General features: G+C 36.4%; 2 protein-coding genes across 12 annotated transcripts in view; one reads left to right on the top strand and one right to left on the bottom strand.

Annotated features, from left to right (window-relative positions):
- The window catches only part of DNAJC19 (DnaJ heat shock protein family (Hsp40) member C19), a 6,163-nt gene extending 487 nt beyond the window's left edge, over window positions 1–5,676 (top strand). For both annotated transcript variants that reach the window (XM_032629502.1, XM_032629501.1), the window contains exons 2-6: window positions 460–511; window positions 587–660; window positions 1,914–1,993; window positions 2,705–2,775; window positions 4,038–5,676. In XM_032629502.1, coding sequence (XP_032485393.1) covers window positions 607–660; window positions 1,914–1,993; window positions 2,705–2,775; window positions 4,038–4,108 — 276 coding nt within the window. In that variant the 5' untranslated portion in view covers window positions 460–511; window positions 587–606 and the 3' untranslated portion in view covers window positions 4,109–5,676. The remainder of the gene's footprint in view (window positions 1–459; window positions 512–586; window positions 661–1,913; window positions 1,994–2,704; window positions 2,776–4,037) is intronic.
- Window positions 5,677–12,514: 6,838 nt separating this feature from the next.
- Window positions 12,515–69,828, bottom strand: FXR1 (FMR1 autosomal homolog 1). Of its 10 annotated transcripts, none has more exons than XM_032629495.1 (18): window positions 69,757–69,773; window positions 69,515–69,604; window positions 51,942–51,994; window positions 50,430–50,523; window positions 40,460–40,531; window positions 39,894–40,042; window positions 39,571–39,664; window positions 39,012–39,128; window positions 37,536–37,706; window positions 35,877–35,955; window positions 32,126–32,235; window positions 27,258–27,344; window positions 26,027–26,084; window positions 25,877–25,939; window positions 19,831–20,034; window positions 18,217–18,417; window positions 13,691–13,782; window positions 12,515–12,942 (listed from the first exon to the last, which is right to left on the bottom strand). In XM_032629495.1, exons 2-18 carry the CDS (start codon window positions 69,563–69,565, stop codon window positions 12,772–12,774), a joined length of 1,866 nt encoding a protein of 621 aa, XP_032485386.1. In that variant the 5' UTR covers window positions 69,566–69,604; window positions 69,757–69,773; the 3' UTR covers window positions 12,515–12,771. The 10 variants fall into 10 exon arrangements, with proteins under 10 accessions (XP_032485386.1, XP_032485391.1, XP_032485384.1 ...); XM_032629500.1 differs by lacking the exon at window positions 69,757–69,773 and adding an exon at window positions 17,442–17,522 and having other exon boundaries at window positions 69,515–69,651; XM_032629493.1 differs by lacking the exon at window positions 69,757–69,773 and adding an exon at window positions 51,694–51,732 and having other exon boundaries at window positions 69,515–69,602.
- Window positions 69,829–72,089: the final 2,261 nt, after the last annotated feature.

Raw genomic sequence — 72,089 nt, 5'->3', positions numbered from 1 at the left:
TCTCGATTCCTGAACATATTTGGCCGAAGGTGCTATGAGAAGCTAGTCTCTTAGTTAAGCCTACGTTTAACGGTGAATCAGAATTTACAGGAATCCTCTGTAAACAGTTTTCCCTTCTCTGGCAGAAACTTTATTTCCGTTGCTCTTGATTGAATTTTAATGTGACTTCACTTGCCCGGAGGTGAAAGAAGTTTTCAAGGGGAGGGGAATTATCTTTTTCACTGTTGTATAAGTAAATAAGCAAATCGACTTGCCTTTTTTTTTCCTTAGTGAAAAATCCCATACCTTTTAAATGCATTGGATATAAAATTTGCAGGCTCATTGGGCAGAATATTTTCATCCTAAAAGTTATTTCTCCCGTTGAAATAAAACTTGTAATAAGTTGGAATGGGAGAATGGGCATGATAGGGAAGGGTGAGAATGAGAGAAATGAATATTTACTCTGCTTCCCTTTACCAGGCCAGTACAGTGGTAGCAGTTGGACTGACCATTGCTGCTGCAGGATTTGCAGGTTTGTTTATGGTTTGGGGGTGGAACTGAAGTAGAGGAGGTTGCGGACTTTTTATTTTATTGCTTTTGTTTTTAGGCCGTTACGCTTTGCAAGCCATGAAGCATATGGAGCCTCAAGTAAAACAAGTTTTTCAAAGTCTACCAAAATCTGTAAGGCTTCTTATTCACCATTTTTGCTAATTCTTTGCTGTCTGTGTATGAAGCCTAGAGCCAGACATCCATGAAGTTCTAAGTGATTGCTTTGGACCCCTTCTCTTGCTTGCCACAAAGAAGGTTTAGAAGTTCTGAGCTTTGTAATGGTGCTACCCTAAAGAATCAAATGTTACATGTGACCGATTTGGGGAAGAGGTGTTAACAGTTTTAGTATCATGAAAGTTAATACCACTTTATTGTTCATACACCATTACCTTCAGCATCATTTGCTCTGCATCACAAACACAGAGGGATCTAGGGGTCTGAAGGGATCCATTTTTACTGTGTGGCTCTGGCACTCCCTAACAGAGATTACTTGGATAACACTTTAGTTAATTGGGCTCTAGAGTATGACTGAATGTGATGATCATACATTCTGTGGTCAAAATTCAGAATGAATATGATTTTGACAACCTGTAGAGTATTGCTTTTTATTGTTATGATTGAATGTGACAGAGTAGTAGAGTAATGGTAGGTTTTACCAGTATAATTTCTGACATACCAAGGTCAGTGGATCTAATAGCCTGATTTTCTCAATATATATATCTTAAAGTCTTGTTTTAGTAGTTGCCTTGAACCTCAAAATGTCCTTGAACCACTTGTCTCAAAAGATCTCTGAATCCTCTGAAGCACTTGTTCTAAAACATGTAGTCATATTCTGAGATTAAATTTTTATCTAGAACATGGCTAGCTTGGAATACTCTTCCCCTCACTCCCAGAAGAACTGGCTTTAAGGCACTGTTATTTTGTCTTGTATCTTCAAGACAGTTTAGATGGTCCGGGGGTGGGGGGGTTGGAAATGGATGTTTAATGATCATTAAAATATTTGTTGCTATTTATAAAGTTAAAATACCATAGGGGGCTTCCCTGGTGGCGCAGTGGTTGAGAGTCCGCCTGCCGATGCAGGGGACGCGGGTTCGTGCCCTGGTCCGGGATGATCCCACATGCCGCGGAGCGGCTGGGCCCGTGAGCCATGGCCGCTGAGCCTGCGCGTCCGGAGCCTGTGCTCCACAACGGGAGAGGCCACAGCAGTGAGAGGCCCACGTACAGAAAAAAAAAAAGAAAAAGAAAAAAAAACCCATAGGAATTGCACTTAGTTTTCTGAAGTGTCTTAGTTTTTCCGCTGGTTCTATGAACACTTATAGACGTTTTTTTAGCAGCTTTCAGTTTATTTTGATAATCTTTTCTTACAAATGTATTTCCACTTTCAGGCCTTCAGTGGTGGCTATTACAGAGGTGGGTTTGAACCCAAAATGACAAAACGGGAAGCAGCATTAATACTAGGTGTAAGGTAAAATAATTTCTCACATTTTTAATATTTTTCTTCCAAATTTAGAGCTATAAGCAAGTGTAAGAAAGACCTTCTCTCTTTTATTAGGAGAGTTATTCTATTGTGTACATTAAAAAAAATTTTTTTATTATTTTTTTTTGGCTGCACTGTGTGGCATGCGGGATATTAGGTCCCTGACCAGGGATCTAATCCACACCCCCTGCAGTAGAAGCATGGAGTTTTAACCACTGGACTGCCAGGGAGGTTCCATCTATTACATTTTTAAGATCTAAACATTCCCTACAAAAGTCCAATGAGAAGGCCTAATGACGCATGAGTACTTTTTAACTCATTGAAGGTAGATTTTTCAACAGATAATCACAGTGCTCAATATTGTTCTCTATAACGGAGTAACAGTTTTGTGATGAAATTCTGCCTTCATTTCCAAATACTTAAACATACTTTTCGATAAAAGGATTGTTGTAATGAATAGTTAAAAGTTCAACTAAATTTTTAAGAATGCCTTATTTTTTAAGGAGCTCTGTTTAGTTCTGTGATTCAGAATATTAATCTTCCTAGTGTGTTAGAGGTTCCCAAATAGCTTTTCATACTGTTGTGACTTACTCCAGTTTCACAATTTTGTTTCACAATTTTTAATCGACCTTTATATAGTTTTTTAATGTGACCCAGATCTACTCTGAAGTATACAATACCTTTTCCTTTTTAAATTAGCCCTACTGCCAATAAGGGAAAAATAAGAGATGCTCATCGACGAATTATGCTTTTAAATCACCCAGACAAGGGTAAGTATCATTAAACTATTGTTAACACATTTTGTTGGAGTAACTATTAGTGGGATAATTTTGTATCTAATTCTTGGCTATTATAAGGGAAATGCCTAGATCTGTTTGTGAGCACTGTCTCCCAGGCTGGATCCATTTGTTTAGGTATCTTAAAAGAGTAAGTTCTGAGTGAAAAATTTATAGACTAATAAGCAGATCTAGTAACTACTATAATTTGGAAGTAGTGATAAGCATTAACTGTGTTTTGAGATCTGCAGTTGTGATGTGACTTACAGTAGTGAGTCTCAAATACTGCTACTACTACTGTTTGGGGTGGGGGGTGTCTACATTCTTACCTAAGGAAAATGTTGAATTTCAGTTAATGAAACTAATAAAACTTTTAACTTTTTCCCTATACATTTAGACCTTTTAACTAGTGGTTACCTAGTTAGAAACCTATTGGATGTATTAGTTTCTGATACACTTCTAAGCAGCCTAGGCTGAGTTGAAAGATCAAATGGAATACCAAAATGTAGACCACAAAATCCACGTTCCAGTGTTTAAGTCCTTTTACTTTACAGGAGAAGCCTCTCTTTAAGAAAGAGGGTTTTGAGTTTAAACAGGGTTGTAATTGTTTGGTATCTGACTGCATAACCTTTTACAAAACTTAGCTTATACTAACTGGAAGGCTCTTGATTCTGTAGGTCCATAAATTTGCATCCTAACTAAGCTTTTTACTGATTGCTGGTGCTTGCTGGTCTGAGGGCCACACTTTTTTGAGAATCACTCAAATCACTGCTGCAGTTTAGTAGGAAAGGAGATGTAGGTGACATCGTGAAGGGACTGTTGGTAACAGGAAAAGGATATAAAGCAAAGTGGGGTCTTCCCAACTAAGCTCAGCACCTCTGAAAATTTCATGGTTTTAAAATAACACAGTACAATAAATTGGTGTTTATGATTTGTGATCGTCATGAAAAGTTAACTTACACTATTTCAAAGTCACATAAGTATGAGAATTTTCTTAAATTTTATTTCTATCAGTTTAAGCTTTTTCAAAAGGTGCCATTTTTTGTGGAAATCTCCCTCCCATTTGGTCAAATATATTAACCATGTTTTTGGTCATCCGGTTCCAGTGTCATAGTTATTTTAAAAAGTCAAAATTTCATTTCTGCTCATTTCACCTCTTAGATAAGCATAGGAATTCTTGAAGCAAGAGAATAGCTTTTCACTAAGCAGAAATGGGAGAGTCCATATTGTAACTATTCCTTTTTTTCTTCCTGTAGGAGGATCTCCTTATATAGCAGCCAAAATCAACGAAGCTAAAGATTTACTAGAAGGTCAAGCTAAAAAGTGAAGTAAATGTATGATGAATTTTAAGTTCCTATTCATTTATGTATATGAGTACCAGCTTTTTATAATAAAATGCCTCAAAGCTACATATTTTAAAAATTAACATAAGCTAAATGAAAGCCTTGATATAAATTTGAGGATTTAAAATCGGATTTTAGAATATTTGTAGGTTAATACTCAATAATTATGGATAAGTGCATGCCATTTGAAGTGTTTGTTACTCATTTGTCAAATAATTTGGTACCTATGTCAAGACAAAGTGAACAAGGTAGTCTCTCCCTGAAGGAATCCCCAATCTGATGGGAGATTGATAAACTGATAATTAAAATACAATGTGAAAATAATTAAAATACAATGTAATAAATATGATGGAATTAGCACAAGTTGTTATAGTAGGGGCTCATCTCATTAAGACAGGTGGCTGTTCAAGGTACAGAGGACTCCCCCAGCCACTTAGAACCTTGAACTTAAAAGTGGATTTAGGGCTTCCCTGGTGGCGCAGTGGTCGAGAGTCCACCTGCCGATGCAGGGAACACGGGTCCGTGCCCCGGTCCAGGAAGATCCCACATGCCGCGGAGTGGCTGGGCCCGTGAGCCATGGCCGGTGAGCCTGCGCGTCCAGAGCCTGTGCTTCGCAACGGGAGAGGCCACAACAGTGAGAGGCCCGCGTACCGCAAAAAAAAAAAAAAAAAAAAAGTGAATTTAGCCACAACTTAACCTGAGAAATTCATCTAGGTATGTATTTATCACTTTGTCAGTGATAAATCTGAATTGTTTCAGATTTCATACAGTAAAAACTGTAACAGTATGATAAAGATTTGAGAATACAAGTCCTGTTTTTAATCAAGAAAGTATGTATATTTTATTTAGCTAACCCCTTAAAGAGACTGACCATTTATAAACTTTTTTTACATAATCGTTTCACATCTGTTAAAACACAGTTAGTGAAACTGAAAAGCTCTGTTATCAAAATATAACGAAGGACTCGATAATTCATACACTGATATATTTAAATGACATTTCAGGGTAAATAGCTATTGGTCTAACAAAAAATATCTAAGGATAACCAGAGGACCTACCTAAAACATGTGAGGTTAAGATAGCTATTTTGTGGTCAGCCAGAATACTTAATTTTCAGTTCTAAGATGATAAAATACTACTACCTACAATCTAAACTTTCTTAAATCATCCTAAAGTTCTTAACTGTTAATGGGGAACACAAAGACTTTCAAGGTCAAAATAATGGAGGTGGTCATATTTAGCACTGGAATGTGTTTACGGACATTTCAAAATGGAGGTGTATCTGCTTTTATTTTCCATCCCATTTCCTCATTCAAAATCTGATCAAGTTCATTTGTCATGATTTAGAGTATGATGAAGCACTTGGCTATTTCCAGGGACAAGGGGGTATGAAGGTACAGCTGATTCATGTTATTCAAAGTAGTTGTGTTGTATAAAGTCACTGAGAATACTAAATTAGTGAATCCTGAACCACTGTTCATAGGGGTTTCCTGTGAGCCTCTGGTCACAATATTTTTGTCAACCAGTAAATATATAACCTTGTTTACAAGTGTTTCTGTTTAAGACATCTTATTTAATATATATTGTTGATTCATTAACATTAAATTCACAGCCAATAACATTATAACTCATGCCAATCCATCACAGCCTTCTTGCATTTAGGAACCTTAGGCAGCAGCACTTCACTACGCTTGGGGGCCATCTTAAACAGTGAAATCACCAATAAAAAGGACAAAAAAGCAAAAAACTTGGCATTAAATGGACCATGAAAAGAATGCTTATTTACAGTAGGAAAACTGAAACAAGGCAAAGCATAACTTTGTAGGTACCGGGTGACTCATTTTCACACTTTGCATGTCCACAACCAACCAGGAAATCGCCGTGATTGTTGACTTTGGAGGTATGAACTTGAAAATAAGGAATCGCTAATAATGAGGATCAACTGTATTTTGGCTTACTAGCCTTTTATTTCAGTCCTTTGGACTAGTCAAAAAGAAGTTTATGAACAAGAGCTTTAATTAAGGAAAAGAGATATTATCAACTAAAAAGCAAATTTTTCAGACGAGTAGAAGATATGCCCAAAGGCAATCAAGCATTAACTTTAAAAAGGAAAACTTCATGTTGAAGGTACACTTTTGAGTGTTTAATGCAAACACAGCATACCTGTTTCTAAGATACCACTTTAAAATAATACTAAGGAGCACAGCAGACCACATTTTTCTTTCATAGTAATGTTTTATTTTCTCTAGGCTTACCTTTTTCAAGTAGAAGAATCCATATTTCACTAAAAGCCGTTAGGCAAACCTACCATTTTTCTTGGGTAAAAAAGTCACCTTTTTTATGAAGGCTCTAGATCATGGTAATTGATGCAAGTATGATGATCTGTAAGAGAGCCTTCATCTTTTAATGGTATTTTCTTACAAAATGCTTGTGTATTAACATTTATTGACTGTTTACAATGTGCTAGCGTTGTGCTAAGCATTTCCCCCTTACCCGGTAGTAGTTACTATTAAAGTACATTTTACAAGTAATGAAATTGAAGTTCAGTGAGGTTAAGATACTTGCCCAAAGCAACATGCTGGCTGAGAAAACTGATCTTTCTCAAACCGGAAGTTCTACGCTGTTAACCTCCACACTGTGGTACCTTTCACAAATCTGATAACCCAGGGATGTTTTCCTTGGTGGTACTGAGATGTGTGTCTCGTACTTGTCATTACACTTCTACCTTAGGCCCTTTTTATCCACGGGTCCCTTCAGATATAGACTTCTTTAAAAGGGAGGAAGATAATGGTTGAATATAGGACTAGGAATAGGAGGTACAGGTTTCAAGTGAAACTTCATAGCCAGGCAACTTTGAGCAAGGTATCTATGCACTTAGGGCTCTCTGCTTCCTCATCTGTTAAGCGGGGGGGGAAATAACAGCCAACTTAAATTGTGAAGATTTCTCCACTTTATGGATAGGAAATTGAAAAACTAGAGCAAATGCTTTCTGAAGTTGCACAGCTACTGAAACTATAAGCCCTGAATATCTTCTCCAATTTACTATCTTTATTTATAATTTGGTTCTCTATATATTAGTCCTTAATACATGCCTATTCACAGCCTTAATGTTTAGAACTGGCATACCAGAGCTTTAGTTTCGTTACTTAGCCTCTTTCCTTTTGCCTTCACTGGGCCTCTAGGTTGACAACAGATGAGTCCTATGCTACTTAATAAACTTTATAAACCTGCTTTGCTGGTGATGAAAGTAGGCTGTAATGGGTGGTCCTGAAGTCGAATCTTTTCCCACCCTTATTTTTAAGCAAATTCTCTTGTCTTCAGCTGTTTTACAAATGATGGGAATATCTATAGAAGCATTTAACAAGTCATACAGACCCAAACCATTCAAGAAATAATTGAGAACATGTATGAAAATGGAACACAAGCCCATTTTCTGATTCTAGAAGCTTGTTTATATAGTTTTCTCTGCTATCCTTAATTTCCTGTGCTCTAAATCACAACAAACAGAAGCAAGAAGGGTAAAAGGCAGCTAGATGTAAAATGAGAAGTGGAAGAAACTGGATAACTAGTATCTTAACACAGGGTAAAAACCTAAACATGTTGGACTATGCCACACTAAAAAGCTATGTAGTATTCGGCACACTGAAAATTTATTTTCTACCTTAAAGAAAACCTTGTATCAGAAGTAATTTAAATTAATCCAGGCAGAATGCTTCATTTAAGAGTTAACCAAGCTTAAGTTTAAACACTTCAGGCTAAAATACTGAGTTCTACTGTTTCAATGAGAATTTATAAGGCACCTTTCTGTTGTTAACAACCTATAAAAGTTGTTTTGCATTTCAGAAGTGTGTGATGGGGTCATTATTTTGTTCAGCATAAATGATCCCCCAAATGTTAATTACAATGAAAATTTAGAAGTTGGCTCCAAAACTTAAAAGGCCAGAATATGGTAGAAAGAAATCTATAAATCTGAGGTAAAGTAAAAAGCACTTACTTAGAATGCTAGAATAGGTTTTTAGTTAAAGAACCCTGGACTGAGAGTAACCTTGAGTACCAGGAAACTTAAATGACTTAAGCTCTGCTTTTTTGTTGCTGGCACTGCTGTCCAGTGTTGTGTATCTGCTTAGAGCCAACTGTTGCTTTAGCAACAGGATATAGAAAGAGCTATCCAGTGTTAACCTGTTATTCCTGACCCAATGACAAGGTCGTAGTCCAGTGTTAGGGTATAATCTGGAACAAGTTAACACTTGCTGTGACCTTAGTGCTGTTTCAGTTAATGGAATTTCAAGTGAAGTATTTACGTATTTTTCTTTACAACCTGAAAACAGCCAGGTGAAAAATGAAGTTCAAAGAGGTTGAGGTATGAGCTCCAGGGAACAATTAAGCATAGATTAGTTCATCTAGAAAAACTATGGGAAAATTTCTGTAATGAAAACAGTCTCTAACCTAGAAAATAAGTAGCTACATTTGACAATCCATCAAGTAAAAAGGGTATGAAACATTCAGAAAATATCCCTGTGGTTTCACCCTAATTTGAGAAACTGCTAACTAGTATACTTAATAGTGGGACTTTGAAATTGAGAATGTTAGTGAAAAATAATTCTGCCCTTCTTTTATCTTTAGATTGTATACAATATAGCTGGAAATGTCTGGGACAGATATAAATAGAAAACAAACACCATTTTAATTCAGCATACTCCTTAAGAGTACATGGTTAAGTATCACACAGGATCTAACATATGATTACACTCAAGTTATATTATATTGGAAAGGCCTTTATGGGATCACCTAGTCTAGGCCTCTCTAGTTGGATGAAACGGAATATAGAAAAAGTTTGTACAACTAAGATAGTAACTCCCAATTCTGTGCTTCAGTAGCCTGAAACAGTAATATAGAAGATACAGATGAATCTGAATCTAAAGTGACCCACTGATAAACCATTTTAAAAAACAAAATTAATATTTTCCTTATATACACCTCCCTCATCCAATAATTAGGGCTTTTCTGGATGATTAGACCCTTGCTTGGATTTCTGGAGTAAATGATTATACCTTAAAACGTATTATTAGGTTGTCTCTTCTGTGGGTCAAAACTGGTCAGCTCCCAGCAATTTCCTATGGTTCAACATAACTGATGTTTTCAACCAGCAGTTGAGTGCAGTTTCAAATTACCACCACTTGCCAAAAGTTTTACTATAGCAGATTGCAATTATTGCTTTATTGCAACAGTTCCCTGAAATAAAACCCAAATGCTGTCATAGGTTAATCATGGGTTATAAGTGAATATTATCCATTCAAGCATACTAGTAAAAAACTAAAATTTTAAAATAAGGGACCTGCAAATTCACCATATCAGATATCCTTATAAAGGGTACAGGGGATCCAAGTTGTAAATAGCAAAGATAGGGAGACTGAGACTTTACAATGAACACCCTACTTGTTGCCTTTTGGAATTTTGCCAAACCCACAGATCCAATTCAAGTTCCTTGAAGCCTTAGAAAATCTAAATATACAAGTAATCTTCCTTTATTCATTTCCAGTAACCGCCAATCATCTGCTTACGGCATAAGCTCATTGTAGGCACAGCCTATAAGAATATTAACTAGTTGGTTTCAACCTGAAAAAAGTCAATCTGTTTGCAGAGGACACAAATGGTAGGTACTATTTCCCAATCTACCAGCAACATTCAGTTAACATACCAACTTTGCAGAGACCCTTCTGAGGTTAAACACTAGACTCATAGCAAACAGTAGCTACAAAAATACTTCCAAAGGTGATGGATCCCAGCCATAAAAGAACGGCTGACATGAATGGAGATCCAGGACAAATAGTAAAACACCAGCTTAGTGTTTTCCTGTTCTTTGGTTATTTTGCTTGTCTGTATATACCTGGACTTGCTTTTTAAAGAATATTTACTTAAGCTACTACCTCCCTCAGCCTTGTCCTAAGCAACGTCTCAGTTTTCAGGAACTCACTGGTTTGATATGCTGTTACCTCCACATTAAAATAGTTACTTAAAATTAATACTTTTATGTATCCCTATTATAATTTTAACAGTGGTGACTGACCTGTCAACAGAAACCCATACCATTTTGTGAAAGTTTTAGGCCCGTGGAAGGCTTAAAAGAGTGATGCCAAACCCAAGAATCCTAGGCTTCCCAAGGCTTCAGGAAAAGACCATTTTCACCCCCATGTAATCTCAGCTCTTAATTCATGATTTAGTTCAGATATCATACACGATTTCATATATGTATGCTGAAACAATACTTAAGCTGCACAAAACCTTTGGGGGGGCGGGGCTGGGGGGCTGGCAAGTTTTCCCATAGCAACATTCCATGTAACTTGTAGCCAAAAAAGATGCACTCCTCTCAAACTAAGTTTGGAAGGCTACCTCTATCAAGAATAGTTACCTTTGGGGAGTGGGCTTTTCAGTTCTGAATCTGAGCATGTGCTATTAAAAAAAATAATAAATAAAAGGCCTATCATGATTCTGCAGTACATATTTCTAAGGGACATTGGGATTAGTCATTTGTAAATAATGAAATCTTAATACTTACTTCCTAGAATCAGGTTATTAGTTCTAAAAAAGCTCCCTGGGCTAAACCCACTTAAGATGATTTTGTGTTTCTTCCGTTCCCATTGAAACAGTCTTTATAGGAGGATTTTACTGAATATTCTACCTGGAAGAAAATGAAAAATCGTATTTTCTTTATAGCATATTTACCGATTTGGGGATTAATGAAAATTCTTCTCATACCTTATAATTAATTTGTAACTCTACTACTGAAGAGAAGAATAAAAAGGCCAACAATTTTACATGTTTCTGACTTTGGTGGATTAAAAGACATTTGTGGGTAATTTTATTAGGATATGAAATTACTTGATATTATTTATTCAATGTTCAAGGACTGCACTATTCACACTACACCTTAAAATTTTCAGTTATCAGGGTTTTAGGAAAAAGCATGTAATATCATCACAACTTTAACCTCAACAGTAATAAATTTCAGGGCTAGGGTTTTACATACACTGACCTGGCAAATATTTTTAACTATAACCTGAATTGTCCTTCAGCCATAAATTAAAATCACTTAGCTTTTTTATGCACATAAATTAACATAAATTATGCACATAAAAATACTTTTCAGATGCCAAGTGAAAGAGCTTTCTTCTTGCTCAGTAGTCCTTATATAATATTGTAGAGCAACTCCCATAAACCCTCAATTACTTGATATCACCTTGCAACACACTTCGTTTATTAAGACATCTGGCTAAAATATTTACCAAAAATCCATTCATTAGTATAAGAACCTTTAAAATTATTTCCTTGAGAACCAAAAATCAAATTCGTGACATTCCTTATTTAAAAACTGCTCATTATACTTCTTTATAAAAATAACTTTAATAAAGAATCAAAGGCAAAAGTAAAATTCTGGATTTTACCCCAATGCCTTCCAAAAGTTGCCTATGATTAGAATTTTGTTACAAAGACTTTCCTAATATCAAATCTCTGATCAATTCCCTAAACCATTCTATTCTAACACACTAAATTTTAAGTACTAAGATTTCAGATGATTAATTACAAAATGATAAATTGACCAGCTAATATTTTACTACTACTTATGAGCAAGTATAAATGCATCTTAAAAAGCAATCAGAATACTACTCTAGGCCTTTAAGTAGGTCCAACTACTTTTCAACAGTTGGTATAAAAAGTAGAAAGTTAAAAATCAGCAAATGGAAGATCAAAGTTTATTTACTACCTGCATACAAAAACATATTGCACATCAAACAACCAAAATTAAAAAAAAAAAAAAAAAAAAAAAAAAAGGAAAAAGGGAAAAAAAAGAAAAAAGGGGGAAAAAAGAAAAGATACTCTACTGAAGACTAACATGTAGTTTATACAGAATAAACCTTCTGGAAATTGATCTTTTCAGTAGTTCAGGTTATGTCTGAATGGACATGACTAATTCAGCTTAGTGTTTTAACTAAAGCTATGTTTGATTTTTTAAATACTGTACACTTTAATAAATAAACCAAACAAAGCCTCAATGTAGAACAGTCACTGCCAATATCACCCAGTGTCCCTGCAGATGAGAATTTAACAAATGTATTCCAGTGGCCTGCAGATTTTCCTCTACATACAGCATTTTAAAAACACATTAAAACAGACCAGTTTCCAGACTAAACTAATGAAGAAATTACAATTCAGTGCAAAATATCTTAGACTGCATTTCACTCTAGTTTTCCTCAGGTGAAGAAGTGGTTGCATATTATTAAAAATTTAACAAAAGCAGCTAATGCTTTCATAAAGAATATTCCCTTAGGGATCCCACCCCCCACCCACCTCCCCCCATCTCTGCCATATTTTGAAAACAAAATAACATTTCCTATAGCCAGCAACTTTTTTTAATGTTACATATACTATTCTCAAGGCACATCTGATGATATATTTTATAACACAGTAGGTGTCAAAGTATGTTTAACATATGATTTCTTCAGGATCCCTCCCCTTTCTGAATTCCAAATGGAGGAACTGAAAGTGCGATGTAAAGACTGGCGATCCATAATTCTATCTTTGGCAAGCTTGTACAAGCACTATTGTAAAATGTAATGTAAAAGAACTGTAAACTAGGAACTTCTTCAGTTTATGAAACACCATTCAGGACTGCTGCTTCTTGAGTATTTTCTTCTTTTAAGGTATTAGTCTTTTCTTCTCCTGGAGTACGCTGTAGCTTAGAAATTTCATCGCCAGAAGCACTAGTTGGGCCATTTATTGCCTTTTCTGAAGGACCATGCTCTTCAATCACATCTTTTGCCTGCCAAAGGGAGACAACTTTTTCAACTTCTTTATAAATGAAATCTATAGCTGAGGAGGACAATAGCTACATAAACATTAATTAGCTAATAAACAATTTTAGTTTTCACATACCACAATGGATCAAAGAATTAAAACATTCTTAAAATTCAAAACAAATACCAATGTACTCCACCTCTCTGGGCTTTTCAACTCTTTATCTCTAGTATCTAGCGGTGCATAAACCACAGGAAGAATCTGTACCTGTTTACTGAAAACTTGCACCTACTTTCATTTTAACCACTGGAATGCTCACCATATAAAAGATATAAACATTAATACCCTAAGTAACGCAAATAACCACCTACTTACTCACCTTTTTTTTGGAACTCACATTTACATATCAAATCCCTTAAAATATTTAAAAGAACTGAAACTTAAAGGTCTTTATCCACCACTGAGAAGAGGTATATTCAGCCTATTGTTCCCCAAATTAAGGCAACAGTCTCTATGCCCAGTATCTTGGGGCAGACTGAATTTTACGAATGCTATTTAGAGTTCTAAATGAAAAGTTATTTCAGGCTCAAGCATGCATATCTTCAGTTACCTGGGGCCAAAAACAAAATCAAGAGTAGTCTTTAACTAAAATATTACTGGTCTAATTGGGGAAACAAGTGATCATACAAGTAAGTTAAGAAGTGAAAATAAAACTAAACCATACCAAAAACAAAAACAAAAACACCAAAACCTACAGGTTAAATTCTCCTTACCATTTCTTTCTTGTTTTTAGCCAAAGTTTCCCTTGGGAGGTTTCTTTGTCTGCTCTGAGACTCAGCTCTAGAAATATAATCTGCAACTGTGACTGTTGAAGATGAGAAAAAAATTACAGGTGTTGAAAAAGTACTTCTAAAGTTTATTTATGGATAAAGAGTAATTTTACTTTTAAAATAAATTAATGGTGGGTTACCCAATTTCAAAATTTTCTTAAGCTGGGTACCACCTCCAACCAAAAACTAACCCTGAAAAATATGCCTGTGGTTTAGTGCTGACTACAGAAGATTTCAAGCTGGAAAGGCAAGGAAGCCTAGATTAAAGTCCTCTTCAACAAGAGTCCAGCCATTTGTTTCTGGTTAGTCTACAGTTGTGGGGTTAAGTCTGACATAGAAATCCACAACCAAGAATAGAGAATGCAGCATTGTAAGCCCAGTGTTTGCACTTATCAGTGGGGGAAAAAATGGGGCAAACTGGGTCAAATCGTGGTGTAGCATGCTTCAATTTGAAATTTTCATCAAAGATGTAAAAGATTTACTCAGAAATTAGTTGTTCTGGTTTTTTTTAACATTTTCTTTAAAAGCACAGTAAGATATCCAAGTGTATTTTATGGTTCCTTTTTCACATTTCACACTAGAGACCATTCTGAGTAATCTAAAAAAACTGCAAGCAAACTAAAGATGACAGAACACCAACCTAAAATTGTGGCCATTGATCATGGTGGGAAAAGGTCCACCATTAATTCAGTAACCACTCCCTTTCCCCATCTTGCCAATCTTTCAAGCGACTGACTGAAAAGGTGTTTGTGTTTGCAATGGCAGTAGGGATGCAGGGAAAAGACTAACGCAAAGGCGAAAAGACTAACCCACACTAACACCCTACTGCCAACCCAACTACAACAAACTACCTCTGGTCTGCTAGTACACTGGACTGGCCTCACTTTATACTGCAGAACTTTCTCTTCAAGGACCTGCAACTTAGAATTCACTGATTTGAAGAAATATCAAAATAATCACCCTCTTCCTTTCAAAGTATTTACTTTCCCTCAGAAACTGGTGAAGAAAAATCCCTGATTATGTGGAATACGGTGTACTTTAAATTATGGAAGCAGGTAAATTACGAAAGAATTAAAACTTGGGTAAATTTAAAATTTAAAGTCACTGTGTACAGGAAGAGCTAGTCCATCAGGTTCAAATTATATGAAAATAAATCATTTTAATATAATAAAAAGCTGGATTGTATTTACAATTCATTTTTCTTAATCATGAATTAACATGCTAACACCTTTCTTTATAAGATCCAAGAACTTTCTAGAACTTTCAAGAACTTTCTAAAATTATACTGTTTACCAAGAAAGGATTCTGACATAGATAGAACTATTAAAATGAATCTTTTTAAATCCCAAGGAAACAACTTAATTCAGAATACACATCTTTAGAAACACCACTAAATAAAGATGTTTCATGTCTAAAACTGTCTCTTTCCCATAAGAAACTCAATGTACTCATTTTGGAGCTTTATAAATGGTCATTTAAATTCACTGTAAATGAATTTATAAATACATTTAATAAGTTTCCAAAATTGGGGAGAGGGATACTATCAAATCCACTTCATCATTATATCTACATACACAGAAGCAAAAGCATCCTATTCTGGTTTGGAGAGCACCTTAATGAATTCATTCTGTTTCCATGGTTGAGCCCTCAGTGACACCTGGAAGAACTCAGCTACCTGGAAACCCTGATGCATAGACACGCATACTGCTAAATTTGAACACGTGACAATTCTTAGAACTCTTCATCCACTATGTGCAGAGAATAGTATACTTTGATACAGTTTATCAATTAATTAATAGGCACTTAGCTGGAAAGGTAAAAATTTATTAGTGCCCCTCCCCTACCAAAGGGAGGTAAAACTAAAAATAACCTCAGTTAATTCAAAGAAAAACCTGTTTATAGCCAGTCTTTAAAAAAGTTCAAAACAGATTAATAGGTATTTACAATATCTAGAAAAAAATTGAGGCAATTTGTGCAGCATAATTTGGACTCTAGAATTTAAGGGCTCCAAAGTTAATCCACTGGACACCAGTATACTAGTCATTCTTTTCTTAGTAAAGAATACTCACTGCTTAATTTATACTAAGGGCAACAAGAAATTCTGAGCAAATATTTGTTTATTTCAGAGAATGTTGACATTAACTTTGGATAGAAGCTGCCTTCGTAGAACTCCTTCCAGGGGCAAAGGAGAAAATGATGTGCTTTTTCCACCTATCGTGTGTGTGTGTGTGTGTGTGTGTGTGTGTGTGTGTGTGTCTGTCTGTGTGTGTGTGTCTTGGTTTGGGGGGTAGGGGGCACGCTGAGAAAGGCAATGAGTTCTAAAGAGGAAATTAGTACTTCCAAAGAACAGAGTAAAACAGGAATAAATGCAGTAAAGAACACAAATCATTGCTTAATTATTTAAAACTCTAAATTACTCGTTTCAATTAATACCATGCAGAAATCTCTTCCTCTTCTTTATCAAAGGCTTTTATGTTATTCCCTTTATGTCCTTTGACTTAGTAATGAACCACCATCCACCTAGTTAATAAATTATGTTGTAATTTATTCTATCTCAAGCCCAACCTACTAACAGCTTAAATTTCCTTATTTGTAAAGTACAGCCAAAAAGTGTATGCACTGCTATGCCAGCTTCAAAAAACAAAATAAATACAATCTCTTCATCTAAAAGATATTTCTAACACTAAAGAGAGAGAAAAGAAGAGAAAACAATAACATTTCCTGGAACCTATTTTGACAATATTTAATTCCTTTTAAATTTACAACTATGTTTAAAACATCAACTTTTTTTTCCCCAAGAATGGAAACTAATACCCTTAACCAGTTTTCTCAAATGTCTCTACAACCACTAAACTTAAAATTCTAAATAAAGATACTGGAATTTACATTCTTTATTTGGGGAAAACACAAGAATTTGCTTTGGAAAGAATGCAAAATTGATTAGTTTAAAAGGGGTTTATTTCTGGTGCACACAGTTTCTTCATTGTAAATATACATGTGATTCTCCATACAAAGGAAATGGAATTATGTTCAAGATAGTATAGACACAGCAAACAAGTTTCTTTGAAGTTACTAAAAATTATATCTACTTAAATTAACATTCTAAAACTAAGTAAGTACTATTAATTTGAATAGTTAGTAGGTGTAAGGGAAAAGGCATCACACTACAATAAACAAAAACATAACATGCATTCCTCTTACTAGGAAAAAGACACTTTCAAGTATTTTTTTCATTTATACTTTTTTTTAAACTGTGGGTATGAGAAACCCCACAAAAATGAGGTGCTGAACCCAGATATAGCAAGCAGGCACCATGCAAAAGCTGCCCAGTTTTGCCAATCAACCTCAATCACAATCTACAACATAGTTCCTGGGATGGCAGGCCCCAACTCAAGAATGCAGAATCTGCCAAGTGGACAAAATAACGGTATTCTCAACAGTATTTCCATGTAAAAAAATTGAGACACAACATTAGTTCAATTAGACGGGTTTACTACACATTTACGGTGTGAAGGAAGAATGCATTTTCTTAAGAGTAGTAGTCGTATTAGTTGAGTAAACAATTTATGCAATGCACATCTTGAATGTATATGCACAGGTGTACATGTAAGTATAATATATTTAGAAAGCAGACACATGACATTTTTTTTTCATGCTTGTAACCTGGTGTTGGCAACAGGTCCACGCAAGTTACCTGGCTGTCTATCTTCTGCCTGACCCCTGAAACGACGCCTGCGGCTACGATTGCGTCGCTGGGGTTTTTTTTCACTATCATCTGTAATTGCAAAGTTCACCATGAACTATTCTGACAAAAACAAAGCAAAAAAAAAAAAAAAAAAAACTTCTTTCCTTCAAAGATTTAAAGAAGGGAAAAGAACCTTTTAATTAAACAGGAAAAATAAAACAATACACATTACTCACAGGAAAAATACTTTTGTAGTTTAAAACATTCCTACTACATTAAATATGGAATTATCATCCAGAAATTAAGAGGGTTTTAACTCTTGATTAAACAAACTCTAAGACTTAATTATCATCATTCAGGAATAAAGTTTTCCTTTTTTTTACCAAAGTTAATGACACTTTAGCCCTCTGGAAATCAATTCCTACTCAGTATACACACCTTCATTAGTGTCATTTATAACATTTAAAGAGGCAAACTGAAAGCCCAATTTTGGTTTAGAACAGTAAGAGTATTAAGTGCCTTGCAGTTTGAATATTTGTATTGTTTTAATGGCATCAAAGGGCATTTTAATATACCTTCCCAGTTTCAAATTATTTGGCTATACAAATCTGAGAACTAGACATTTAAGACAGACACAAAGCCATCTACCTCATCTGAAGTAAACACTAGGAAAAATTCAACTTGTGAATTGCGTATGTTTGGGATTTTTTTTTTTAAAAAAAAAGCTTCACACATTAACAATATTATACAATAATATGTATCTTTTCCCTAAGTGCTTACATACCTAGCCCATTTTCATTAACTGAAGCTGTATCAGATTCAGTCATCCCATCCATCAGAACAGCATCTTCATCAGTCCTTCGTCTACGAGACCGCCTACGACGGTTAGTACTGTGATGAGATTCGCTGGCATCAGTGTCTGCAGTCTGATCTGATTCTGTATTATCAAGTAAGCTGTATGGATTGCTGTCTGGATCTTTGAGCACTATATGCATGTCAGAGGCAAGAAATATTTGTTTAAGAGAGCTGCAGTTATTAGGAATACTCTGACCTATATTGAACTATATCAATTAATGATAAGAAACTTCAATTTTCCCCAGGTAAAAATATACCCTCTCTGTCTTCAGATAAAATGTTTTCTGTATCACTATTTTACCTGAAAAACAACAAATATAAAAACCTTTAAATGGCAATGAAATATTAAAACAGAAGATGGGCAGACAACTTGGCTTTCTACCATTTCTCTTTGACTTGTTTTTGAAAACGTATGAGGAACTAGTATATTATTACATGCTACTTTTTACATTCACATTCCTAGCTAATCCTGCCCAGAGGCTAGAGAAATAAAAATGAAAACAAATATTCAGCTAAAATGAATCAATTCCACGAAACAGCTTTTTGTCTCCATAACTGAGTTCAATGTGGTTGCTGCTTCTTTGTGCCAATGTTAATGAACTATTTCCAAATAATATTCAACACCTGCACTCCGTGACATAACAGAAATCTCTTACTATGAACTGAAGCAAGCAAAGCAAGTCTACACAAAAAAGCATACTAAAAAATTTGAAATTCTAACTGGTTATAGGAAAATGTGGAAATGAATGTTGAGTAGTACTCCCATCTCCAGAAAGAAAGAGTGAAGGGGGAGTAAGGTGGGGTGAGGGTGGGAAAGGAAAGGTTTTAAGATATAATTTATAAGAAAAAAAAATACCCATCTTACCTATGTGCATTTATTGCTTCCACCAATCAAATTATAGAAGAAATTCACCTAATCACGATTTTTCCTTTCTAAGTTTCCTTTGGTAACAGCTAGCAAGCTAGCATCTTTGCAAAAGACACTAAGTTTATCCATTAATCATAAACACTAGGTAAAGTACATTTACTTTGTAATTCAGCATACTATAATTTTATAAACCTTGGTAAGAGTGAACAATATACTAAAATATAAAAAACTGCTTCCCTGGAAGTCTGTAAACTGAACTTTAGGACTTGAAGAATATCACTAGAACTAGAGAGTACTTTAAAGTCCCGTAAAAGGTGTGATTTGATCCAGCCTTTTTAAAAAATTTATTAAGAGTGGTTTTATTAAAAGTTGCCATACAATAATATGCTATGGATCTAGTCCATGGATCCCTGACAATTCTCAATTCTCCCCCCAGCCCATTATACTAAGCAAGAACATTCTGAATATTCTAACTAAACTTTCACTGAGAAACACTCTATAGTGCTTTTCCTTATGTTGCTATGTGTATGTGTGTGTATATATATATTCTACTATTTTCCTCAGACAGTTAAAAGAGAAACTTCCAAAAACGAGTGGCCCTGGTAAATGAATTAACGTATATATAATTATACTGTTTACCAAGAAAGGATTCTGACATAGTATATAAAAGACTACCAGAACTGATGGAAGATTTGCCACCACGTGGTCCACCACGACCTCGACCCCCTGAAACACTTCTGCCTCTTCCTCCTGGGCGTCTCCTGCTGTCACGCTGATGCCGGCTCTCTCGGTCATCTTCTCCCGCCAATGACCAATCACTTAGCTCGTCTTTACGCTCAGATTCAGTTTCAGATGGGTTAGACAGCTCAGAGTTTGTACCTTGGGAAAGAAGAAAACATAAGCCAACTATATTTCTATTAAAGAAAAAAGTGAAAATTTTCAACATTATTTCCTGCTAATCATTGTTTAAATAACCCTACTGATTGGCTGCTCCAAAGAGAAATAAAAATGTTAATGAATTTGAAATTTATTAACTAAGAAATAACTGAATGTTAATATTGTATACTAGTAATAAAGTATTTACCTAGTCAGATTAAAAATTGAACTGTTTGGATGCGCAGAAACATGGCCAATAGAATTTTGCAAAGAACATACAAAACATTACACATATACAATATGAAAATGCACTTAATATAGGGAAATATTTTTTAAATTTTGCCCATTTTTAGGTTTTTAACAAAGTGTTAGTATTGGGTTGGCCAAACAGTTCATTTGGTTTTAAGTAAAAATAAAAGACACATTTTTCATTTTCACCAAGAATTTTATTGCACAATGCATTCACTAACCAAACGAACTGTTTGGCCAACCCAATATAATAAGAAATAACCACTATCCAATATTTAAAAGCAAATTTAATCATATTTAGAAGAATGAGTACTTTATCTGCATACTATATTCTACCATTATTTCACTGATTCTAGGCGGCACCTTTTTTTCACACTTAACATCTCTGAAATAAGAATATTTCTTATAATTGATGGTCTCATGAACTAGGAGTGTATTTTTAGTAGCTCTACATAAAATTATGTTTTTCGCACAATAATGTCTTAAGTTTGAAGAATACAGCGTTTGAAATCACTGAACAAATTTTAGGTTACTCTAAGAAAAGACAGCTTCAACCTGACAATCAATGGAGTTTAAGCCATTATCAGTGAAACAAAACTTCAGCATGACTTTAAAAGTTTACGGGCTTTTTCTAACATCCCAATGGCCAATTTCAATAGTGACCTTTTAAAAATGTAAACACTGCAAAGATTCTATGAAAGCCTACATTATTATGATAACACAATTAATGTGTCAGATTTATATGACCCAATCACTATCATACTCATTCCCACTTCTATGCTTTTCAAAAGTTCATTTTACACCTTTTTTTTTTTTCCCTGGCTGCATTGGGTCTTTGTTGCTGTGCACGGGCCTTCTCTGGTTGCAGCGAGCGGGGGCTACTCTTCATTGCAGTGCATGGACTTCTCATTACAGTGGCTTCTCCTGTTGTGGAGCACGGGCTCTAGGCACGCGGGCTTCAGCAGTTGTGGCACGCGAGCTCTAGAGCGCAGGCTCAGTAGTTGTGGTGCACGGGCTTCTTTGCTCCGCGACACGTGGGATGTCTCTGGACCAGGGCTCAAACCCATGTCCCCTGCATTGGCAGGCGGATTCTTAACCATTGCGCCACCAGGGAAGCCCATTTTACACCGTTTTGCTTTTACAAAAGACCTCCACAAATACCTGTTTTTGCTAACCAAAAGAAATCAAAGAGGATTTCTGCTTTAGGAAAAAAAGGCACGAAGAGAAAATAGCCTTCAGCATTTGCTTTGCAGCAAGCCATTATAGAGGCAGCAAGCACCCCAAACAGTGACAGCAGCACACCCCAGCTCCTTCCTCAGGAACTAAACTCAGCATCAAGCCAACATACTTTTGAACTGTGTCGGTGAGCATCTGTGCTTTATCTCACATTATTTTGTGCATCTATTAGCAAGATGTGTCCTAAGGTAATTGCTTCTTCACTTTATGCCATTTCAGCTTACAAAAGGTTTCACAGGAAAACTCTACTTTCTGATAGTGTGGGAAACCTATACATGCAAATCTATCTCCTTAAGGGCCCAGTTCAATGTCTGTAGCTTCCAACCAATTTAACTAAAAACAGACCTCTCCCCTTATTTCCTTAAAATTAATGTGTATCTATCATGAAGTATTGTCATGTGTTGTTTTCTATTTTCTCCAGTGTGGATTTACTTCCCACTTGGTCTACAATATAATAAAGGGGAGAGCTCTGTCTTGTATCTCTAAATGCCCCCAGAAGCTTAGCAACATGCATATCAATTTTCTCTTGAGATGTGAATTTGCTGCATGATTTTGATGTTCCTATGCTGAACTCCCAAATAAGATAAACTAGAAATACACTATATTAACTCCATAGTCATTTAATGATAAAAGCAAAACACAAGAGCTCTTCAGATACACAAAATGCTATGTACTGAAGTACAGGGATTAAAACGTAAAGTTTAAAAACAAGCCTACCAACTTCCTTTCTCCTTTAAAGATAAGTCTTCTATCATCTTTTTTTCTCCATATGCCATTAAATATAGATGTAGCTAGTCATTATATAAGAATGGATACGTTAGACGTACATTTTAAGAAACATATAGCAAGCTTCTAGTACTGACATTCGAGTCTTTGTTAAGAAATGAGTCTCATAGTAGAGAATGAATTAAAACACTTATTTTTCCAAATGACAAAAAAGAACTTTGTTAACTGATGTCATGGTCTGGTGGAATAAGGATAGTTTATCATTTCATGAGTAGCTAAAAAAAACAAAACAATCAAAAAAAACCTTGGAATGTATCAGAACTTTGGGATTTATTTACAAAGCTATATATCCTGCCTGAAAACATTACCAAAATTTGAAGTTAGATGAGTATCTCATTTTTTAACAGAAGTTCCTTTCAAATTATCTTTAGAAATACAGTGTAGTATTTAACTCAGTATCATAAGCAAAAAAATTTTCTTAGGTTTAACCTAAATCTAATACTCAAGATACTCAAAGAGGGTGTCTAAATCATAAATAGATTTCAGTAGATAAAGACAGCTATTAAGGTCAAAAAAAAAAGCTAATGAACTGGCTAGTGTTCCACTTCCTTCATATTAAACATTTCTGAGATGGCATAAGGAACTCTGCAGATGTAATTAAGGTTAAGGATATTGAGGTGGGAGGATTATCCTAGATCATCCAGGTAAGGCCAAATTAATCACATGGATCTTTAAAAAGTAGAGAACCATTCTCAACTACAGAGAACCAGAGATGATAGCATAAGGACTCTCTGTAATTACTAGCTTTATCAGACGGAGGAAGCGGTCAATAAGCCAAGGAACAGAGATTGTCTCTATAAGCTGGAAGTGTCAAAGGAACAAATTTTTCCCTAGAGCCTCCAAAAGGAAATACAGACATGCCAACACTTAGATTTTAGCCCAATGACACTCATGTCAGATTTCTGACCTACAGAACTATAATAGTATTGTAAAAGCCTCTGAAATTATGATTTGTTGCATAATCAACAGAAAAATACTGTTAAAATCATTCCAATCTCAATTCTGTAAAATACAAGTTCATGAATCCAAAAAGTCAGGGTGGGGGGAGGCTTTATAAATGATCCATGAAACCGGTTCAATTTGTAATGGCTCCAACAAATAAAAAGACCTGTTTTTAACAGAATTTAAACTCATATTTTCCCCTAAAACTTCTAAAATCACCTTATGAAGATGGTTCACATCCTTTTAAACTATAGCTTTTTTTTTTTTTTTTTTTTGCGGTAAGCAGGCCTCTCACTGTTGTGGCCTCTCCTGTTGTGGAGCATAGGCTCCGGACGCGCAGGCTCAGCGGTCATGGCTCACGGGCCTAGCCGCTCCGTGGCATGTGGGATCTTCCCGGACCGGGGCACGAACCCATGTCCCCTGCATCTGCAGGCGGACTCTCAACCACTGCGCCACCAGGGAAGCCCCTGTTCACATCCTTTTAAATGAACACGTATGCTGAACTTAATATTAACAGCTAAAGCCCCACATTTTATCAAATCCAACATTAAGTCATATTTTGTGTGCCATTTAAAGAAAATGCTGCCAATTAAAGTTGTAAGACATCATCCATTGTAACACATATAACTTCAGAGATGTTAAATTCTTATACAGCTTATACATATATATTCACCACCTAAAAAACCTTCTGCTATTAAGTGGACAAGAACGTCTACAACCAAATTCAAATAATTTTTATTTCTCTGGAGCCCACTTTAAGTTCAACAGCTATTTCAAGAAATACAATGTTACTAGTTGGCAAAGATTCAGAGGTAAGAGTGCCATCTACTGAACAATCTGCATAGCTTTCTTCAATCCAAATGATATTCCTCTACCATTCTCATTTAAATTTATTTCTGTCAACAAAAGCATTTTGCCGAAGAGTGACCTCTCATCAATAAGTGGACTTCCCAGAGGCTTATAAAATTGTTCAATGAATTCATCAACCAAAAAACCAAATCTGATTATTTGTACTAGTAATTTGTACCTCTAAAATCATTCAATATGTACTTAATTTCTATTTAACTACTGATTGTCTTTTGTATTAAATGTGCTTTCAGGATTTTAATAGTTCTCAATTCTCAGTCCTTCACATACTGAACACAGTAACTGGAATTCTTCTTTTCAGGCTTCAATATAGGGTTAACTTTAAAATAATGAAAAAAGGGGAAGGGAAACTTGACCATCCAACTCTACAATAAATGAAAAACAGTACAAATCTAATATAACTCTGGCATCATCAGACGATCCTTTGGTCAAACATGAAATGTGGAAGTGGAATCTGCACACTGTAAAGCTTTCATGTATTTGTTTTCCCTAAATGCCTTCTATTCTGGAAAAGGCTTATGAAATTTTTTCCCAAAGCAGTCAGGATGAGCATAGGGGAGTAGAGAAGAGAGAAGAGAAGAGAGAAGGACAGAGAGAAGGGAAGAAGAAAATCAGGTCACTGCTAAGATCCAAGTCCAAATGCAGAAAAATGGAACAACTCCAAAGCTGAAGACAAACTGAGAAATTTAGGATTAGAGAATTGCTGACAATCACCATCCACTGGTCCCTTCCTATATAGGTTAAGCCCCATCCTCTCAGTGAAACACATTTTAGAAAAATGTTCATTTATAAAATGTTAACTAGGTTCTAACTTTTAAAGCTCTCATATTATTGAAATGCTGTATTTCACAAAATAATTCCAGATGTGAGATATTAATATTCAAAACTGCCAAATGAACCAATATAGTATTTTTTAAAAACCAGTACAGATTTGCTATATGTAATCGTGGCACAGTGATTAGTGTATTTTTTCATTTTTACTTTTCCTAGAGGGTAGGCAAAAGGTAAATCCTAGTAACATCACCACCATCACTAGGTTTTTATTGGAAAATGTATATAATTGTACAGAGAAAATACCTGAGAAAACAAGTTGCATATATATTTATTCTAAATATTTAGAACAAACATGATCATGAGCTATAAACTTAACAAAAACATGTTTCATTTCATTACACACAAACCTTTTACTTGAACACTATAAACCTTTTACTGTCATTAATATAAAAAGTATGCTGTCACTATTAAAACATGTACCTCAGAACTATTTCCTGCCCTCAAAGCCAAGATGAAGTGATGAACTAAACAATAATAAGCAGGACTTCCCTGGTGGCACAGTGGTTAAGAATCCGCCTGCCAATGCAGGGACACAGGTACGAGCCCTGGTCCGGGAAGACCCCACATGCCACGGAGCAACTAACCCCACGCACCAAAACTACTGAGCCTGCTGCGCTCTAGAGCCCACAAGCCACGAGTACTGAGCCCGTGCGCCACAACTACTAAAGCCCACACGCCTAGAGCCCGTGCTCCGCAACAAGAGAAGCCACCGCAATGAGAAGCCTGCGCACCGCAACGAAGAGCAGCCCCCGCTTGCTGCAACTGGAAAAAACCCCACGCACAGCAATGAAGACCCAACGCGGCAATCAATCAATCAATCAATCAATCAAATGAAATAAAAAATAAATCCTAAAAAAACCCCAAAAACAATAATAAGCAAAATGTACTGGATCACTGAAACCACTACCAAAAAAAAAAAATTTTTTTTTACCATAACCGGAGGTGTAATTAGGGCCCCGACGACCTCTGCCTCTTCCACTATAAGACCTAGAACCTTGTACAGAAGAGACGGTACTTTCATCAGTGGCATATCCTTTCTCTTTTTCAGGCCCTCTGGTGGAAGAAGGTCTGAAACCCATACCAATCTGTCGTAGCTGTTCATCAATCTGCAGGCGTTCCATTCTTAGCTGTTCTACTTCCTATAACCAAAACAAAAAAGGATAAATCTTACATGTATTTTTTTGTCTTCTTAAAGCCCAGAGCTTGAGCTATACTCCAGTCCTACGAATGAAAGAAGCTTGTGATCTTGGGCAGTTATTCAGCAAAGTATAACTGTATTCCTAGTGAACACAATTTACAAGGTCATTTGCTAATTCACCAAGCATTTACAAATGCCTTAGCATCACGTGCCAACCATGCTAAGTGCTACAGGTATGCAAAATAAAAAGACAATGACTCTTCTCCTTCAAGGGAATGTTTACACACAAGCATTAGAATAACCTAGGGGATGTTCAACAGACAAGTGCTGAAATAACCTATTTAAACAGCTAATAATTACATAAAATTACCAGATCTAGCCTTCCAAGAGTAAAAACTCTGCTAAATGAGGTAAGGTACCATTTATGACAGGTACTATTAATAACCTACTTTCCTATCAAAATAATGACACTTGAGTTGTGACCTAGATGAACTGGCAGACTTGGTCATTCAGAGAATGAGGTCATTACAGGATGTGAAGGTAAGGTGTCTAGAGAAAGCTCTTGGCTAAAAGGCACAGTATTGGAAAGATGAGTTTTAAAAAAAGGAATGACATTATCAGTGGTGCTTTCAAAATATTAACACAGCAGCCAACAATATGAGTGACTAAAAGGAAAACATTAACTAGAGACAGAGCAGTTGAGATACTATAAACAAGAAAAAAAGCAGCAGGAATAAGAAGAGTAGAAAATGACAATTCCAACTTATAGGGAACTTCTTTTCTAAAACCTTTTCTCTTTATTCATCAACCCAGACAGACTATATTTAAAAAAATGGTTAAGAATTATCAACTGATATCTATGGGGGTAATACACGTGATTCAGAGAATATCAGTTACCAAGAAAGCCCACCTTCATTCCTGGTTCTGTGTCCTATCTGCATCAAACACAAGAGTGACCAGTACGGAAAGAAATGTCAAAGTACAGAGGGAAAGAGAAAAAATGTACACGAGGCCAATCATTTTACTACAGCAAAGGACTTTTAATATTCTCACGCAGAAAGAAAGGGCAAATATGAAGCTGAATTAACAAAAATATTTAAAGACTTAAAATTTATTACAAATATAAAATTAAAGTTTAACGTGTGGAGCAACATGATATGAATACTATACAAACCTTTAGATAAGCAATATGATACTCTAAAAGAACTTGCACATTTCCAATGCTTTCTTTAGTGCCAACAAATACAAATGGAACCATCCCCTGTAAGAAAACACAACATCCTCAGTATTTAATATTTATGTTTTCTAATTTCTAATTCAATCTAATCTTTTAAGTATATAAACCAACTTTTAAAGAAATTTTCCATCAAACTGGCATGAATTTTCAGACTAGATATATCACTTTAGTAGTGCTTTCCTTAAAAACGTAATAAAACCCATTAGCCAGGTTATCCCTATATTATGTGCTCAGATAGCAAAACTTTCAACATGTGTGTAATGGAAGGAGTACTTTGTGATCATTAATAGAAGCATCATCTATAGACTCTCAATATTTACGCAATGTAAAGAAATTACTGATATGGGCAAGTAGTCACCAGTTATTAAAACAAATGAAAGGATTAACCCAGACCTGGTTTACTTAGCTGAATTTCAAAAGAGGAAGGTTTAAAAAAGTGAGGAGGAGAATAAGATGATAATTTTTTTTTCCTTTATAGAAGTAAACTTCCAGCTTCCTACTGGCTAAGGGCAATGAACAGATCCTAAATAAACTCACCCAATCACAGTGTCTTTCCTCATTTTCTTGATTTTACAGAATAGTTCCTAACAGTTATCTAAACAAACTGGCTTAACTTTGGATTCTAAATATGGAATTAAGTGTGGCTTAACTTTTTATTCTATGTAAGAAACTACTATGTGACTTATTTTCAAAATAAATTTTTTTTTTTTTTTTTTTGTGGTACGCGGGCCTCTCACTGTTGTGGCCTCTCCCGTTGCGGAGCGCAGGCTCAGCTGCCATGGCTCACGGGGCCCAGCCGCTCCGCGGTGTGTGGGATCTTCCCAGACCAGGGCACGAACCCGTGTCCCCTGCATCGGCAGGCGGACTCCCAACCCCTGCGCCACTAGGGAAGCCCCAAAATAATTTTTTAAAAATTTAATTGAATTTTAGTATGGAAGATCAAAAAGAAGAAATGGACCAGGGCAGGTGCTAAGGCTACAGTACAGAGCACAGCTATCATGGAGCTTAAAGCGAGTGACTATAAGGAAGTAATTACAACTAGGAAGGCATGAAACAAGGGACTCTAACTTAAGCTTATTAGGAAGTGAGAAAGTCTTGACAGTGTCCTCAAAAATTCACATGCAGAAAACAGAGGATATAAAGTGAATAAAAGACACAGGGGAGGGGAAAAAAAGAGATCTAAAAAGTTTTAATCACATACTGTATTTCTGGGACTATATTATTTACGTTCATTATTTAATGTTCATTAAAAATTCACTTTAAGAAATATCCCAATTCTACAGCTGAGAAAACAATTTGCTCCCAGCCAATTTCATATCCAGTTACTTAATTCCAAACAACATCCACGTGTTAACTGCCAGAATCTACGCTAAGGAATAGGATAAATAAAGTCCCTGTTCTAAAGGTAATCACAATCTCAGAAAAGATAATAAACCTTCCTGTAATAATCTCATTGTACAGCATTAGTGTTATGAACTTTAAAAGCACAGGAATATTAGGTAGAATGTGAATTATGCCATCCCAGAAATTTAGGGGAATTCATAAGAATATTATTGTCATTTAAAGTCAATATTAAAAATAAATAGAATTTTACAAGTAGATAAAAACGGTAAAGTCTTTCCAAACAGCTGATCTGCAAGGATTAAGAGAAATAGAATGCCTTGACCCCCAACTGGAGATAGTAACCAATAGTTACCTCCACAGAAAAGGAGCAGTAAAAAGGCATCCTTAACTGCACGTATTTTACCAACTATTTTAATAGGTATTATAACCCATTAAAACAAAAAAACTGGAGTAAAGAGTAAATGATTATTACTGAATGTATGAGTTTACATCTAAGTTATTTCAGTGAAATTTCTAGATTTAAAAATATTTTTAAACTGATTATTTATAGTTAACAGGTGACACTGAGATAAACTAGCACTCAGAAAAAAATAACGCTGATCCTGCTCCTGATAACATTACACCAAAAAAAAAAAAAAAAAAAAAAAAAAACTGGAGGGAAAAAACTAGAAATGCACTTCTGAACAATCTATGACCTGCCAAACATGACACAAAACTGCAGAAGTCAGAAGGCAAAAATATTTGCCACATACATAAAAAGACTAACTTACTCAAAATGCAAAAGCTTACACACTTTAGTAATAAAAAATGACAAAAAATATGCAAAGGACAATCTGTTTATAAAAAATGTCTTTCAAGCAAATGGAAAGATAATATGTACATCTTCTGGAATGGCACTAATTAAACTGTGATAAAACTCAGTATTGGCAAATATGTGGAATACAGACATTTTCTATACTGGTGGAGGAATGTGTGGGAAAACTAACAAGATCTTAAAATTTAAATGCCATATAGCCTTTGATCTAACAAATGCATTTCCAGGAATTTACTCTTCAGTCACAAGGGACCTTTGCTGCAACATTATTTTTAAGAGCAGAAGACACAAAAAGGCAACCTGACAAGTCTAAAATCTATTAGACATGATGGAAAGAGAAAGACATGGACAGGACATAAATATAATTTATTTTTTACACCATACCTTTCTGTGCTATTCTAACCTTTACATAAACCATGTTTCTTTTACAATTAAAAACTCAAATCTAATCTTAAAAAACCTTAATTAACTGACTTTAAATATTTACCAAGTGCCTACTCTATATAGTTCATTATGCTAGGGAAGAAGGGAGAATATGAGAATTCAGATTTGATTTCTTGACTTCAAAGAGCTCCATAACCTGGCTTGGAGACATTAAGATAAACCAGAAAACAAAATACAAGACTTAAAGAAAATCATTAAATACACAATTATATAGACAATAAAAGCTACGGTATACAGGTGGAAAGGTCATATTGGGCTAGAGGTGAGTCACCGAAGACTTCAGAGTAAACAAGTTATAAACTGAGTCTCCAGGGGATTTAGACAGCTTTTTTTCTTTCTTTCTTTTTGGCCACGACACACAGGTTGCGAGATCTTAGTTCCCCAATGAGGGATCGAACCCAGGCCCACAGCAGTGAAAGTGCAGAGTCCTAAACACTGGACCGCCAGGGAATGCCCCTAGACAGCTTAAATTGTGAAATGGTGGCCCCAAATAAGCCAATATCACCCTTCAGATTTGTTTTCACATGCAATGTTTGGAAAACTGAAACATTTTGTGTACTGTTTAGGTTTCCAGCTTTTCTTTAAAATATTGGAAGAAACAGCAACACATAATACATGCATTCCTACACAGCAACCAGATTAAACGTGAGCAGCATGTTTCTTTTATAGAAAGGCACAGTGTGCCCTCCCTTTCCTATCTTGTACATCCCAACTTGCTTCGTAATTTACATAATGTGCTTGGTATCTTTTAGCATTTAAATTTCTTAACTCTGGCACACAAATGGAGGTAACAATGACCAAAACTAAAGGAGAATAACTTCTTAATTTATGAAGGAGGGCCTAGAAGAATTAGCTTGCAACAAGATGGTAAATACTGGAAAGCAACTGGGAATAAGTCAAGCTAAGGGAAGACTAGATATTAGTATCAAGCTAAGAAATTTATAATTGAGTCATTAATGACCCTGCCCAGTAAACACCTTGATCTTCAGATCAATTTTAGGCAGTGGTTGTATGCCAAATGGATCACCATTATTTTATATAGTAAGTATAAATGGGGACAGTGCCAATTATAACAGTATGACACCCTCGATTTTAATCCTCATCTTAAATTCAATAAAAAATGGGGTTTCCCCCCCATTTGGGGCATGGTGTTTGCTTAAGAATAAGTTAAAATTACTTGAGGTTCACAGAAGTTTTTGAAGCAGTGTAGGATGAAATCAACCCACAAGTACTCATTTGTATAATATTAAGACATTTCTTTTCTCTCATTTGTTTTTAAGTGTGTATTTTACCTCCACATTCTAACTAATTAAAAGGAATAAAGAAAATGGTATCTTTCATTGGCATCTTTACAACATCAAATACCAGCTGTGAGGCTATTTATCTGAGCCAAAATCTACAATTTTCTCTGTGTGTGTGTCTCTTTATTTTTTTTTTTTAAAAAAAAACTTACTCTGCCAGATAGGCAAACAAACTCTAGTTATCATGCAAAACTGAGGAAGGTGTGAATGTACTGCTTTCTGGGAGATAATCTGGGGGAAAATCCTTGCCTTATGTTCAGACATGCAACTTATACAGAGTTGACCACTGGAGCCACAAAGGTGAGAGATGCTTACAGTGGTGGATGAGAAGGAAAAATACAGCACTGTGGACAAGACATCAACATGTAAAAAAAGACTGAAAAAGAAATTTCAGAAAGTTGGTATCAGAATTACTAGCAACATAAAGCTTAAAGATTTCAATTAAGAAATGGTTAGGGCTTACAAATTCTAAAAAAAAAAAAAGGTCAAGGAAGTGTTATGTATCAAGAATTCCTTCACAGCCGACTGTTTTGTTTAGAATATCAAATTCTTTACACTCTAAGTTCAAAAAAAAAGAACTGTTAGGATTATCAGTCTTTTTTTTTTTTTTACCCCCAAAACTGGCTTTTTTACTGACATACTGAGAAACCAACCAAGAGCCCAAGGCCAACAACTGAAAGATGACTTGTCTTCTAAGTGTGTTAAGCAACATTGTAAGGAACAGAACTTTTTAAAAAAGAAAAATCTGCTGCAGAGCATAAGCAGTTCACCGGATATAACTTTCCTAAAACAATTTTCAAAATATAAAAAATAGTACTGTAAGTCAACCAGAAAAAGAATGGGCGGCGGGGGCGGGAGGAGGGAGACGCACGACACAGGCAAATTATGTTTTAAATACTTACATCTTCTCTAGGTAGTTTATTTTCATTGTCTCCTTCAATTCTCACCCGAACCACACCAGATTTGTCTACTATTTCTTGAATAACTTTGCCATTCTTCCCAATTACTTTTCCTTTAATAAGAGAAAACATATATAATGGTAAGTTAAAAACCAACACTGCTTATCATTTCAACACCAGCCCAAATAATTTGACTATCAAATTATAAAAACCAAGCAAAACTTCATCTTCTTACTCTCAATTAACTCACCCTAAAGACCACTGAGGAACTTTATCCTTGGTATGAAACCTTCACTTTGGTACGCCCAAGGCAACTACTGTTAACTGAGATTGACAGTGCCACTCACAATGTAAGCCATTTTCAATGTCTAAGTATTTTTTAATATGTTCTATATCATTTTTCTATTTTTAAAATATCAAGTCCAATCCATTTATTTCAAAAACTTGGATATATAAATGAAGGCAAAAAGAAAACTTTTATTTTGGCATTAATCACATCAATTTGTTTACATTTATGACATATTACATATATTATTATTCAAACAACTAACAAAGTCATCAATCTGGCTTTTAAGTTCCTACTTGTTCAAAAGACACCTGTGACTTCAAGATTCTTTTAAAATGAATATTCTCTTCACCAAAATAAAATGTTGACATTTAACAAGTATTACATTTTACACCTGTAAGTTTTTAAAGTACTGCAGAGGTGTACAACTACATACAACATGTATATGGTTTGCTGTCTTCCTAGATATGAAATACTGTAAAATGACATAAATTCAAATTATTTACCTTCTCCACACTTAACTTGTGAGTCTGTCACATAGCAGTTACTGAGTATCCAATAATTAGAGGAGAAACTAAAAGGAGGACACGAAGATGCTCTTCCCCTTAGGAACTCACTTTTTACAAAGCTAACATACACCCATAAAGTAACAAAGCAATACTGGGTAGTGTTACCTGGTAACAGAAGTAAATGTTCAAGTAACTACCAGTATATGGAATAGATGCTAAGTTAACAGCAACATCTTATTTGTTAAGTCCAAATCCTCAATTAATTAAAATTTTATACTATATCAGCAATCTATTTCCCCAATAAATTAATTTTGGTTGAAAGAGGTTAAAATGTAAGTTTCTCCTATTGCATGCTTGAGAGAACAGTTCTCAATAAAGAATAAATAAGGGGGGAAGGAGATAAATAAGGAAACAATGGCAACAATAAGCCAGTCAATACAGCAGACACTATTATAGGATTTTCAAACCTCCTTGCCCAATAACCCTAAATTTAAAAGCACCAGCAATTGAACAGGTAAAAAGAAAAAACAAAGGAGTAGGACAGGGAAGTCACATGATGTATGTCTTCTCTGCACAGCCCTAGCAGCAGCATATAAAAGCAACCTTCATGTTAACACAGTGAAGCTCAAGCAGCAACTCCATCCTTGATCCTGCTAAAAATAAGCAAATATCTTTTCGAAAAAAACAAAAATGAGATTGATATATCATACCCCCTCCCCCAAATCTTTACCCCTTCCTTCTTGTGAACTATACCAGTGGTGAGTGAATATCCATCACCCTTCTGGGGTCTGTGGCAAGGACCTACCTGCAAGTTTTATTTAGTCCCACCAGAGACCTTCAGTATTTTAACTGATCATTTCCACAGTTTAAATTCCAAAGCATATTGACAAACTGAAGCAGACCTGTAGTATAATTTGAGCACTGAGCATAAATGCTGAAGGGACAGAGTAGAGAAGTGATTAAGGAAGGCTTCCAGGAGGTGAAAAGTTTCAATTAATTTTCAAATCAATGTTCATGTAATACTTTTGATTTGGGAAGGGTGGGAATGGTCAACAAGTCTAGAACCCTTGGAACCTGAATATGTGCGGAAATCCTCTCTGAAACTTACCTACCAAGTAGTCCTCATTCCCATTTATGTCTCAGTCCTCTTTTTTTTCTCTTTCACTTGGACTAAGAAGGTACTATTTTTCAAAACACTGCTTCAACCAGAAAACATTTTGGAGGAAGATGCAGTACTACTATTATACACACCAACCAACTGAAGTCCTTACTTCTGAGTATTTCACCAACGCATAATAGTTGCTAATATTTATTTTCTAAACAGTAAACAAATAACCCAAATCACCAAAGCCAACCAAGCCAGGGTGGAGGAAAAACAGAGACATGACAGGTACTCACATCACTGCACAGATAAATGAATAAAGAGAAAAATCTGAGAGCTACAAATACATCCAATTTCCTTATTTCTGAAGTACCAGGAATTTTTACTTAAAATTAACACTACCACAAATTCTACAAGACCAAGGCTATCTTCTATAGAACTGTTGGGCTGGAAAGAACCCTGACTCCCTTGGACACACTCACCTCCAAATCATTTTTACAAGTGAAGAAATCTTAAGTTAAATTATGTTCTGTAAAAGCAGCAACCAAAATGTTAGTACTGATAGCTGTAAATAATAGAGCATTATATAAACAACAAAGGGGATCATTTTCAAAAGCAGCTTTCTTGTCAAAGGCAATTTCATTAGGCAACAATAAACATTTGGTAACTTTTTGTATCTTAACATTTATTAAAATTATGTACAATTCCTGAGACTTACATTTAATTGTAACCTCTCAACTCATAATCTCCAGCAATTCAGTGTACAGTGAACAGTGGTTTCTAAGAACAGATTAAGTGGAGCTTTCTTAACTGGTAGTATATATCATACCCATCCAAACGTTTGGGCAGAAGTGAAAAGATTTTTATATAGTTGAACACCATGAAACTGTCCAAATTCTTGTGTTGTACACTATTATCCCAAGCACACTACTTTTTACTGGCCAAAACAAACATCTTTTTTAATAGTGGAAGTGTTTTTTTTTTTTAAATTTTCACCTACTAATGTTTTATGGAATTTGACAAGTAAAACATGTACAGAATCTTCCTATAGGTGTAACTATATATAAATGGAGCCCAAGGGGCTCTAACTATTTAAGGTCAAAAAACTAATGAGATTCAATAGATGACCAAAAAAATCATAAAAAAACCATTCCCCTAGTAAATTTTGCTACATCATGTTGATGCTTTATTTATGTCAAACTTCTAGGATAATCACTAAGTATTTAACATGTGACCAAAGCTTCTCCCATATGTCTCAAACAGCATTTTAAAAGACAGCACAGATGTAGAGGATAGTAACAAATCTGTTAAACAACTAATCCCAAGCTATAATGCTCATTTAACTGCACCTTCAAATTCAAAAATTGCCACTTAACTTAATAACCCATGGGCGCAGCAGTTTTCACTAAGTGTCAAAAACTTAATAGTGAAACCTCCCCTCATATCATCATCACCATCCTTCTCTCCTGCCTATGACTTCTTAAACTTTATTCTATGCCTTTGCAACAACTATTACTTACTCGAGGCCTACTGTGTAGAAGTTTATTACCCTATTGTTAGTCCATTCTTACTTTTTCTTCTACATTAAACAAAAGAAAAAAATTACCACAAATACCTTCTCAAAAAGTACTATGACAATTTTGATGGATATATGAATGATAAAGACATCAAGCAAATGAAAATATTAAGAAAGAGGCCAAAGGATGAAAAGGCTTAAGAAAAACTATAATGACAAACTGTTATTAAAAAAATACTCTACATAACTTTAAGATATCAGAAAACTCTAATTTTCAATTAAGTCACTGTACGTAATTAAGTAACATTTAACTTATTTTAACATTTAGCAGAAGTACTTACCAACAAGATTCCTAGGAACCTGAATAAAATCCTCCACAAATTCCAAAAAACCTCTAGCCTTTTTTACAGCATCAGCACTCTGGTGGGGAGAGAGGGGAAACAAACATGAAATTCCACCTTGAAGAAACCCACAATCCACAACAAAAATAAAAACTGAATTATTATGCTCTAGTACAAGATTCTGCTCAGACCACCAGAGTGACATTTCAAGTCAAATAATTCATGAAGTATTTTTCCAAAAAAAGTCACAGTAATCATTAAACAGCTAGGAAAGAGTCTTTTACAACCAAAATATGTTAGACATCTCTAAGGTCCCTTTTAAGCTCCTGAGAAAATTAAGAGAGTTTAACTTACTTACATTAGCCAAATTTTAACCCAATCCTAAATACATCTGGCCCACACTCCTATGCTGAATTCTCCAGGTGAATGTTAAAAAAAAAAATTGTTCAGTGCTTCCCTGGTGGCGCAGTGGTTGAGAGTCCGCCTGCCGATGTAGGGGGCGCGGGTTCATGCCCCGGTCCGGGAGGATCCCACATGCCGCTGAGCGGCTGGGCCTGTGAGCCACGGCCACTGGGCCTGCGCGTCTGGAGCTTGTGCTCCGCAACAGGAGAGGCCACAACAGTGAGAGGCCCACGCACCGCAAAAAAAAAAAAAAAAATTGTTCATGTTGTCTGTACTATCTGCATTGTTTTTTCATTCTCAACGTAAGAAATGATTTAAAAGGTTGTTTCTGCAGATGCATTTAAAAAAAAATTACCTACTGATAACATCATTAAAATTCCTAATCGCTAATGGTTATGATTTTAAAAGACCAGAAGATGGGGGCGGGGGTATCTTCTCCAAAAGGAATTTATAGTCTAGTAACAGTTAACTTCCACTTCTAATGTTTGTCCTTTAATAACCACAGGTCAAGTATGTTGTGTGCTCCCTGTATTATACACAGCAAAAAATTTTAAACCGTATTTAATCCTCATAAACTGTAAGGTAAGCACTATTAATATTCTCATTTTACAATTCGGAAAATTACGCAGGGAAGCTGAGTAACTTTCTCCAAGCCCTCTCAAAGTGGTAGAGACAAAATTCCAATTCAGGCAGTATGGCTCCAAAGCCTTTCATCTCAATTACTTTGTTATACTGCCCACTTCTAACGGTTTCGGAAGTAAAAATCAGGCCTCTAGTAAGATTTACTATATGACTCAAATGAAAAGTCAAGACTTGAAATTATCACCCCCAAAAAACTCATTTTCTCTAATGTGAAGGATGGTCTCAATGAAGAAAAGTCTGATTTATTTTTCCAATTATTTTCCTGTCCACACAGATGTCACAATTAACCAGTGACAAAATATTATTCAAATTCAAGTTCTACAAAAGCTATTCTATTATATGCTATTTATAACTGCCAGTGCCCAACAGTAAGCACTCAAAAAATATTTGAATAAATTATCTGTAATGCACATAAAACAGTAAAATTCAGAAGCAGTTGATTAAGTAACTTTTGAGAAGAGTACACATTAAACACAACCTTTAATCCACCCTACATACATGCAACGATTGCCAGGCTGATTAATTTAAAGCGTTTCACCCTTCGGAAACTGAAATTCCAGACAATAGTTAATATGTTATAGGAAAGTTACCCAAGGTGGGGGGCAAACAGCTTACCTCGCCATAGATTCTAAATGTTCCAGTATCTTCATCTAGCTCAATAGCTGTAACTCCAGGAACCTTTCTAGCTTGTTGTATGTTACTACCATGTGTTCCTATTGCCAGGCCCATCAAATCTTCTCTCACAACAAATTCCTCATGAAAAGCTGCTGCAAGTTGCTTTGTGCACTAGTAAAAGAGGCAAATTATAATTTATTATAAAAGATCAAAAAAAATATTTGTACACCCATGTTCATAGTATTATTCACAACAGTCAAGAGGAGAAAGCAACCCACATGTCCACTGAATGATAAACAAAATGTGATATGTGAGTAAAACCAGAATTATTCAGCCTTAAAAAGGAAATTCTGATACATGCTATGACATGGACAAACATTGAGGACATTATGCTTAGTGAAATAAGCCAGTCACAAAAAGACAAATACTACGTGATTCCACTTACAAAAGGTATTTAGAGTACTCAAATTTATAGAAACAAAGTAGAACGGTGGTGATCTGGGGCTAGGAGGAAGGGGAAATGGGAAGTTGTTTAAGGGACACAGAGTTTCACTTTTGCAAGATGAAAAGGTTCTGAAGATTGGTTGATCAACAATGTGAATACACTTCTCAACACTATCAACTGCACACTTAAAAATGGTTAGGATGGTAAATCTTATGTTTATTTCACTATAATTTTTTTTAAAAAAGAAAAAGAACTAAGAGAAAAAGGAAGAAAGGAAATTCATTTGGGGTCATATAATGGAAGGGGAAAAAAGGTCGACCCATCTATTTAATCATGGTCACAGAAAACAGTAATTCTAAAACAATTTTCCACAATTACTGATACAGGAAGCTCTCCAATTCAGATGATTTATGTTTCAAAATTCATTCACATATCCCTTGTTTGGAACTCTTAAATTAATAAGGGCATTCATGTACTTATCCTAAAGATAAACGTACCCCAATTTCCCTAAGACAGCGTGTGTGCACAAGTGCGTGTGGGAGGGGGTGGGGAGAACACATCTCCTAATAGTGTGGCAGCGAAGAAGAGAACAGGAATACCTTAGGATGGAGAGAAGCAATGACAGGCTCTTTTTTAAAACTATAAGCCACGTATCCTCCTCTCTTCTTACCCAGGAGTTGTTATAGTGAACCAGTTACTAAGGAAATGCATTGTGACTGATACAGGACAGTAAAAACCAGCAATAAAGTTCTACTGGAAATCCCTAGTGAGTTTTTAAGCTCTTTGGCACCTGTCATCCAAGTCCTAACAAATAACTCAACAGGAATTTAGCAGACAAAAGGCTATGTTTGATAAAAATAATAGAAAAAAGTAATTCTTCTAATGACACAATGACTCCAGTTATTAGCCATAAAACAGGTCCCAAGTTGCCTTACCTAACAGTCAAGTAGTTTCAGCCATGGAACTTGAATAATATACTCATGAAACTATATGGAACACGCAAAAAACCTCTTACAAGTAAACCCACTTACTTCTAAATGCTTAGTGGCCTCTTCATTTCTGGACATAAGCATCAACTTCGTACGAATACTTCGCAAATGCATGTCACTCAAAATATTTACTCTCTTAACAGTTGCTTCACTGGCAGACTATAAACACACAAGTTAATCACTCAAAAACTTAAATCCTTTTTCAAGGTAATACAAACACAACCTTCCACATAAGGCCTTCCTTGATTTTCGTCTACTATACTTCTCTCCTCACCTAACATGCACCACCCCTCGCCACAAGTTAATCTTACTTTGTTTTCTTAATTTCCATATTACTTAGATCTGCTCTTCAAATTATGACTGGGGGGCGCAGGTAGAATCCAGGATCCCATATATTAAGGATTTTATGATGTAAAGAATATTATATTGATTTTTCCTCCTTACTCCAAGAGAAATTTACAAATTAACAACTTTATAACTGCAAAAAAATTTCTCCCACACTGTATTTTAATAAAGTCACTATAAAACAAGTTATCTTTTGAAATATTTATAAAATCTGTACAATATTCATTATCTACCTTAAAATATGGAGTTACCTTACCAGTATCATTAGCTGTGTGGTTTCTGGATGGTAAAAAATTCTGCATGCTCCTACTGCTTTCTTAAAATCTTTATGTGCATTTTCATTAGCACACCTAGGGAGAAAGTAATTCATGGGTAAGACCTAAATAATAGGTTAAATTTAGAAGGCAATTATAATGAAAACTCAGTATTTCATTTTGACACCACCCATTAAAACTTTTGTTTGTTAAAAAGATTTTCTATCAAAGTTTTTGACTGGGCGTCTGGGGAAAAAAGTTCTTTGTAGCACTGAAAAATCCTCTTGATTCACAAATCAATTCAACAGTAAACAAAATTACTCACGCCTCTCTCAAATCCTCAGGAACATCCACTGTGCATTTAAAGAAGGTATTTTTTTTGACAGTTTTATTTTGATTGACAGGCCGAAGTCGTTCAAATGTGACTATTTCATTGTAAGTGGCATCACAAGCAGCATATTCAATGACATAAAACTAAAAGACACCAAAATATTTTAAAAATCCCATCTGAACAAAAATAATGAGCTTTAAATGAAGTTCTAATTACCTTGCTCAGCTTAACCAGTAGACCCTCCCCCTTGTGGCACAAATACTAAAGCACAGCTTAGTTACATCAATCTGATTTGCCTAAACTAGATTATACATTCTTACAAGCATGAACTATGGTGGTCCTCACACACCTGCGTTATTTATACCTCTGGAGAGCAGCTTTGGTGTTTGCAAATCCAGAACACAAATATTAATTACTGGTCTCATGACTTTTTGAAAGGTATGATTAACTATTTCTGAAGTAGGCTTTTAACAAATAAGAGTTAGAGTAACATCTACAGAACCAGGAGTGGAGGTATTTCCTTGAAAATCAGTCACAAAGCAAGTTTCAACATCACTTACTTCCCCTTTCATCATTCGAACTTTAGCCAACCACCATCCACATGGTTCTTGATCATTTGCTCTTGAATAGACCTGACAAGAAAAAAAATGCCCTTATTCCTTCATCCAAAAAGATTTCAACACTATAGACAATGACTTATTATAAGCGCAAACTTCCATTAAAATCAAGAATCAAAAATTTTATTGTGAAGAATACAAAGAATAGCCCCTGCTCACCGCAACTAGAGAAAGCCCGCACACAGCAACGAAGACCCAACACAGCCCAAAATAAATTTAAAAAAAATATTGTGAACAAAATGAAACTGGTGTACTTAACATGATTTAATAAAAGTTATATACGCTTAAATTTTACTACTGAAAAATAAAACTGAACCCTCTTTGGGCAATTTGGCTCCTTGGAAATCGAATTCCAAATTCAAGAGGGTTTACTAAACATAAATATTATTTTTTTTTTAAAGAGATTTATTTATTTTTATATATTTTTTTGGCTGCATTGGGTCTTCGTTGCTGCACAGGCTTTCTGTAGTTGTGGCGAGCAGCAGCTACTCTTCATTGTGGTACGCAGGCTTCTCATTGCAATGGCTTCTCTTGCTGCGGAGCATGGGCTCTATCTAGGCACGGAGGCTTGGTAGCTGTGGCTCGCGGGCTCTAGAGCGCAGGCTCAGTAGTTGTGGCGCACGGGCTTAGTTGCTCCGTAGCATGTGGGATCTTCCTGGACCAGGGATGGAACCCGTGTCCCCTGCATTGGCAGGCGGATTCTTAACCACTGTGCCACCAGGGAAGTCCCAATAAGTATTATTTTAAAGAAATGCTTCTTACAAGACAGTTTTACATAGTGTAAAACATAGGTCTTTCAGTTTCTGTCAACACTGTTCATCTTCGAGCATGGCATTCTGATGATTCAAGTATCAGAAGTAAGGATAAGCTAGAACCTTAATAAGGTGTATTTTAAATCTGTTATCAGTATTTATAAAATGTTGAAATTAAGAACTGTTTTTAAAAAGTTTTTAAGATTTCTTCCTATTTTAAAATTCCTTCAAGGTATGACATTTAAATCCCTTGCTGAGGAACTTAAATGTACTAAAAGTCTAACAAAAAAATTATACACACATTTAGTCCATCTAGCAGAGTACATACCTTACAAAACCTCCTATGCAAAAAAAACCCTGTATCTTACGTATTCTATAATTACCAAGTATTTTGAAATATAATACATTAGAAAAGTTTCCATTGAGAATTAGAGTTATTTCTTACGACACAGCAGTTTGTTTGATATATTTTCAATACATGAGAAAGTGGAGGGGGGGCGGCTGGGAAGAGATGACTAAGAAACACTCACAAAAATCTTGATTAAACTAAGGTTGCCCCTACACAGGTGGACAGAGAAATCTACCAATCAATACATGTTAACAGCCATTTGTGAAATAATGTAAACAACTACTGATAGGCAAACAGTTTTGGAAAGCCTGAAGCTTCTATCAAGATGATAATGAGAGTAATCTTTGAAGTGGTGGAATACTGGAACTAAAAATAAATAAGCCAAAACTTCATGATCAACTTTACTGCATACCATGATTACAGAAAAGCTGAGGGGGAAAAAAAGCCTATATACCAATGAAGCTCCAGTGAACTCAATTTTAGCTTCTGCATTTCTTATATGAGTAAATCTAACTATTTCTTGACTCTATCCTTTCTTCAGATCTTCCAAAATAAAAGAAAATTTTACCTTTTTTTTAGAATAGAATAAAACTCATTCTGTCTTGCAATTGTTATTAAGCATCCAATGAACCCTTACATAAACCTAAGACAGAATCCAGGAACCTTATTTTTCCTACATCCTAAAATACTCTGCCATCTTCTGTGACTAGAAAGAAACAGATGACGAAGAAATGCACATTAGTCAATCCAATTGGTTAAATATGAGAGTCGTGTAATTATAGGGCAAAGATGCTAACATTCTATTCGATAAAATCAGAAGCCATCAGAAGTTCCAAAATACAATCGACCCTTGAACAACAAAGGGGTTAGGGGTATCAACCCTCCATGCAGTTGAAAGCTGAGTGTAACACAGACGGCCTTCTGTATATGCAGTTCCACATCTGCAAACTCAACCAACCACTGATCATGCAGTACTGTAGCATTTTCTATTGAAAATAATCTGAGTGGGAATTCCCTGGTGGTCCAGTGGTCAAGACTCTACACTTTCACTGCTGAGGGCCCAGGTTCAATCTCTGGTCAGGGAACTAAGACTTCCACAAGCCGCAGGGGAGGGATCCGAGTATACATGGACCCATGCAGTTCAAACCCATGTTGTTCAAGAGTCAACTGTATTTAAACCACTGCATTCTGATAATTCAAGTGTGTAAGATGAAACAGAAGAAATGATAAACTAGAACATACCAGAGATGGACTTTAAATCTGATATCAGCATTTACAAGATGGGTATGTTCTGGGTTTATGCATGATAGCTGATGAGCAATAAGTTAATATTCAGAAAACTTTGCTCATTTTAGGTACATGTATCGTCAAAAACCAGGAAAACATGAAATAAAAACTTGGATTTCTTTGTTTAAATGCTTATTAAAATATCTAATAATGTTTATCTTCACCATCCTTTTATTCTTACTTCTGTAAATTTACATGTAAAATGACTTAAAAATATAAAAAACAATAAAAATGGGCCATTAGACTCAAATGGTAAGTGCTGACTATTTTCCCTAGTATACTGAGAATTAAAAAAACAAAAAGAAAACCCTGAGAACAAGAAGGAAAGTGCCCTTTCCAAGCACTATCTTAGAAAGGCAGTTCAGCTAAACAGACTGGTATATCTCTTGTTGATCTACAGTGGATGGGTGCCTCAAGCTTGAATGCTGAAAAATGCGTCTTAAAATAAACTACCTGTTCTGTTTCACCAAAGAATAACCGTCTAGGAATCTGGCTTTCTATGTAAGTTTACCTACAAAAAAGAATAAAACATTGTGGACTGTCTTGCAGCTTTAGTTCTCACTGAACATTAAAATGCTGGATTCCATTTTATACTCACATCCATCTCTGTAAACTTCATTAATAACTGATCCCTGAAAGACAAAGCCTCTCTCATAAAGCCAAATTAAACTAAGTTCCTGGCTCAAATCAAAATGCTATGAATTTGCCTCCACTTTTGTGTTGTGGGTCAAATAACATCCTTTACAAAATGAACAGTGTACTCAACACAATAAAAAGTCGTTTTAATAACCAAGTGTTAAAACCGTGCCCTAGCATACTATGTCCGAGATGTAGATTACTGAATTTATTTATGACTACATCATTGGAGTAAAAGCACCTCACAGAAATTCCCTTACTTCAGATTTCAATTCACTTAAATCCCCAAACTATTCCAAGAAAGCAATTCACACTCTAAGGCAATGGCCCTCATTTCTCTAACATTCTAAGTTTCTTCAAATCCAAGAAAGAGCTTTAAAAAAAGACTAAGGAGTGCCCATGAGAGATCTAAAAACACAACAGTACCCAGATTGAAGAAGGCTACAGTTTCATGGAAGAATTAAATTCCAAAAGCCTATTTCAGTATTCTTTCTACCAAATGAATCCAAGTCAAACCTTACTGGCCTCCAAATTCCAGCACACAACCAAATTATGACTTAAATGAAATTCCAGTCTGGATCCTAATGTTATCAGCTTTTCATTCAAGTTAATAATGTTCAACGATGCCTTTCAAAGTTATAACCAAATAGAAATAATGTGAACACCACCAGTAGACAATTTCTACCAGTTTTTACCTAATTCTAAATAATGTTAAGCATTAAACTGAATGCTTAATCATAATGACCTGTTTTACAACTACATGAAAGACATTTATTGAGTACTATTCATATCTATTTTATCTCATTACAATCTATGAAGAAATAGAAAATGTACATTAGGAAAGCAAGCTTAACATCTAGAAAACACTAATGTGATTTATCTACTTACACAACAGTTATTATCTCATTAGTGTTTGTGGCTGATACTTTAACAAATGGGTTTCATAAGTCTTGGAAACTGCCCATTCCCCAAAAGAAAAAGATAAAAGTAATAAAGAATATGTTCACCTATTCTTTAACGTATGAGCATTCCCAAGCACTAAGACTAACAATGCTGACTTCGTATTATGAGAAAGACTAACTACAGACAGCTAAAATTTTCAGACTGGTTGCAAGAATCAAACTGATACATTTTTAAAGGTAAGATGTAAATTATACATGTATATTGTATTTGTCTTATAAGTAAAATACTAAATTAAAAAACTGTACGGTAAGGGGGCTTCCCTGGCAGTCCAGTGGTTTAAGACCCTGTGCTTCCACTGCAGGGGGACTCGGGTTTGATCCCCTGGCCAGGGAACTAAGATCCTGCATGCCATGTGGCATGGCCAAATTAAAAAAAGAAATTGTAAGGTAAGGGAGTGTTCTACATCAAATTATTCTTAATCCCTTTATTAAATTTCTCTCAAGGGACCTATCCCAAGATTATAACTAAATTATTAAGATGTAGAACCATAATGTCTGACTATCTGCCATAAAAGATGGAAGAAAAGGCGTATGTCACAAGAACAAAAACTTGCCTGTCCGTATTTCAACCAGAAGACTTCACAATTCAAAAAAAAAGTTTTTATATATCAAATATGTTAAGCCCAAGAGGAAAAACTTAAAAAGTCTTATAAAATTATCTATTAGCTTGAGATGTCAGGCTTCCTATTTAACACGTTTGTGTGTGTTACTAACTTGCTGAATAAGGTAGGCATCTTAAAATAAAAAATAAGGCACCTCACATGTGAAATCACTGGGGAAAAACTCTTTCTACCGCCCTTCCAATATCCCAGAACATTATACTATACATCCAGCTTAAGAGAATCTAAAGAACTCTTCATTTTCCCATCATCTCCAACTTTACAAGCTGAGAATTATTTTCTTAGCAATCTTTTTTTTTTGGCCATGCCACGCAGCTAGCCTGTGGGATCTTATTTCCCTGACCAGAGATCGAACCCAGGCCCTCAGCAGTGAAAGCACAGAGTCTTAACCACTGGACCACCAGGGAATTACCAATTTTCTTAGCAATCTTTAGTTAATGAAATCAACTATTAAGCAGACACTTATCAAAAAAAATTAATTATATTAAATACTTTAAAGATTTGAAAATATATGCCAGTTTTTATCAACACAAAGCCACCAATTAGGTTTAAAAATAAACCTTTGAATCTTAAGACTTTTCAAAACCAACTTTCTATTATAAGCCATATAGTGTCTTCTTGAGGCCACTACCAGACACTAATTTATGTTTTATAATTTCATCTAAGTCTCATAAATTGGCTGGAAAGGGCAAGCCTGATGTAGCCAAACATGTTTGTAAAGTAATAAAATTTTAGAGTAAGCCATGTGAAATCGCCAATATTTAACCATACCTGACCTACAAGAATGGAAAGTTCATATGGCTGAATTTTTTAATGATTATTATTTTTTAATAGAAGCATAGTTGACTTACAATATTGTGTTAGTTTCAGGTATACAGCAAACTGATGCAGTTTTGTATATATATATGTGTATATCTGTGTGTGTGTATATATACATATATATGTGTATATGTTCTTTTTCAGATTCTTTTCCATTATAGGCTATTACAAAATATTGAATATAGTTCTCTGTGCTATACAGTAAGTCCTTGTTTATTTTATATATAGTAGTGTGTATCTGTTAATCCCAAATTCCTAATTTATCCCCCACCCCTTCCCCTTTGGTAATCCAACTTTGTTTTGTATGTCTTTGAGTCTGTTTAGTAAATAAGTTCACTTATGTCATATTTTAGATTCCACATATAAGTGAGATCATATGGGGACTTCCTGGCAGTCCAGTGGTTAAGACTCCACATTTCCAATTCAGAGGGCATGGGTTCAATCCCTGGTTGGGGAACTAAGATCCCACATGCCACCTGGCGCAGCCAAAATATTAAAAAAATAAAAATTAAAAAAAATAAGTCATATCATAAAACATTTGTCTTCGGCTTACTTCACTCAGTATGATTATCTCTAGCTCCATCCATGTTGCTGCAAATAGCATTCTTTCATTCTTTTTTATGGATGAGTAATATCCCATTGTGTATGTATATATACGTGTGTGTGTGTGTGTGTGTGTGTGTGCGCGCGCACACACCATATCTTCTTTATCTACTCATCTGCCAATAGACATTTAGGTTGCTTCCACGTCTTGGCTATTGTAAATAGTGCTGCTGTGAATACTGGGGTGCCTATATCTTTTCAAATCAGTTTTCTCCAGACATATGCCCAGGAATGGGATTGTTGGATCATATGGTAATTCTATTTGTAGTTTTTAAAGGAGCCTCTATACTGTTTTCCATAGTGGCTGCACCAATTTACATTCCCACCAACAGTGTAGGAGGGTTCCTTTTTTCCACACCCCCTCTAGCATTTATTATTTGTAGACTTTTTGATAATGGCCATTCTGACTGGTATGAGGTGATACCTCATTGTAGTTTTGATTTGCATTTCTCTAATAATTAACCATGTTGAACATCTGTACGTTGGCCATCTGTATGTCTTCTGGAAAAATGTCTATTTAGGTCTTCTGTTGTATGGCTGAACTTTAGATAAATGCCTGGACAGCTTAATGAAAAGCTCCATTCTGGATCATTTCTGTTCTAAATCAATTACTAATGGCCAAATCATAGTCACCTTTCCATTCTTCAAAGAGGAAGGGTTCCTAGAGCTGCAAAAGAACAAGAGTTGGGAATGTGGCACAAAATTGACAACACCCTGTAATACAGCATGACATATTATTAGAAAGAATAACATTCAGGACAGAAACTTACACTGGTTATTCAACTTCCTAACCTTCAGGCTACATGAACCTTGGAAAGGTTAATTAAAGTATTCATAGAGTTTAGAAGAGGCCCTCAAGAGACTATTATGTCAAACTGATAGAATGTGTTTAAAAAGCCAGTTAGTTATATATATATTATATGGGTTAGTGTCAGCTGTTATCACTGCTATTATAGTATTTACGACTAGCACAAAAAGAACAGTAGCCAATGACTTAATTAAAAAAAAATCAATATACTATGCAATAAATTACCCTAAAAAGAATCAAGTTATATTAAAAACCTAAATACTCTTCAAAAAAAAGGGGGGGGGGGGCATCTCTGTAGAAGTACTAAAATGGGTTATCTTGGAGGCCACACCGGGAAAACTGGCAGATCTGAATCTGGGAAAATTGGCAGATCTGAATAAGTAAAAATATAAATTCTTAATGGCAAAAGCCACTAAAGCACAGCTTTTTAAAGAATGCCTGGGAGAAAACACAATATATAACAGGAACTTACCCATAAAATGTACACATTTCCAACATCGAAAACTACACGGGCAAAAAATAAAATAGATAATAAACAGAACAAGGGGCTAACAGCCAATAAACTAATCTAAAAGACACTCCATATCACTAGTAATCAAGGTTCAGAAAACAGAGAAGACAACAGCTTCCTTCTATCATGTTTATGAAAACTTACAGATGAGATTAATAATAATCCAGCCAGTCAATCTATGAGGAAACAAACACCTTAATGTATTAGCAAAACTATGAAGTGGTCATTCAAAAAGCATTTTTGGAGGACAAAATGGTATATTCTGCTATTATCAAAATTTTCAATATATATGCCTTTGATTCAGCAATTGAACCACCAAGATTTATACTAACAGAAAATGATTTATATAAGGACATTAACTCTTGCTTTTTTGGGGGGGGATGGTAAAAGCAAAAAACAACTTTCAATAACTTCTAATTATGATACACCTATACGGAGAAGTATCATGGGGTGGTGAGAAAAAATGAGGTTAAATCTGTATGTGCAGACTTGAAAATGTCTATGGTATCTTAATTAACTGACTACAAAAATCACAAATAAAATGTATTCCCAATTTTTGTAACTTAAAAAAGCACACATATTCTTTATAAATTAAAAGAAAAAAATCTAAAGAGACATCTCTTAAATGAGATTTAAGCTGGGGTGGGCAGATAAGCACACCTACATACCTACACTAAGAGGAAAGGTTCACTTTTTACTTTATGTAACTCTGTATCATTTCACTTTTTATATTAAGCTTTGTTACTTTGAATTTGGGGAGTAGGGAGCTTACATAAAGTTATTTGGCTCAAAATATAAAGCACTAACAACCATAATTCCTAAGCATTCATTCCATGGCATAAGAATAAATTCCTAACGCTGGCAAAAAAGCAAAACAAAAAAAGAAATCCACAGGTGGCAAGATTAATTTTAAACTTCTTCCCTATATAAATTTTCAAAAATTTCAAAAGCACAAAAAAATTACAAAGTAACAGTAATATCTTAATTCCAGACCATGATTCTCATTAATTTTAAGGAACAAATTTCACCAAGACTGAACCATAAAACAGAAAGTGAAATAAAACACTCTGTAATCATCAATTTCCAAATCATTCAATAAAGTTTTGTATACAATTGGGGAGGCGAGCCATAAAGATGGTCCAGGAACTGGACAGGATCTTCCCAGATTGAGACTGAGGAAAGCACACTGTAACAACACCCTCAGCACTCCAAGTTTTTCCTTTAAACTGAGCCTTTACATTAACAATAACTGTCTGAACAACAATTTTTAAAATATGAAAAGCACTACTCAGAAATGATCGCCACACATGTGGCACCCTGACACAATTAAGTTTATAACATGCTTTGATTTAGCAAAAGCAGAAGGATGCTTGCTCTAATTACCTAGAGCAAGAATTAAAATCTAGGCAAAATTTTAGAAAGTGAGTTCAAGTTGTTAGGGGTTAAAGTCCTACAATTTGACATTCTAGCCTAACATCTACAATTAACTCAAAAGAAAATTTACCATTAAAAAAATTATGAAGAATAAAAATGGCAAGTAACTAAATGAGTTCATGTGCAAAGCACTCAGAACAGTGTATGGCACAAAGTACATACTGTTAAGTGTTTTTAGATAGCTGTTTCATCACTAAAGATTGACCCATGTTCCCAGTTCTCCTACCCCAGCCTACATAAATTAGGTACAAATGAGATTTGAAAATCTCTTTCAACACTATCAAGACAATTCCTTGTGAGAAATACATTTTAGTATATTTGAGCTCCTTGGAGGTATCAATTTCTTAAAAATCGAAAATCAAATTTTCTATCTCCAACAAACTCATTATGCTTCTATTTGACAATTTCCAAGTTTCTTTTTACATAACAGCAGGCATGTTAATCAAAAATAAATATAAAAGACAGACATTCAAGACCTACTAAGTGTGAAAAAAGCAAGATACAAAGAAGCAGTAAAATTTTTATTTTTTTAAAAGAGAAAAAAGGAAGAGCCTGAGAATATGTAAACCGTGGAATGTGGTTTTTATCTCTGGGCAGTGATTTTGGTTTTTTCCTTTTAAATTTTTCTGAATATTTCTAGAATATTCAAAAAGGCAGTATGCTAATTATATTTCATATTGTTACACAGGAACTATATTAATGATCACTACAATAAAGGATAGCTACTAATACTGTACAAAGATACTGAGGAAAAAACACAAGGCAAAACAGCAAAAAAAAAAAAAAAAAAAAAAAGGAAAATAATGACCAACATCATATAGTTGTCTCTGCCAGAATCTGTGCAAAACTCAAACGCACTATCGTCTTTAGTTCTCAAATTATTTTCACTTTAGTCATTAAAAACAAAAAAACTTGACCAAGGCTACAAACCTAAAAATGGTAGCATTGAGACATTAATCCCAGTTCTGGCTCCAAAACTCAAGTATTGCTACATTACACAGCCATTACCAATAGAATGAATGGAGAAAAGGAATTAGATTTATTCTCTAACAGCTAAACAGATTTTCCAACAAGAATATTTATTTGAAACAAAAAAATATGCACACAAGAAAATAAACTTGTAAATACATACCTCTACTTCATCTCCTTCACTAATTTCCTTTTTTATATCAGGTGGTGGTGGTAATCTAACTTCATTAAATGGAACCTGGCGTTCCGGTTGCCAACTGAAGGATTAGAAAAGGAATTAACAATTTTAAAATACATTATTCTAATAGCCCCTAATACAGAAACTATGTAGTCTATGCTTAGTACTGTATATTTTTCAAATCAATCATTTAGCTCTCCCCAAAGAAAAACAACCTCTGTATTAAATCTTTTTCCAAGTAGTTTGCTGAGGTAGAACAGATTTTGCATGGCTCTTGGTGAAGTTTATAAATAGTTAACATCATTGACAATTATATATTGCTTCCAAATTACTCATCCTAAGGTAACAGTACATACATTATTCTGCAAATGAAGTAGGGTAAGTTCAGAGTAACAAACTGCTATAGTGGGATCAACTTATTACAAACACGTTTGCCACTCAATGATTTATTAAGGAACACAATTTCAGAGATTATAAAATATAAGCTGCATAATTTCTTAGTGTACATGTTCACAGAAATATAGAAAACTACTCAATTATTCTGAATAGCTAAATTATGAAAGGATTTAATTTTCTTACACAGAATTTTTCTACAATGAACACATACATTGTAATTAAAACCTAGAAAAAACTTACTTTTAATCTTTGTAGCAAATACGAATGTGTTAAAACTACTACTTGAGCTGTTGCTTAATTTTTTGTGGGTTGTATTTTATAACTAAGTTGATAAAGCTAAAATGCTTTCCTACTCTAAGTTCTAATAGGTCATTCACGTGCCTGGGAGGTAGAGCAGCACGTAAAATACTCCTATGGCTCCCCTGTGCCAACGCTGGGCAAAAAAAGAGACATTTGAGTGCTTTCTTTCATCTTTACTGTCTAAATGGCAGCTGCTAAAAGACAGAAATCATCTCAACACTTGTTTCTACAAGAAACAGCTGTTGGGCCGATATCTATTCAGGCAGTTACAGAAGCAGCATAAAAGTGAAAGTTAACCAGTTTTCTTTTCTGACCTTCAATTATACAGTGCTCCTTTATAACCCTTCCTAACCAAGCCCAGAACACAGTCTTTAACGTTTTTAGCACAACTTACCTAACCTTTACAATATCTATACAACTTTTTATTATTCCTTATGAATAATCAATTAAAGACAGCCTAATACTTATCTACAGCATAATTTCAAAATTCTGCGTTTTTAAGAAGCATATTATAATCCCATTCGTGCCGTCTATTTTTGCAAAAACTACTTACTGATTCACGTCCACATGTGATTTGACAAAGAAAGGGGTCCTGGAAGAAGTGCCAAGTGAATTGTGAGCAGAAAACCAGGTGAAGTCACCAAAAACTAAAATTATTTGAACTCAAAAAGATAATCAAACCAAAGACCCCCACCCAAAAGCACACTCATTTTCCACTGGCAATAGAAACAGCCAAAAGCAAACAGTTTGGCACTACCAATCTTCAAAATTAGGATCTCTATCAATAAAAAAATAACTTACTTGTTCTCAAAAACAACTGTGAGAGAGTCTTCATGAACATCTTTGATAAATCCCTATAAAGAAATTAAAAGGAAATAAATATTCAATTAAATGTTACATTAACTCTAAACCACTATATTAGAGCTACAAAAACGACATGGAGTACTAATAATAACCCAGAGCTTGGAATAGGCTAATCTGGGTTTGATTTCCATCTCCATCATTCACGAGCTGTTTGACCTTGGCAGTTACTTAACCTCTCTTTCATGATTACAAATGACATTAAATAACACTGTACTACTGTCAATCAGAAGAGCAATGTTCTCAACCTTAGCCAAATGCTTACACACTCTGAACCACTTGGTACTCAGCAAAAACTTTTCTGAAACGTCTTTATCATACTACACTCCATAATGTACACTATAAACTAATTAAATACACACACTTGCAGTACTTGGTTAAAACATGGCAAAAATGAGTACATCTGTTTACCTCATCTACCTCCCAAAATATTTAAACACTATGTGTCAGATATTATTTTAAGCAAATTAGCAAACCAAAGACTAAGAAACAAACTGATGGTGGAAAAACCAAAAAGCAAACAGATCAGCACTGCCACCCCAGAAAATCTTTGGAACTGAATACAGAAAGTCTTATAGAGGAAAAGGTAACCAATGAAGCTGAAAATAAAATCATTTTATTTTCAATCACCAATCACAGAATGTATATAAGTCTTGTATCTAGCCTCTCAGTACCCTCCTCCCACATTTGCTACTAAATTTTATGATTCTGTAATTTGGCCTTGATCTCTCTCCAGCGAGAAATGCCTGTGGTCAACTTGTGTATTATGGGAAATTTCAATGCATATATCTTCATGTGAGGTCTAAAACTCAAGATACTTTCAAGAATGCTATAGTTGGGGTTTCCCTGGTGGCACAGCAGTTAAGAATTCACCTGCCTGCCAATGCAGGGGACGTGGGTTCGATCCCTGGTCTGGCAAGATCCAACATGCCAGAACAGCTAAGCCTGTACACCACAACTACTGAGCCCATGTGCCTAGAGTCTGTGCTCCACAACAAGAGAAGCCACCGCAATGAGAAGCCTGTGCACCGCAAGGAAGAGCAGCCGCCGCTCACCTCAACTAGACGAAAGCCCGTGTGCAGCAACGAAGACCCAAAGCAGCCGAAAATAAACTTATAAAAGAAATATAGTGGCTGCCAGAAAATTTAAAGTAGCTCTTGCCTTGCAATTCTGAAGACATTTTTTGTTCTTCTTTCTCCTCCCAAAGCTAAAAAACTAAGCTGCCATCTAGTTCAAGTTGTGATTATCTGATCACGCTACAACAATGACTTCCTGGCCAGTTTCTCTATTTCTACTAGTTCATCCGCACATCTACTTTCAGCAATCATTTTGGTCAGCACTTTCATAGTTCTGTTACCAGCAAATCCATCTCTATTATACCCTTGCCAATTGTAAGGACTATTTTCATAACCTAAGAATTACCAAATTCATGAATATCAGAGTAAAACATCTTTCCATCATAGATTAGTCATATTTATACTTTCACTAACATTTTCTAGTCCTTCACAAACAATTTTCATAGTTTGAAATGTTTCATTAATCTTTATCATTTCTGTATAATTTATACAGCATAAGTGCAAATGAGAGCTCCAAATCACTGGGAAATTCTACTCCTCGTTATAATAAAAAGGTTTTTTCCTATCTAAAAATCAGTGCTTATACTGCTCCCCACCCCCACTTTACATCCACCACAAACATCAGCATCATCTTTGTCTGGGTGCACACACTGTTCACACACTTTAAGAAAAAATACAGCTCTGGAACCTACTCTTATTGCTAATATCTTTCAGGCATCAGATTAAACAAGCTAAAAACGTGACACCCAAATAAAGTGTATTTGGACTGTAGTGAATAATCAGAAAACATGTTCTAATCCCCAAACCCTAGATTCTAGGGATAAGGGGGTTCTAATGGCCAGATCGCTATAAAATTGATGCATTTGATACAGGACACAGTCAACACTTTTCAATTCACCAGAATAATGGCAGGTCCCTATATACTCAAGAGATGGAAAACGGCAGGGTTATGTCTTTGCCAAAATGTTTTGAAAGTCAGGAGACACCAAATAACAATGGCAACATTTTCCTGCACATGGTGTGGGTGGAGGGCGGGGGTGGGGGGGTGGGGGGGTGGCTTTATGACTAAGTCTCCATAACTTCTGTCCTTCTCGTTAGCCCAACCTTTGGGGATTTGGTCTCTTTTCCTATTCATACTCATCTGGTCCAGAACCCGTATTTCTTAGAATACTATGACATTTCTTTTTCTTCTCCCCATACAGCTACAAACATGGAAGCCCAAGCCATCATAAAATGGTCCCTTAATTTGTTCATTCACAAAGCCTGGTATATGTTTATACTTGAAACTCTTAACTATAATTTAAAATTATAGATAAGTAACAAGGCACTTTAACATATTTAAAGTGTAATCAAAATATCTTAGAATGCTATCCCTGACAAAATAACAAACAGCATCATACAATAAAAACCCAGGAATGCCAAAAATGATGTGTAAATTAGGAGTAAGGGAGGAACAGAGGGAATAGCAGGAATCTCTGAGCCCTGGAAGCACTAACTGAAGAATTTTTTTTTTCAAAACCAATCTAGCCTAAAATAAAAATGTAAAAAGAAAACCCAAAGATTTAGTAAGGTGGCAAGTTAACCAAATTAGCTTTTCTAGCTAAAAATAAGCACTGGAAAATAAAACAGACAAAAAAATATTCTACTAACAGCAAGGTCCTAGAAATGCCCTCAACAACAAAAAAATGTACACGACCTATGTGCAGACATCTGTGAAACTTGACTAATGAATAGAAATAGACTATTTAGGGAAACGTAAAGCACTCTTGATATTTTAAAATTTTCAACATGCCCCTAAATGGGATCCTACTAAAACACAAAGGAATGTGTAATTCTGTTGAGGGAACAGGAGTTAACCTTAATAAAATTACATCAAAGCCTATCTTAAAAACAAACAAGAAGGCATTCAGTAAGGCAACTTTTAAATGGGGGTAGAGAATAATGAGAAAACATTATCCGTACCAAACACTGAAAGTTATTTTAAAGCTACAATAATCAAGACAAAAAAGACAAGGTGCTTGGCAATTTTGAGGTGGGAGCTTCAACGGCCTGTGGAAAGAACAAGGTGCATTCCAGATATCTGCCTAACTTAAACACACATTTTTGAAGTTACAGAACACTACAGCTGAAAAGAATGTTTTTCAACTCGATGAGGGTAGTCACAGGGAGAAAAAATCCTATTGATAAGCAATAATACACATGGTATGAATGAACTTCAAGAACTGAAAGAATGAGATTATAAATAAAGTCAGAACAGATGGCTGTGGGAAAACCACTCCAAAGAGAAACATTATTTCTTCTACAGACCTTCCAGATCCCTCATTTTAGAGAAAGAGAAGCTGAAACTATATACATCTATTATAGCCCCAAAGTTTTACTCCCTAGGAGGTTGTAAACACTGAATTTAAAACCTCATCTTCTGGGAGTTTCCTAGTAGTCCAGTGGTTAAGAATCGGTCTTTGCTATGCAGGGGATGATGGTTCAATCCCTGGTCTGGGAACTAAAATCCCACATGCCTCGGGGCAACTAAGCCCACACCAGGCAACTACTGAGCACCACAACTAGAGAGAAGCCCAGGGACCACAACGAAGACCTGACACAGCCAAAAAATAAATGAATGTATGTTTTAAAAAAATAAATAAAACCTCATCTTCTGTCTGGAACTCTTTTCAATTAAATCATTATCAATTAAATGACAAAATGCTTTTGCTAATTCACAGCTTTAAACTCTAAAAGGTTACGTCTGGCAGCAACACTATTATGAAGAAATAAGGCACCATTCCTAAAAAGCCTATTTAAGGCAAAGTCCCAGAACAAAATATCAAAATCTAATTTACAACTGGAAAGGCAGCTACCTTGTTTAATATACTAATCAATTTATCAGAGGCTTTGCTTAAGTGATGGCTGAGCAATCTACAGAGATCCATGAATCCCTCTGAGAACATTCCCACTAAACTCATTAGGAACGTATCATCCTAGTCTAAAAAAAATTCCTTTGAAAAGTATCATTTCAAATTCATCTGCTACTTCAGATTTTTCAAAAATCCACTAATGACCTCCCATTATTACAATTCATTACAACACTAAATTCACATATCTTACAAAGGGGGAAGTAGAAACTTAAAAAAACTTAATACTGGGACTTCCCTGGTGGGGCAGTGGTTAAGAATCCACCTGCCAACGCAGGGGATGTGGGTTCGAGCCCTGGTCCGGGAAGATCCCACATGCTGTGGAGCAACTAAGCCCATCAGCCGCAACTATTGAGCCCGCACGCCGCAACTAATGAAGTCCATGTGCCTAGAGCCTGTGCTCCGCAACAAGAGAAGCCACCGCAATGAGAGGCCCGCACACCTCAACGAAGAGTAGCCCCTGCTCGCCGCAACTAGAGAAAGCCTGTGCACAGCAATGAAGACCGAACACAGCCAAAAATAAATAAATTTATATTAAAAAAAAGTAATACTCAGCAAACTACTACCAGAAGTCAGACAGCCTGAATCCTCAAAATGAGGTTTAAAGTGGAAGCCCATACCCAAAAACCCAACACTTACACCCTAAAGCTGTAACTCTTAAACCTCAAAATTCTTGTTAGAAGAGTTTACTGATTGCCAATAGACTGAGCAAAAAAGGCCAGCAAGACACAGAACAAGCTTCCTAAATGGAGGCTGTTTTCAATGACTCTTATCTCAAGTGGTAAAAGCAAGGATTCATCAGGAATCAAACCTCTAGTTCACATTTATTCTCCTAAGCAAGCAAAAAGTTCTCACAGTCACATTACTGCCTCCTTCAGACCTGATCAAGTATTCTTATATAATTTAAGATCTACTCCAGTTTTTCTCTTTGAAGTCTTTCTCAGGATCACTGGTATGACATTTAAAAATTTTATATTTATTTGGCACAACAGTCAAATAAATTTTAGTTCCCTTTTCCAATGTATTAAGACATTACAGTTGATGGCTCAATTATTGAAGCAGATTTGTGATAAAATGCTGTATTTCTAAAAATAAACTGACTGACAGAGAACAGACTTGTGGTTGCCAAGGGGGAGGGGGGTGGGGGAGGGATGGATTGGGAGTTTGACATTAGCAGATGCAAACTATTTTATACAGAATGGATAAACAACAAGGTCCTACTGTATAGCACAGGGAACTATATCCAATCTCCTGTGATAAACCATAATGGAAAAGAATATGAAAAATATATATACGCATAACCAAATCACTGCTGTACAGCAGAAATGCGTTGTAAATCAACTCCACTTCAATAAAATTTTTAAAAAATAAATAAAAATAAACTGTTTAAAATAAATTCTCAGAACATTAAGAGGCACTGGAATCAGTTTGTTAGATCCTATAGGGCCTTTCCTCTGACTGGGTAAACTCTCCATTTTCCCAAACTCCACAGTTAAAATTTGCTGCTGTGGATAAATGTAATTACAAAACCATAACCCATGAAAAAAGAAAAGTTAATAGCATAATTTATGCAAAATTCGCCTCAGGTTTTTGTTTTTCAAGAACTGACAAAATGGATGATGACTTGTTATTCTTTGATCAATTATCAGTTTGTTTAGTGATTCATTCTCTGGCCCCAGTCTACTTTCCCAGCCCATCAATTCTAACAATTCTGCATCCCTGCAATCAGGATGCTTCCTACAATTGATGGCATCTTAGGATAGCCAATAGCTGAATGGCTGCCAGGATATAAATGTCACTGTTAAGCATGCTCAAACTTGGTTTGCTTGCAATTTTCTGTGGCACTTGATTGCAACCCCTCAATAGTTCATTCAGCAAACCAATGAAGTAACATTTTAGGAAGGATTTAGGTTTCTTACCAGAAGGTTGTTCTGTTGACACCTTCTGATAAAATCAAGAAAGCACCAGCATCAAAACTTGCAGAGTGGGTGAAAATTCTTGGAAGAAAATCCTGGAGATAATAGAGGAGAGCTCTTTTAAAGTATGCTTGCAACATCAATGCTCTCCATGGCACTGAGGAAGATATTGTGAGAAGAAACACAATCATCTGAACCTGAAAATGTTTTATTCAATTTATTTTGCTTCTATTTTCCTTATGTATGCAAATGTTTAAAAATAATCTTTCAGGTGATATAGAAAAGAATTTTAAAAGATAAAACTACCACTCATAAATCAATTGGCAACATTTCTTCTTTTTTAGTGCCTCTTACAACTGATGCCATTTTATTTTTTTATTTTTTTTTGGATGCCATTTTAAATACAATGAAATTGTATGGCTCTTCCACTGATTCCCCAAATCTACATATGGAAAAATAACCTGTTCCCTGGACTCTAAAACCCAACTTCCAATTACACATCTCCACCCATGGCTTACTTTTATACCTAAAATCAATCAACGTGTCAACAGTCAGTATCATCTGCTGTCCTGCTTTTGCACTCTACACATGTATGATCCATTTTACAGGATTAAAAAAAAAGTGAATACAGCAAACTATTTCTTAATCAGGGTTCTATGAGAATACAGCCCAATCACTAAGTCATTCATTGTGTGTAATGAACTTCTCTCCCATGCATCTAGAATAGTACTAGCCATGCACAATCCTTGGAAGAATTGAGAAAACGGTGTTCCTCTGCTTTATAGTTCAGATGAAAAACTGTAAGGTTGAGAAAACTGACTTAGGGACTCCCAGACCTAAGCAATTTTACACGAGTCTCAGTCTGCAAACTGAAGGAGTTGAAGCTTCTTAAACTAAGGTAATTCCTAGGCACTCAAAGGTGTGCCAAGAGTACTTAAAGCCTCTCCTTCTCCCCCCCCAAAATACTACGGTTAATCTTCCTGGAACTTTTATGTCAAGTAATTTAAAGAATTTAATAAACACTTTATGTTTCTGGACTGTGTATACATTTAACAGATAAAGAAAGAACTCCTTATTAGGGAAAGGGAAAAAAACACTTACTGAGCAATACAATACACTGGTTTTACTGTTAAGACTGGTCTCAGGTCCACTACTTACTATGCAGTAGGTAAAAGAAGAGAGGGCCCAGAGCAGTAAGGTAAGGAAAATAAGACTCTTTTAACTGGCTTTACTTGCCCAAAAGCAAGTCACAATGTCCTCCTTTAGGAACTCTTTATGGTCTTCCCAGAGCACCCCAGAGACTTTCTGGAGCAATTCTCAGAAGGTTCTATCAATCCTGAATGGGACCCAGCTCTCCTAGATGGTGGACTTCCTCCCATCCCAATCTTAAAAGTGAGGAAGATCTGGCTGATGAGTACAGTACCTAATTTCCCCATGTGCAAACAAAAACGAAACAAAAAAAAACTTTAAAACAGAGAATTATTATTTAATACATGGTGCAGGCACAACTGCCTATGATATTCAAAATAAGACTTGATGTAGTAAATATGAAATAAATAAAACACTTTAAGAAAACCTAAAGGGGCTTCCCTGGTGGCGCAGTGGTTGAGAGTCCGCCTGCCGATGCAGGGGACACGGGTTCGTGCCCCGGTCTGGGAGGATCCCACATGCCGCGGAGCGGCTGGGCCCGTGAGCCATGGCCGCTGAGCCTGCGCGTCCGGAGCCTGTCCTCCGCAACGGGAGAGGCCACAACAGTGAGAGGCCCGCGTAACGCATAAAAAAAAAAAAAAAAAAAAAAAAAAAAGAAAACCTAAAGAACTGTATGTATAATCTGGACACAGGCTGTCTTAACCAGGCTGGAAACCCTGAACCCTTAACAGGGAAAAAGTACTTCAGTATGTAAAAAACAGAACTTCTCTATGGCCCAGGATACCAGAGAGTTAAACTATAGATGGGGAGGGGGTATTCATATAATGAGTCCTAAGAAATCTCAAAAAGCAAAAAATGACATCCCAGAAGGAAAATGGGGAAAAACAAGTAATTTATGGAAAAGCAAATCCAAATGGCCAACAAACATTAAAATTCACATGTGGGGATTTGCAAATCAAAGTTGCAACCTTTACATCCAAGAGATTCACAAAAAATCAAAGATTATAATGCCTATTTCTGGCAAGGATGTAATAAAAAAAAAAGCTGACATTCATCAATTGAGAAAATACAAAGTGTTAAGCTTTTCAGAATGCAATCTGTTAACATTTATTAGCGTTAACAGGTAAAAGTTCCCTTCCACCAAGCTATCTCACTCTTTGAAACCTATCCAATGGAAACACACATGGAGCAGAAAAAAACTGAAAACAAAATGTCTATTAACTAGGGAATGGCTGGATTTCACAGTAATTCTTATGGTGAAATATGTAACCATTAAAAAATAAATTACACTCCAACAGAAAATGGCCAAGATGTAGATTATCTTATTTTTATAGAGCAATACTGAAAAACACCTACGTTTGTATCTGAATGTGTATCTATGTACATTCTATGAGTATGAAGAAAAATCTGGCACAATGTATACTTGGCTATAAACAGGCTACCTAAATGGATTGTGAATGAGAGATCATGTGGAAAAGGGAAACGAAGGGAAAAAGAAAAAAATTTACAATAAAGCAAGTCTGTAGATGCTTATACATATGTATAAAATTACACACTTGCATATGCATGTATAAATATTTTTAAAGAGTTGAGATTATCCTTAATACTCTGTCAATCTGCACTATTTCCATAGAGCACATATATATATACACATTACCATTCCCCACATCTTTTTAATTTTTCCATCTCTAGTGATCTCAAATCCACATTCTAAGTAATAAACTCGTTTGTTTGATGTTTACATACAACACCTAAAAGATCTGGGTAGTTATTTGATTCCAGTAACGAGCACATTCAAGACTGTTGCAATCGGGCTTCCCTGGTGGCGCAGTGGTTGAGAGTCCGCCTGCCGATGCAGCGGACACGGGTTCGTGCCCCGGTCCAGGAAGATCCCACATGCCGCGGAGCGGCTGGGCCCGTGAGCCATGGCCGCTGAGCCTGCGCGTCCAGAGCCTGTTGCTCCGCAATGGGAGAGGCCACAGCAGGGAGAGGCCTGCGTACCCCAAAAAAGACTGCTGCAAACAAAAATTTTCTTAACTTCAAACAATACACGCTTTTTTTTTTAAAGGACCTACATCTATGTCCGGAAATTATTTCCAATCAATGGACACATGTTCTACAAATAAACTCCACAAATTTACTAATTACATTATGTATTACAGAAATTATTGCATCATTATGGAGTATGTTCTTTTAAGGAAAAAAATAACTCAAGGCAAGCCTTCAGCATCCCTTAGTACTGAACATTTAACTGTTCTGAATAAAAAATGACAATGAAAATGTGAGGATTTCCTAAGAATACATAAATATCTACTAATGCTTACATACTAGTAATGTTCTTGGCTTATTAATTTCACAAGTTTATAATATCCAACAGTTCCTGAAATAGAAAGACTCAGAGGTTTCAAATGGCCACACAAAACCATAATGACTTTGCTGTTGCCAAGAGTTGAGTTGGAAGTTCTCTGTAATTCTATATATGCATAAAGCTCTGGGACATATCTGAGCTTGACCAGGATCAATGTATAACCCCTCAAAAAAAAATTTAAGTTCAGTTTGAATCAAAATCAGAAATAATTTAGTTTTGTATATATGCATTTATACAAATATTAACAAGTCAAAAGAGTGTCTCGAAACCAAGAATGACTGATCTATTTGTTCATTCAACAAATATGTACTGAAGGTCTACTAATGAACTAACTATACATATCAAGTCACTGGAAAACTTAAGACTTGAAAATAACCTGGAAAACTATTAAAGCAAAAAGCTATGAAACAAGAAAAGTTCTACTTTTTTTTTTTTTTTTTTTTTTGGCCACACTGTGCAGCATCAGGATCTTAGTTCCCCGACCACGGACTGAACCCCTGCCCCCTGCATTGGGAGCACAGAGTCTTAACCGCTGGACCACCAAGGAAGTCCCAAGAAGTTTTACTATTATTAATTAGCCAGAATAAGAAAGGCACGGAGATAGGACCCAAAAAATGAGATTCCTGATTCTGAAGAAATACTGACAGGGAAATGCCATGTTGCTTTGCCAACAACAACTATAAATTTCATAGTTATTACTGGGGAGACCTCTACTCATGCTCCCAAAAAAGCTAAGCAAAAAATGCTGAGGCTATAGTATGGAAGACAAGTTATAACAACTAACATTTAACTTAGATTTAACTTTGGTTCAATTTTGCCATGGCTATCAGCCTCTTTAATGTAAGGAAAAATAAACTGAAGAGACTGTTGTTCGTGTAAATAGATATTACACGTACAGATTAACAAAAGTAATGCTTTGCATTACTTAATTTTGTTTTGCTCAAGCTATCCTTTATTTGGTCCTAGAAAATTTAGATTTGATCCTAGAAAATTTTACACCAGCGTCACAATAGAATTTACTACTATTAGCTAAACATCTGCCAAAGAATTTTCTCAAGCCTTTTGATAACTACTGTGCCACACCTTAAAATTTGAACAGGATGTTTCATACATATACATATATAAAAAAGCATTTCAAACATTTCCCAAAATACCTTACACGTAACAAACACTATAAAGCTAACAATTAAGGATGGTATAAATCACAACTATCCAGCACAAATTATAATTTGAGCCATGTCTAGTTTTTAAATTTCTAAGTATATTAAAATAAGTAAAAAGCAACAGGTGAAGTTAATTTTAATAATTTTAACCCTATATATCCAAAATATTATTTCAACATGTAATCAAAATTTTTAAATTGCAGTCTTACATTCCTTTTTTCATACTAAGTCTTTGAAATCTAGTATAACTTTTACAATTAAAGCACATCTCAACTCAGGCTAGTATATTTCAGCCCCATGAGGAGTGGCTACCATCGGAAAGGGCAGATTTCTGTAATGTGAGGCAAAGCTCAAATCATTTCTCCAGGAATCCTCCCAATTCAGTCCTCTTGACTCCCACTGTATTGATCAGAATTTATAATTAATAATTTGATAAGCCATATTCGTACTTGGGGGAAAAAAAATCACGTAATGGTTAGAGATCAGGCTCTCTGAAGTCCCAAACATCATTATGAATCTTGAATCAGCCTATTAATTTTATGGATAGATTCGCTTAGCCTCACTTTCCTCAACTGGGGTAACATTATCTCTTTCACTGTGACTGAGAGGACTAAGTAAGATAAATTCATGTAAAGTACCTACACAGTCTGATAGTCTGAGTGCTCAATAGATAATAGCTGTTATTGTTGTTAGAGCTAGATAGGACCTTAGTGAACTAACAACCTAGCAGATTCCACCACTTGATAAACTGTCAAAAGAAATCCAAGTGCCTCATACTGCGGATGAAAAACCTAAGCCCTCACAAACTAGCTAGTACGAGAATTAGGGGTCAATCATAGAATACACACTGCTCTTCAACTACAAAAAAGCAAGTTTGCTACATCCTTAACACTGTGATAGAGAATTCAGTTCTTGAGTTGTTATTATCCAGTCAAGTGTCTGCCTTGTCTTCCTAGCTAAAACATAAGCTTACTGCCGTGAGACTTCCTTTGGCGAACTTCTCAAGCTATGTTGAACTAGGCAACTAGAAGTGAGAAGCCCTGGCGTTAAATCTCATTTCAGCTACAGTGTAACTGGAACGTTATTTAATCATTATTGTCAGTTTCCTAATATGTAAAATGATAAAAACACATACCTCATGCAGTCCCTGAGAGAACAAAATCAGGAAATACATGTACAAGCCTCAAAGAATACACAGTAAACAGATAATAGTAATAGTAAACAGATAATAGTAAACTATTATTTTACTCGCAGAATACACACAAATATCTGAAGATATAAAAAATATAGGGCTTCCCTGGTGGCGCAGTGGTTGAGAGTCCGCCTGCCGATGCAGGGGACACGGGTTCGTGCCCCGGTCTGGGAGGATCCCGCATGCCGCGGAGCGGCTGGGCCCGTGAGCCATGGCCGCTGGGCCTGCGCGTCCGGAGCCTGTCCTCCGCAACGGGAGAGGCCACAACAGTGAGAGGCCCGCGTAACGCATAAAAAAAAAAAAAAAAAAAAAAAAAAAAAAAAAAAATATAAAGGTGCATAGAAAGAAAAATATGGAAAAAAGTATGTTTTCTGTAAGTAAAGCCAAGGCCTTGACAACAAATTCTCTAGATAGGTAAGATTACGGTTTGTTTTTTAAAATAAATTTATTTATTTTGGGTTGTGTTTGGTCTTCGTTGCTGCACACGGGCTTTCTCTAGTTGCGGCGCACAGGCTTTCTCTAGTTGCGGTGCACAGGCTTCTCATTGCAGTGACTTCTCTTGTTGCGGAGCACAGGCGTGGGCTTCAGTAGTTGTGGCACATGGGCTCAGTAGTTATGGCTCACAGGCTCTAGAGTGCAGGCTCGGTAGTTGTGGCGCAGCATGTGGGATCTTCCTGGACCAGGGTTCAAACTCGTGTCCCCTCCACTGGCAGGTGGATTCTTAACCACTGCGCCACCAGGGAAGTGCCGAGATTACAGTTTTCTTTCTTTGCTTTTGTGTTTTCAGATTTTTCATTAATTACACATTGTTCTTGTAATACAAAAACAAAACTTCACAGGCAAAGTATTTAAATTTAATTTTTAAAAATTAGGGCTTCCCTGGTGGGGCAGTGGTTGAGAGTCCGCCTGCTGATGCAGGGGACACGGGATCGTGCCCTGGTCTGGGAAGATCCCACATGCCGCGGAGCGGCTGGGCCCGTGAGCCATGGCCGCTGAGCCTGCGCGTCCGGAGCCTGTGCTCCGTAACGGGAGAGGACACAACAGTGAGAGGCCCGCGTACCGCAAAAAAAAAAAAAAAAAAAAAAAAAAATTAAGTGGCCTTTTCACTTAGTTAAATCCTAGTTCTTTTACATATTTAAAAAACTGCATTTTAAAACATGTACAACTAACAATAGCTTCGTAACATCTGCAACTGTATGTTCTTAACTTAATAGTGTCCCTGGTAAGAGAGCAACCATCTTTTCCTCAATTACTAATCTCCACAAAGAAATCAACAATATTCTACACTAACCTGAAGTCAGTACATTTTCAAAACACAACTCCTTTATTGTAACTCTACAGAACATCATCATTAGCAATAATAAACCTATTGCATAATTTAATTACTCTCAAATTTCATTTAAATATTAAACTAAAGCAAAAAGGAAATATTGCAATTATAGCACTTTAAAATGTTCTATAGTTGATCAATTACACAGTCAAAACCAGAAATCATGGAGCTCTAAAAGTAATTCTATCTTCTACAGAGAAGGCCTGAAAATTCATTCAGCCATCTTAGAGATCACACATTTCCCTGGAACACCATGGAAACTTTCCTCTCCAAGAGCCAGAAATTGAGTGACTTACTTTCAACTTCTATTTAAAATTATATTCTGCTCACGGCTATGCAAGCTGCAATGCTATTACAAAGCTTAAAATCATATACATCAGTTAAAAAGCATTTTAATGACCCCAAATGGGCACAAGGCTTTTTTGGGGTTAACGAAAATGTTCTAAAATAAGATTGTGGTAATGGTTACACAGCTCTGTAAATACACTACCAGAGAATGTAAATTCCATCTGAAAGCTTTAAAAAGGAAACAAAAAGAAAAAAGGCATCTTAAATGACCAGTAGTATAAACCCTATGATGCCTCACTCCAGATAAAAAAGGCTATAAAAGCGAATTTTTATATAAAATTACATCCCCCATCAAGTGCTTAATTACCATATTTCCCATTCTTCCCAACCCCTATAGAGTTATCTGGCTTCAAACAAGAGTGTATCAAGTTTTTATGTCTTTAACTACCATAGATCCACTGTTAAGTAAAAAGTGCAGGATGCAGAACAAAGTATTTAGTATGCAGTCATTTGTGTAAATATTTGGGGGGAAAAAAGAAACTATCCTATTTTGGGGTTGAACCTTCTTCACCGGTTCCAATTATTTTGTGCAATTAAGTTTCAGTTCCACTAAAAATCTTTAATCAATATCTGTAAGCGCACTGCCTCAAGCATGATGATACTGGCTACTAATCCCATGACTTTGAAATTCTTCAATGGCAATTCGCATTTACAGCCAAGTGTGCTGGGGGTGGGCAGGGCAGAGAAAAGGGGAGAAAATGAGGAGGAAAATCACAATCACCTGTATATTGAAAACCACCATGGAAAGAAAAGAATACACCAAAATGTTACCTGCTGTTATCTCAAGGCAACTTCTGGTTTTTTCTGATAGTTTCTAAAATCCCTCACTGACCATGTATTATTTTTAAAATTAAAAAAAAATTACTTAAAATAAAATTACTTCCACACTAAACAAAAGCCAAACTGAAAACTCTACACAGTATCTGTATGATTCTATGTTTAGGACATTCTGGAAAAGGCAAAACTATGGGGACAGAAACCACCCCAGGTTCTGAGGTTGTGGAGAGAGGATGACTGCAAAGGGGCAGGACAGAAATTAAGGGGATGGTGGAACTATTCTATCCCTCCATGCTAGTGGTAGTGGTTACACAACTGTTAGCATTTATCAAAGCTCACATAACTGTATGTCAAAAAAGATGCACTTTACCATATGCAAATTAATCTCAAAAAAATTCATTAAATTAATAAAACTGCTTCTGCGGTGAGCCAATATTTTTTCCAAGCGGACAGTTTCATGGGATAAAAAATACTGTAGGGCTTCTCTGGTGGCGCATTGGTTGAGAGTCCGCCTGCCGATGCAGGGGACGCGGGTTCGTGCCCCGGTCCGGGAGGATCCCACATGCCTCGGAGCAGCTGGGCCCATGAGCCATGGCCGCTGAGCCTGCGCGTCCGGAGCACCGTAACGGGAGTGGCCACAACAGTGAGAGGCCCACGTACCGCAAAAAAAAAAAAAAAAAAAAAAAAAAATACTGTAGACTACTGAACTACTTCAAAAGCCTCATTTTATACAAAAGACTATAGCCCAGGGATATTCGGTCAAGGGTACATTGCTAGACAACGTTAAGTAAGCTGAAGTATGTACAGACCTAGAATTCCCATGTGTTTAACTTCAAATGCACGGCTCCTTCCACTTCATCATGCTCACTCTTCCAGAGTTCGAAGACCGTAGTTTACACATAGTGCATGTACAAATGGAATATGGCAGGACATAAAATTCCAAACGTTCAAGTGCTATCTCAGTAGAGACAACGTGACTAGGGTCCTTCCCAACCTCTGCCAAAAAACCACCTTACTTTACTTTGTTAGGCAAAAATGGGTAATGGAATCCAAGTCTCTTTAAGAATCAAGCAGATTTTGTAGAGTATGGATAGGTATCAACAACAAATACTTTGGAGTTCCAAAATGGCGGCATTTGATTCGTGAATTGCCAAAAGCAAAATAAAACAACAAAAAAACTTTGGGAAACCAAAGTAAGATGGTAAACAATCTTTACTAAAACATTCAAACTGACGATCTTATTCAACCTTATAAATTAAAAAATAATAATAAATGTATAGCAGGTGAACAACATAAATAAAATACACTTGGATAGAAAGAAATGGTGTTGTATCTACCATCAACACGCTGAAAATAATTTGTTAAGGCAAAATAATCTTTTCTGTATTTCGATATGCCAGGAAAAAAATGCATACCTCCATTACACAAGAACTGAATAGCCAAATAGTAAAAATGATACAAATATGATGAACCTTATCTACCCTTGACAAGAAAAAGTATAAGCACATTCTTTGTGCATCGTGCCACAATTGTATCTGCTGTCGTTCAGAGAAGGCAGCCATTAGGTTTAAGAACAGAAGGGGACTTCCGTGGAAGTGCAGTGGTTAAGACTTCGCCTTCCATGCAGGGGGTATGGGCCGGATCCCTGGTAGGGGAACTAAGATCCCACATGCCTCTCAGCCAAAAAAAACCAAAACATAAAACAGAAGAGTGGTAACAAATTCAATAAAGACTTTTAAAATATGGTCCACATCAAAGAAAACCTTAAACAAATAAAGAACAGAAGTTAATTATCTACTCAAATTTTACTCAAGTCTTTCCTCTGACACCTAGTTGTAAACCTAGACTGATAATGTAACCAGTCACACATTAAAGGATTAAAGGACTCCTTTCCACCAAGCAGTCCCAGTTTTTACTTCATGCTAACCACCTAAGATTTAAACTTGTAAATACTTACGGAGATCCTTCAGAGCCAACCGTGATTCCCCACCATGCTATTACCAAGTGATAGCTAAACCAATTCCACATAGCTAATTAGCAAACTAGGAGAGGAAAAGCAACGCTGAAACTAGGAATTGTGACCACCTAGTTAAAAAAATTCTGTGCGGGATAAAAGGCACGCTGAAACGAAACCCAGAGAGAATACATTCTGCGTACTCACAATACTACTCCTGTATTAGGAGAAGGCCCTTCATAAAAATAGCCAGGACTCTCAAACATTTGAGATGCTGGCTTAGTGACACTGACTGACAGACAACAGCTGGGGAGATTTTGTATTGATCTTGTAACCTCGTGGCATACTTTGGGAGAAAGGGAGAATCCGTAGAAAGGACCGTTATAATGGCAAAACTAAACTGTAAGGATTTCATTTTCATCTATGTCACCCCTACACTGGAAGCCCCTACTAAATTCCTCTACTCTCGAATTCCTCTTCCGTTTTCCAGATCCGATCCCACAGTAATGCACCTCCTTCCACCCGATGGAAACAAAAAACCTCGGGGGGGTGGTCAACACCTTCCCAAAACACTGGGTACCAACTGATACAGAAACTAGTCGCCTCCCCACCTGTGTCTCCTTAATCCATTTCACATTTTAAATCTTAAAGCCTAGAACTCTCGCCTTTTCTTCCGTAATAGAGGAGCTAAGGCGCCGCCCAATTTCCCAGGCCGCAAAAAATATTTCTACCCGCCACATTTCAAGATTTTCTAGTTTTCTCTTCGATCCTAACCCTCAATCCGGCACCCGCTCCCCCTTCAGACACAGAAGTTTATTAGCTCGAAACCCTAGTACAAAGGTGAATTCCTAAGATTCCGCGAGGCGCCCCCCCCCCAAGGGGGTGGGGAGGGGTCGGAGCAGCGGGCCGAGGCGCTCCCGCTCGGCCCAGTCCGAGGGGCGGGGGAGCGGCTGTGACCACACAATCCCACCACCTCCTTTCACGACTGCCCCCAACCTCCCGGAGCTCGGGCCTGCTCCCAGGGAGCTCCCTGCCGCCATTCGGCTTCTCCTCACCGGCCCGCCAAGGGCCACACGAGCATCCAAGAAGAAGATTAATAAATAGGAATACGCAAAAGATATCCGACGTGTTGTTTCAAAACATAACGGAGCCCGGGCCCCCGAGACCGTTAAACCGCGGGTGGAGGGGGGAGAAGCGATGAACCTAGCGGCCTCGGGCTTTGGCCTAGCCGCCATTTTCGACCCCAAACCTCACTCTCCAGGACCACCAACCCTCCCTCAAACCGGCCCCAGGCCCCAGAAGACCCGACAAAGCGGCAAGAGGGTCGGTACCTTGTAGAAAGCCCCGTTGGAGCCGCGAACCTCCACCGTCAGCTCCGCCATGTTGGAACCGCAAAGGCCGCTGGGAAGAGATTCTAGAAACTTTCCAACCAGAGAGGAGGAGGGGGAGGGGCGTGAAGGAGGCAGGGGGAGGGACGGGGAAAACGGGGCGGGGACTGGGATCCCCCGCCCCACACCCCTGGGGTCTCACCGCGCAGTCCTGATTTTCCCAGCGGGATCCCCCCGCTGCTTACATCGCTAGCCGCCGGCTCCGCCCGCCGCCGCAACGTCCTGTTCGCCTCCAGACACAATCGCCCGACCTTGTTGACCCGCCCCTACGTCCCCGCCCCCCAGTGCCCGCAGCTTACCAGCCCCAGCCTGTGCGGGCTTCCAGCCAGCCGGGACTAAACTGGCCCGGCGGGCGCCGCCTGTCCCACGCTTCTGCGTTCTGCCGGTTTCGCGCATCCTGCCCTGAAACTTCCTTGAGGTGTTGGTAACCCTGAAGTAGCTTCCCCACCCAGAGAAGCCCCCACTCTGGGGGCTTCAGACGCCCACTGGCACAAACTTTGGGGGAAAGAGGGAGCCTCAAAATGGATATACAAAAAAAAAAAAAAAAAATGGATATACAGTGGGCTCTAAATTCTCTCGCCTCGGTCTTAAAAAAAAAATCGGTGGCCTCCTCCTGACTCCACACTGTTCGGCCCAGCTCTCTCCTCACCTGTTACCACTTTAGCTGTTTAAAAAGTCAAACTAATTACGTCCAGTTCAACTTAGCTGTGTTTACAAGCCGCAGCAAAATGTAGGGGGTAATATCATTGTTAGAAGGTAATCAGGGAAACGAGAGAGAGGGAGAGAAAGTTTTCCCCCGCTGCAGTGAACGCGAACTTCCAGAAACAGGATAAGAGCAGAACCAATTTGGCTTTTCTACCAGAACCTGCAGCAGTACCGTAAGCGTTATGATTGAGATACTTTGAATATTTGTTTTAACAATAAAAGTTTTTCCCAAAGCAAGACCTTTGGAAATAATAGTGGAAGTATTCTTTTCTGTGTGTTGTCTTACCGTTTTGACAGAAAAACTCTGGAAAAGGATGCTCTGCTGGCACTCTACCGCCTCAAGGAAATGCCCACTGGCCTTGCCCTAGCCTTTCTGGGGAAAGGGGGCGGAGGGGGGGGGTGTCCTTTAAAAATGTACATAACGTTCCATCAGCACTTCTACATCTCCAAAGGTTAGGAAAGGAAATGGAGGCTTCAAAAGTGCACCATATTGCTATGTACAGAATGTTCTTTATAAAATGTTCATCATTGTGAGGAAAACGCAAACACACTAACCCATCAATGAGTAATAGCCACCATTTACTAAGGGCTTCACGTGTCCAACACTTTATATACCATCTTATTATGATCCTTCAGAACTATAATGCCCTAGTTTGCTTTTTTTCCAACAGCTTTATTGAGATATAATTCACGCACCATACAATTCATCCATTTAAGGCATACAGTTCAATGGTTTTTAGTATATTCACAGAGTTGTGCAATCATCTCCACAATCAACTTGAGAACATTTTCACCACTCCCCCAAAAAACCCTTTCACCTGTTGATAGTCACTCCCCATTTCACCCCAACTCCCAAAGCCCTAGGCAACCGCTAGTCTGCTTTTTGTCTCTATAGATTTGCCTAGTCTAGACATTTCATACAAATGGAATCATATAATATGTGGTCTTTTATGACTAGCTTCTTTCAGTTAACATAGTATTTTCAAGAGTCAGCCATGTTGTAGCATATACCACTATTCATTCCTTTTTATTATCAAAAATACCATTGTATGATATACCACATCATTTTACTTATTCATTCATCTGTTGACGGACAGTTGGTTCGTTTCCACTTTTTTAGCTGTTAGGAATAATGCCGATATGAAGATTCCAACACAAGTTATTGTATAGACAGATCTTTTAACTGCTCTTGGGTATACACTTGGAATTGGAATTGCTGACTCATGGCAACTCCATGTTTAAGCTTTTGAAGAATTGCCAGACTCTTTTCCAAAGCAGCCACACCATTTGCATTCTCACCAGCAATGTATGAGTGTCCTACTTTGTTTTACAGATCTTCCTTCCTTCCTCCCTTCTCTTCCTTCCTTTCTTCTTCCTTCCTTGGCCTTCGCATTTGTTTCTCAATGTGAGTGACTTTGGGTAGGGCTGTGAAAGTTCCGTTTGGACCAAGGCCAAATTATCTGAACTTTGAAGAATAAAGATTGGTCCTCTTCAGGCCTTGCATGCTTAAAACATTTTGAGTTTGGACAACCTCCTCTCCCCCCACCAAACCCCTTCCCACCAACACTTTACTACTCCTGCTAGGTAGACCTTATGATTTCCATTAAGCAATTGAGATTTGCAGCAACTGTTACCGACCAGGGTTCTTGGCCTGCTTAATCAACAGAAATTGATGAGGTCAGAAAAGAAACCCAGGCAAGGCTATATTGGGGCCCCTGCTGCAGCAAGGGGGATCGAGAACAAACAGCACGTTCCCTTTTTTGCTCATTCCCTGAGGGGCGGGGGAGGCAAGCTTGTTCTTTATATGGGGTGA

Source organism: Phocoena sinus, chromosome 4, assembly GCF_008692025.1.
Source record: "Phocoena sinus isolate mPhoSin1 chromosome 4, mPhoSin1.pri, whole genome shotgun sequence".
NCBI lineage: Eukaryota > Metazoa > Chordata > Mammalia > Artiodactyla > Phocoenidae > Phocoena > Phocoena sinus.
This window is presented reverse-complemented; position numbering and strand designations above follow the sequence as displayed.

Bases quoted from the DNA above. Each gene is read 5' to 3' on its own strand.
- FXR1 (XM_032629491.1), bottom strand. From the start codon at position 69,565: ATGGCGGAGCTGACGGTGGAGGTTCGCGGCTCCAACGGGGCTTTCTAC. The intron at 40,043-40,459 runs GTAAGTGATGTT...GGTGTCTTTTAG, and splicing joins TTCGAATGATGAAAGGGGAA to TTTTATGTCATTGAATATGC. The intron at 39,665-39,893 runs GTGAGTAATTTT...CTTTCTCCCTAG, and splicing joins CCTGAGGATTTGAGAGAGGC to GTGTGCTAATGAAAATGCAC.